Here is a 72,089-nt window from a genome sequence, read left to right as displayed (position 1 = left end):
ATGGAATCCGGCCGCTGGATTAACGACGAGGGCCGGTGTGCCGGCCAGCCTGGATGTGGTTTTTAGGTTGTTTTCCACATCCCTCTGGGTGAATACCGGGCTGGTCCCCACGTCCCGCCTCAGTTCCACGATTCACAGACATGTAAAACACATCCGCACTTTTCCACGATTTACACTGGACACAGAGAGATGGGGTACTCTGATTCCATCCTGGGGGGTATGGGGTGGCGGCAGGAAGGGCATCCTGGCACCCCTTCAAATTAACATGCCAAATCCGATTTAACCACGCCAACCCAACGCAAAATGCGGGACACAGGCGCAAGCGATAATTTACCACATAGTATTGAAGTTTCAATTCATGAAAATTACGTTCCTAAAAGTGACAAAATGATAATCAACAAAAAATTTCCCAGGACTACACCTCCTTCTTTTTCATTATTTCCTCGTATTACTTATCGCACAATTTTTCTGTAGTTTTATCCAATGACAAAGCAGGAAATGTTTGTGTAGTACATCAAGAAGGTTGTGAAATACATAGCATCACTGCCACTGAATGGGTGTTCTTTGGTTTACAGTGTTGTTTACAAGTGGATGCAAAGGAGTAACTTTTACAAAAGTTGTGTGTAGATCTGTTACTAAAACCTGCAGGATCCCTCATTCGAGTAAAGTGTAATTACTCCACTTTTATAACCGTGGTTTTATCCAATGACAAAGCAGGAAATGTTTGTGTAGTACATCAAGAAGGTTGTGAAATACATAGCATCACTGCAACTGAATGGGTGTTCTTTGGTTTACAGTGTTGTTTACAAGTGGATGCAAAGGAGTAACTTTTACAAAAGTTGTGTGTAGATCTGTTACTAAAACCTGCAGGATCCCTCATTCGAGTAAAGTGTAATTACTCCACTTTTATAACCGTGGCAGACTACGAACTCTACAGAGGGTAGGTTTTGGTCCAGACGCTGTCACACTATCCATATTGAAAGATATCAATAGTAGGAGAACTGCTGCAGCTGGAATTATTGCTACTTAATTTGAAGCCGGCCGTTGTGGCCGAGCGGTTCTAGGCGCTACAGTCTGGAACCGCGAGACCGCTACGGTCGCAGGTTGCTACACCTAATTTTTGTGATTACTTTTTTGTTATGACCATCTGAATTACATGTAAATGTTGCAGACAACGGTATTTGCTATTCTCCTTTTGAAGAAAACTGAGTAATACAGGTTTTTTCTCTCCTCCAAGAATTAGAGAGGGCTGTTTGAGATCTGGGCCCCTAAAGTGTCGGTCTCTATTCAGCCAAGTATTAGACAAGCCAATAGTGGGGCAGATGGTGATGCTAATTGGGAATAAATGGAAGAGACTTACCAGTTCTGATATTCACCGTACCTTCAAGGGAAACCTCCCGAAAACCTTAGTCGGAAACGGGAGATTGGAAACTTATTAATTAATTTCTGAGACATCGTCCTACGGAGAGCAATTTATCGTAGATCGCTGGAAGAACGTAAAGTACCTAGCGACTGGAAGAAAGCGCAGGTCGTTCCCATTTTCAAGAAGGGTCATAAATCAGATGCGAATAATTATAGGCCTATTTCGCTTACGTCAATCTGTTGTAGAATAATGGAACATGTTTTGTGTTCTCGTATTATGACGTTCTTAGATAATACAAATCTCCTTCATCATAACCAACATGGATTCCGCAAACAGAGATCATGTGAAACTCAGCTCGCCCTATTTGCCCAAGAAATTCACAGTGCCGTAGACACTGGCGAGCAGATTGATGCCGTATTCCTGGACTTCAGGAAGGCATTTGATACGGTTCCGCACTTACGTTTAGTGAAAAAAATACGAGCTTACGGAATATCGGACCAGGTTTGTGATTGGATTCAGGATTTCCTAGAAGAAAGAACACAACATGTCATTCTTAACGGTTCAAAATCTGCAGATGTAGAGGTAATTTCGGGAGTACCGCAAGGAAGCGTGATAGGACCTTTATTGTTTACAATATACATAAATGACTTAGTTGACAACATCGGTAGCTCCGTGAGGCTATTTGCAGATGACACGGTTGTCTACAAGAAAGTAGCAACATCAGAAGACTCGTACGTACTCCAGGAAGACCTGCAGAGGATTAATGCATGGTGCGACAGCTGGCAGCTTTCCCTAAACGTAGATAAATGTAATATAATGCGCATACATAGGGGCAGAAATCCATTCCAGTACGATTATGCCATAGGTGGTAAATCATTGGAAGCGGTAACGACCGTAAAATACTTAGGAGTTACTATCCGGAGCGATCTGAAGTGGAATGATCACATAAAACAAATAGTGGGAAAAGCAGGCGCCAGGTTGAGATTCATAGGAAGAATTCTAAGAAAATGTGACTCATCGACGAAAGAAGTAGCTTACAAAACGCTTGTTCGTCCGATTCTTGAGTATTGCTCATCAGTATGGGACCCTTACCAGGTTGGATTAATACAAGAGATAGACATGATCCAGCGAAAAGTAGCGCGATTCGTCATGGGGACATTTAGTCAGCGCGAGAGCGTTACGGAGATGCTGAACAAGCTCCAGTGGCGGACACTTCAAGAAAGGCGTTACGCAATACGGAGAGGTTTATTATCGAAATTACGAGAGAGCACATTCCGGGAAGAGATGGGCAACATATTACTACCGCCCACATATATCTCGCGTAATGATCACAACGAAAAGATCCGAGAAATTAGAGCAAATACGGAGACTTACAAGCAATCGTTCTTCCCACGCACAATTCGTGAATGGAACAGGGAAGGGGGGATCAGATAGTGGTACAATAAGTACCCTCCGCCACACACCGTAAGGAGGCTCGCGGAGTATAGATGTAGATGTAGATGTAGAGCACGTTGTCCCAGACAAAAATGTTTTGTATGTGTAAAGTGTATGTATGTTGTATGGGTGTGCATATGTTACAGAACGGAATGAAATTTTGCTCAAAAACTTTTCCGAATTTTCAGTTTATATGTATTGATACACTCATACAACCTCCAAAGTCAAACGGGTGGGTTAACACTAGAACAACCACTGTATGTACATCGTTTGGGCCACCGAAAGTAAAGGCTCCAAAATACCATCAAGAACAATGCGTTAAACAACTGCAGGAATTAGCAATGCATTGCTTTCAACCTGTATCTACATTATACTCCGCAAGCCACCTCTTGGTTTGTAGAAGGGGGTACTTCTTGTACCACTAACTGATGCGCTCCACTCTGTTCCACTCGCTAATGGCGCGTGGGAAGACTGATTTTCGCTAAGCCTCTGTATTGGCTCTAACTTCTCGAATTTTCTCGTGTGGATGCATGTGTGAGGAAGTAATATGTTGTCCGATACTTCTCGGAAAGTACTCTCTCTAAATTCAATAGTAAACCTCATCGTGGTGCGCAACGCGTGTCTAGTAACGTCCACCAATGGTGCTAGTTGAGAATCTCTGGAAAGCTCTCGCGCCGACTAAACGATCCCGTGACGAAACGCGCAGCTGTTCGTTGGATCATCTCTATCATTCCTACATGGTAAGGATCACATACCGATGAAAAATACTCAAGAATCGGTCACCTTATAAGCCACTTCCTTTATGGATGAGTAACAATTTCCTTAAGATCCTTCCTATGAATCCCAGTCTGATGTCTGATTTTCGTTCTGTTTATTTTATGTGTCATCCGACTTAAGGTCTTTCTGGATAGTTGCTCATATATACTTTAGAGCAGATACTGTTTCCAGAAGTTTTCTCATTAATAGCATAGTTGTACACTAGTGGCTTTCTTTTCGCAGGATCTTACATTTATTTACCCTGCATACCGAGCAGGAGAGCTTCTGTGAAGTTTGGAAGGTAGGAGACGAGGTACTGGCGGAATTAAAGCTGTGAGGACGTGTCGTGAGTTGTGCTTGGGTAGCTCAGTTCGTAGAGCACTTGCCTGTGAAAGGCAAAGGTCCCGAGTTCGAGTCTCGGTCCAGCACACAGTTTTAATCTGCCAGGAAGTTTCATATCAGCGCACATTCTGCTGCAGAGTGAAAATCTCATTCTGGAAACATCCCCAGGATGTGGCTAAGCCATGTCTCCGCAATATCCTTTCTTTGAGGAGTGCTAGTTCTGCAAAGTATGCAGGAGAGCTTCTGTGAAGTTCGGAAGGTGGGAAACGAGGTACTGGCGGAATTAAAGCTGTGATAACGGGTCGTTAGTTGTGCTTCGGTAGCTCAGTTGGTAGAGCACTTGCCCGCGAAAGGCAAAGATCTCGAGTTCGAGTCTCGGTCCGGCACACAGTTTTAATCTGCTAGGAAATTTCATATCAGGGCACACTCAGCTGCAGAGTGAAAATCTCATTCTAGTGCTCTCTTCTGCGTTGCTACTTTCTTATACACACCCGCTTCATCTACGAACAGTCTCAAAAATCATCCGACTCATTCCACAAGATCATTTATACACATTGTAAACAATAACAGTCTTATCACACTTCTTAGGATGCTCCGGATACTTTTGCTTCGTCAAAGCGTCAGAGTTCTATCTGCAAAGGAGATCCTGTATACAGTCGCAAATCTGGACTGATACTCGGTAAGTAGATACTTTTCTCACTACATGTCAGCGCGGGACGCTGTCAAATGTCTTCCCGAAGTCAAGGCACATGGCATTAACCTGAACACCATTGTCTCCAGCGCTATGGATCTCATTGAGGAACAGAGCGAGCTGAGTTTTGCAAGATCTGTGTTTGCGGAACCTATGTCGCTTTTTGTAGAGGAGAATTTCGTCTTCCCAAAACTTCATAATTCTTGAACGTAAATCATGTTCCATAATTCTGCAACAGATTAACGTCAACGATATAGATCTATAATTGTGTCCAACTGTCCTAGGGCCCTTCTTGAACACGGGATGAATTGCGCTTTTTTCAGTCGATAATCTTTGTAAAACTTGTAGGTATATCGTCTGGTCCTGACCTCTTTCCACTGCTAAGCGATTGTACTAGTTTCTCTATTCCGCGATCAGTTATCTCAGTATCTTCCATTTCGATGTTGATACGATGATTGAAAAGAGTGACCGCGTTACGATCTTCCACGGTAAAACAATTTTGGGAAACCGAATTCAGTATCTCGGCCTTATCTGTGTTATCTTTCGTTTCGATTTCAGTATGGTCTCTGAGTGAATGAATACATGTTTTCGAACCGCTTGCTGATTTTACATAAAGCAAAAATCTCTTAGGGTTTTTGCTCACTTCGTTCACAAAATTTTACTCTCATTGAATGCTTCTCACATTGTTCTCCTTACCCTCATTTTCGCTTCGTCCAACTTTTGTTTGACAGCCAGGTTTTGATGTGACTTCTGAAGTTTTCCCGGCGCATTTCGTCTTCTAATAATTTCCGGGTACGCAGCCGGATCCCGTCGACATTCTGCCACGATATTTCGGCGCAGAGACGTCCGGCCATCATCAGGTGAGTACACATCTACTGAAGAGCCCAGTTTTTTTTTTTCTTTATTGAATTTCAATTCCCCCCGAAGGGGGCGGGCTGGCAGCAGCTTAGTATGCCGCTCTTCAGCCTACAGATTTTGTGAGAAAGTTCTAGAGAATAAATAATTAAAAACAGGCGATAAAATCGGAGACTTAAAGAGTAACATGGCGAAAAGAAATCGTGGAACTTAAAACAAACAACAGAGGGATGATGATGCTAATAAAATACATACGAAGCAGACAGGGAAAACAATAGACAGACAATTAAAAAACACGGCGACAGTCTGGAATTTGTTCGCAAAAGACATAAAATTCACACCTAGCGACAGCATGGTTTCTGTTCGCAACACGAGAAAGACAAACAACACTGAATAGTCACTGGAACACTGCACTAAAAAGTTGGCAAATGTAACATACCACAGTCGTGAGCAGGTGGGGGGAAACTGGACAGAAGATGGGAAAACAAAAAAGGGGGGAAAGGAGAGTAAAAGCGAAGGGTGAAACCGGGAAAGGAGCCGATGGAGGATGAGGACCCAGAAGAGGGGTGGGGGGCAGACGCGACTGGGAGTGGGGGAGGCAGAGGAGTGGAATACAAAGGGACTTGGGGGGGGGGAGAAGGGAGGTAGGGAGAGGTTTAGTGGGGAGAAAACAGGACGGAAGGGGGGGAAAGAGCCCAGGTGCAGTCGCGGTATTTATACCGAATCTCGCGCATGCGAAATGTACTGGCGTCCTACAGCGCATGCGTCAGGTGTTGACATGCGCGGCATAGCCGAGTTGTACGTGCTGCTGGGTGATGGCAGCTTGACGCCTGGATGGCACTTTACCATTTCTAGACGTGATAGTACGCCGTAAAAATGATGGGTCATTAGGACATTCTGTGTACAGGAAACCGACTCACACAGATCTGTATCTCCAGGCGTCAAGCTGCCATCACCCAACGCAAACAGCCGGTGTTCTCAGTGCCTTAATACATCGAACGCATGTAATATCAGATGATGAAAACTTCCATGCAGAATTAGCACACTTGGAGAAGGTTTTTAAAGAGAATGGCTACACTTCACGCCAAATAAGGAAGACCATGCGCAACTGTCTTAACAAGAAGCAAGGCACTGAGGACGCTGATAATGACTTTTAATCAACTGCGTTCCTTCCATATCCCGGAATGTGTCGTCGAAAATAGGCCGATTACCGAAGGAAAATAAAATCAAGGTTATCTTCCGTCCACCAGCAAAGAACCAGGCCCTGGTTGTATCCGATAAAGACGATTTACAACTGAAGAAAGCAGGCGTGTACAAAATTCCCTGTGAATGTGGCTTTGCATATATTGGCCAGACGACAAGAACTGTCCATGAACGATGTACAGAACATGAAAGATACACCCGTCTGCTGCAACCGTCAAAATCGGCAGTAGAAGAGCACTGTATTTCTTTGGAACATTCAATGGAATAAAAATTTTAGCCCCGGTTACCGGATTTTGGGATTCCGTAGTCAAAGAATCAGTGGAAATACGTCTTACCGATAATCTTTATAAATCGTGACAATGGCTTTCAGCTGGATAAAAATTGGAATCCTGTTACTAAAATTATACAATCACACGGAATCGACAGCGTCATCCGATACTCAATGACTAGATGATCTTTTACTTTCACTACTGAGGGCAGCACGTACAACTCGGCTATGCCGCGCATGTCAACACCTGACGCATGCGCTGTAGGACGCCAGTACATTTCGCATGCGCGAGATTCGGCATAAATACCGCGACTGCACCTGGGCTCTTCAGTAGCTGTGTACTCACCTGATGATGGCCGGACGTCTCTGGGCCGAAATATCGTGGCAGAATGTCGACGGGAACCGGCTGCATACCCGGAAATTATTAGAGGAAGCTAGGTTTTGACTTCTCCTGGATCTGAGATGAAGCTTTCTTCGTTTACGGAGCATTCCGTACCCTACCCGTCCCTTAAGACTTCGCTCGGCAAGTACTTGTCTAAGGCATAATGAACGATGCTTTTGATTTTTTTCGCATTTGTGCTTCACATCTTCGTCCCTCATCACTGAATATTTGATACTGACTAACCAAATGCTCTAGAATTTGCGCCCTGTCACTATCTCTAAGCAAAAATATCTTCCCATCTTTCTTAACATTCCTTGTGAAACCCATAGTCTCATATTTGCTATCACAGCATGTTCTCGATAGATGTTTCACGTGTCTGTTCAACCGAGGCGTTGTGGTAAGAGACTGGACGAAGGTTCAAATCCCCACCATTACATCCACATTTAGTTTTTCAGTGATGTCCCTAAATCGCTTAAGGCAAATGCTTGGATGGTTGGCCGGCCGATCTCCTCCATCCTTTACTAATGACCTCATTCTCGACAGGATGTTAAACACTAATTTTCCTCCCATCCTTTCAATTCTAATCCCTTTTCGGCCATAGTAAGTTGTAATTTCTATTCCAAGCAGGAAAGTATTATATAAAGCGGAATGTGTGCGGCACCCGCTTAGATGTACGAGTCTAAGTACTTTGCAGTTCGTCCTAACCTTTACCTTAGTCGGTGACATTACAGAATCTGAGGGTGAGGCTGCTCATGGATGAAACTGGCGGGACATTGTAGTCGACAGGGCGGCAGCTAACTCGATCACGGAGAGCAGACATCTGGTCCCAGCAGACGGGCCGTGCTGGAAAGTAATTGAATTCTCCAGGGACGGGCGCTCAAGCTTGCGCTTCTAAAGTTGCACCGTTCCCCGAACAGGTTATTGCTACTTGCTCAGAAAGCTGTAGCATCGGCGGCATGCAAAGCCAGCGACATATTTTGTACTATAAATACGTCGAAAGGTGTGTTACGAATGAATCCTCGAGCACCTACGAAGTGACAAAAATGTAAAAAAAAAAGTCTTCTTCTACGTTATCCTTATCTGTCTTTTGCCTGATTTAATGTCCACCTCTTTATACATACGACGAGGGGTGGGGGGGTCGAAAAGTTTCTAGCATGACAAATACGACAGAAATGTCATAATACCGATTTATTTTTCAATATACTACCGGTGTACACTAATACACTTGCAGGCACGCTCAGATAACTTCTGCAAACCATTCAAATAAAAGGTCTTCGATTTGGACTCCGAGTAAGCGTTCAGAGCATTAATAATCACAGCATTATCGTTGCCGAATCGTCGTCGTTTGGGGTCTTTTTTTAGGTTTGGGAAAAGAAAACAGTCTGATGGAGCCAAATCTGGGCAATATGACGGATGACGTAGCAATTCGAACCCGCAGTCACCCAGAGCTTCCAGTGTTGCTAGGGGTTTGTGCGTCGGTGCGTTGTCCTGATGCAAAAGAACTACAGGCGTCAATCTTCCGCGCCTTTTTTTCTTTATCTCTTCTCTCAAGCGGCGCAGGAGGGTGCAATAGAATTAAAAGTCTGTTACGCCCATTTGCAAGTAATCCACCATAATTACCCTTCTGCATCCCAGAAGGCCAATGCTATCACCTTACCGGCTGGTTTTTGCACCCGGAATTTTTTTGCGGCATGGGATGAAGGATGAAACTTCCTGGCAGATTAAAACTATGTGCCGGACAGAGACTCGAACTCGGGACCTTTGCCTTTCGCAGGCAAGTGCTCTAACAACTGAGCTACCCAAGCACGACTCATGCCCCGTCCTCACAGCTTTACTTCTGCCAGTACCTCGTATCCTGCCTTCCAAACTTTACAGAAGCTCTCCTGTGAACCTTGCAGAACTAGCACTCCTGAAAGAAAGGATATTGCGGAGACATGGCTTAGCCACAACCTGGGGGATGTTTCCAGAATGAGATTTTCACTCTGCAGCGGAGTGTGCGCTGATATGAAACTTGCTGTCAGATTAAAACTCAGAGACTCAGATGGTAGAGCACTTGCCCGCGAAAGGCAAAGGTCCCGAGTTCGAGTCTCGGTCGGACAAGCAGTTTTTATCTTCCAGGAAGTTTCATATCAGCGCACGCTCCGCTGCAGAGTGAAAATCTCTGGATGAAGGAAGTTTCCATTGTTGTGACTGTTGTTTGGTCTCAGGATCAAAGTGGTGAAGACAAGTTTCGTGCATTGTCACATACCTTGCAAGAAAGCCGTCTGCATCCGCTTCAAACTGGTGGACTATTTCATCACAACGCTGCACACGCTCCCGTCTCTGATCTGCATTCAGGTCTTTCGGGATCCACCGGGATGAAACTTCCCGCATTCCCAAAATATCCACAACAATCGCAAGAGCACGCCCATGGGTGATTCCGGATGTGGTTTCAGTTTACTGCAACGTTGCTCGACGATCCTGCACAACCATATCGTGAACTGCAGTCACTGCTTCATCAGTGACAACGGTGACAGCCCTTCCGCTCCTTGGCACATCTTCCACGCTCGTTATTCTACGTTTGTAGTCGAACGCCCAGTTTTTCACTGTTGCATAAGACGGAACACTGTCCTTAAGTGTATTCCGCATGTCCTCTGCAATTTACTTGGGCACCATTCCCTTCAAAAAAATGGTTCAAATGGCTCTGAGCACTATGGGACTTAACTTCTGTGGTCATCAGTCCCCTAGAACTTAGAACTACTTAAACCTAACGAACCTAAGGACATCACACACAGTCATGCCCGAGGCAGGATTCGAACCTGCGACCGTAGCAGTCCCGCGGTTCCGGACTGCGCGCCTAGAACCACTAGACCACCGCGGCCGGCACCATTCCCTTCAAATGAAGATATTCAGTCACTTGATTCTCTCGATATTCGCTATTTTTCTTACATTACGCAACCCTAGCGGCAAAGCTAACGAAGCTGGAGCGAGAAATTTGACTTTCATACCCACAAGGGGTCAGCATAAAAGTAGGTGATGGTGTTTGTTCGAAACATTACGGTAACTAATCATCTTGTGGTGCAAAAAAAATGGTTCAAATGGCTGTGAGCACTATGGGACTTAACATCTGAGGTCATCAGTCCCCTAGAACTTAGAACTACTTAAACCTAACTAACCTAAGCACACCACACACATCCATGCCCGACGGAGGATTCGAACTCGCGACCGTAGCGGTCACGCGGTTCCAGACTGAAGCGCTTAGAACCGCTCGGCCACACTGGCCGGCTTCTTGTGGTGCAGTTCTTCTTGTTGTGTCCCTGCTTGCTACGAAAATGGGATGAGAAGTTCCGCCTTATGCAAGACACCTTTTTTGTTTTGTTTCACCCACACATGTATATTGGTACAGATATGTAGATGACATAATTTGCTTAACAGAACCACAGTCTCACATAAAAGAACTTCATGACAACATAAACTCCATCCACCCACAAATACAATTCACCATTGAAACGAAAACAGATGAAAAACTTAATTTCTTAGATCTCACCATACACAAGAGAAACAACAAACATGAATTCACAATCTACAGAAAACCCACAATCACCAGCACCATTATTCATAACCAATAGAATCACCCCATAACTCACAAAGAAGACGGCTTCAGATATTTACTTCACAGACTGAACAAAATACCTATGAACAAACATGATTACACACAAGAACAGAACATAATAAAACAAATTGCACAGGAGAATGGATATGATGCATAGAGAGTAGACAAAATAAACCACAAAATACAAAAACACATAACCATGAAACACACACACAAACAAACACAACACAACACACAACAGATCAGCAGAAGGTAAGCAACAAATAACACATAGTGACTTACAGCAACAAAGTCAGACACAGGGTGGGTAGTATACTAAAGAAACAAGGACCCAACATCGCATACAGAACCAACAACACAATACATAGCAGACTGGGAAGAAATTGCGCCAACACTGACAAATACAGCCAGTCTGGTATTTACCAACTTACTTGGAACTGCTGTCAATCTGTATATGTGGGCCAAACATGTAGGAATTTCAGAATCAGGTATACAGAACACCTCAGAGCACTGAAAAGCAAAAGCTCACACTCAACATTTGCAGACCACCTGATAACACACAATCACCACCCAACATACATTGAAACTGATTTACACATCCCAAAAACTAGTAGCAGCCTATACCAAAAATTAACTATAGAAGAAAACTATCACATCCAAAAATCAATATCCCAAGGAAAGAACGCACTCAATGAATGCACATCACTGTGCAACAAAACCCTCTTTTCCACAATAGAAGAACTATGCAAATAACACTTACACCAAAATTACTCACGGGGGGAAAAAATAAAATAAAATAAATAAATAAATAAATGAAAATAAAATAAAAATTAAAAACTTTCTACCTCTCCCTCCCTCCCTCTCTCTCTCTCTCTATCTCTCTCTCTACCTCTATTTCTTTCTCCCCCTCCCTCCCTCTCTCTCTCTATCTCTCTCTCTCTCTCTCTCTATTTCTGCCCCAGTATTCAACACACACACACACACACACACACACACACACACACACACACACACATACACACACACACACACACACGCAAACCCACACAAACCATACACAACTGACGCCAAATAAAATTCAAACTCCCGCGCCTCACCCAACATAACACGCTACGAAACAAATGAACACCACACAGCCACAACAACACGTAATGACAGCGAAAACTCCGCCTATGTTTTGAGAAATCGAAAAATGTGCAGTGTCAAGCGACTACAGTTTAAGAAGTAAGCATATTTACTTCGGCAACAACATAGGAGGGCGCACCACAACTTCAAAACTGTAAGTTACAAACAAAAAACGTGATACAGATTCATTTCCGTTCGTAGATTCTTTTCCGTTCGTAAATGCATAACCCCCCCATGAACCATGGACCTTGCCGTTGGTGGGGAGGCTTGCGTGCCTCAGCGATACAGATGGCCATACCGTAGGTGCAACCACAACGGAGGGGTATCTGTTGAGAGGCCAGACAAACATGTGGTTCCTGAAGAGGGGCAGCAGCCTTTTCAGTAGTTGCAGGGGCAACAGTCTGGATGATTGACTGATCTGGCCTTGTAACATTAACCAAAACGGCCTTGCTGTGCTGGTACTGCGAACGGCTGAAAGCAAGGGGAAACTACAGCCGTAATTTTTCCCGAGGACATGCAGCTCTACTGTATGATTAAATGATGATGGCGTCCTCTTGGGTAAAATATTCCGGAGGTAAAATAGTCCCCCATTCGGATCTCCGGGCGGGGACTACTCAAGAGGACGTCGTTATCAGGAGAAAGAAAACTGGCGATCTACGGATCGGGGCGTGGAATGTCAGATCACTTAATCGGGCAGGTAGGTTAGAAAATTTAAAAAGGGAGATGGATAGGTTAAAGTTAGATATAGTGGGAATTAGTGAAGTTCGGTGGCAGGAGGAACAAGACGTTTGGTCAGGTGATTACAGGGTTATAAATACAAAATCAAATAGGGGTAATGCAGGAGTAGGTTTAATAATGAATAAAAAAATAGGAGTGCGGGTTAGCTACAACAAACAGCATAGTGAACGCATTATTGTGGCCAAGATAGACACAAAGCCCATGCCTACTACAGTAGTACAAGTTTATATGCCAACTAGCTCTGCAGATGATGAAGAAATAGATGAAATGTATGACGAGATAAAAGAAATTATTCAGGTAGTGAAGGGAGACGAAAATTTAATAGTGATGGGTGACTGGAATTCGTCAGTAGGAAAAGGGAGAGAAGGAAACATAGTAGGTGAATATGGATTGGGGGGAAGGAATGAAAGAGGAAGCCGCCTTGTAGAATTTTGCACAGGGCATAACTTAATCATAGCTAACACTTGGTTCAAGAATCATGAAAGGAGGCTGTATACATGGAAGAAGCCTGGAGATACTGACAGGTTTCAGATAGATTATATAATGGTAAGACAGAGATTTAGGAACCAGGTATTAAATTGTAAGACATTTCCTGGGGCAGATGTGGATTCTGACCACAATCTATTGGTTATGAACTGAAGATTGAAACTGAAGAAACTGCAAAAAGGTGGGAATTTAAGGAGATGGGACCTGGATAAACTGAAAGAACCAGAGGTTGTAGAGAGTTTCAGGGAGAGCATTAGGGAACAATTGACAGGAATGGGGGAAAGAAATACAGTAGAAGAAGAATGGGTAGCTCTGAGGGATGTAGTGGTGAAGGCAGCAGACGATCAAGTAGGTAAAAAGACGCGGGCTAATAGAAATCCTTGGGTAACAGAAGAAATATTGAATTTAATTGATGAAAGGAGAAAATATAAAAATGCAGTAAATGAAGCAGGCAAAAAGGAATATAAACGTCTCAAAAATGACAGGAAGTGCAAAATGGCTAAGCAGGGATGGCTAGAGGACAAATGTAAGGATGTAGAGGCTTGTCTCACTAGGGGTAAGATAGATACTGCCTACAGGAAAATTAAAGAGACCTTTGGAGAGAAGAGAACCACTTGTATGAATATCAAGAGCTCAGATGGCAACCCAGTTCTAAGCAAAGAAGGGAAAGCAGAAAGGTGGAAGGAGTATATAGAGGGTTTATACAAGGGCGATGTACTTGAGGACAATATTATGGAAATGGAAGAGGATGTAGATGAAGATGAAATGGGAAATAAGATACTGCGTGAAGAGTTTGACAGAGCACTGAAAGACCTGAGTCAAAACTAGGCCCCGGGAGTAGACAACATTCCATTAGAACTACTGATGGCCTCAGGAGAGCCAGTCATGCCAAAACTCTACCATCTGGTGAGCAAGATGTATGAGACAGGCGAAATACCCTCAGACTTTAAGAAGAATATAATAATTCCAATCCCAAAGAAAGCAGGTGTTGACAGATGTGAAAGTTACCGAACTATCAGTTTAATAAGTCACAGCTGCAAAATACTAACGCGAAATCTTTACAGACGAATGGAAAAACTGGTAGAAGCCGACCTCGGGGAAGATCAGTTTGGATTCCGTAGAAATGTTGGAACACGTGAGGCAATACTGACCTTACGACTTATCTTGGAAGAAAGATTAAGAAAAGGCAAACCTACGTTTCTAGCATTTGTAGACTTAGAGAAAGCTTTTGACAATGTTGACTGGAATACTCTCTTTCAAATTCTGAAGGTGTCAGGGGTAAAATACAGGGAGCGAAAGGCTATTTACAATTTGTACAGAAACCGGGTGGCAGTTATAAGAGTCGAGGGGCATGAAAGGGAAGCAGTGGTTGGGAAAGGAGTGAGACAGGGTTGTAGCCTCTCCCCGATGTTATTCAATCTGTATATTGAGCAAGCAGTAAAGGAAACAAAAGAAAAATTCGGAGTAGGTATTAAAATTCATGGAGAAGAAGTAAAAGCTTTGAGGTTCGCCGATGACATTGTAATTCTGTCAGAGACAGCAAAGGACTTGGAAGAGCAGTTGAACGGAATGGACAGTGTCTTGAAAGGAGGATATAAGATGAACATCAACAAAAGCAAAACGAGAATAATGGAATGTAGTCAAATTAAGTCGGGTGATGCTGAGGGAATTAGATTAGGAAATGAGACACTTAAAGTAGTAAAGGAGTTTTGCTATTTAGGGAGTAAAATAACCGATGATGGTCGAAGTAGAGAGGATATAAAATGTAGACTGGCAATGGCAAGGAAAGCGTTTCTCAAGAAGAGAAATTTGTTAACTTCGAATATAGATTTAGGTGTCAGGAAGTCGTTTCTGAAAGTATTTGTATGGAGTGTAGCCATGTATGGAAGTGAGACATGGACGATAACTAGTTTGGACAAGAAGAGAATAGAAGCTTTCGAAATATGGTGCTACAGAAGAATGCTGAGGATAAGGTGGGTAGATCACGTAACTAATGAGGAGGTATTGAATAGGATTGGGGAGAAGAGAAGTTTGTGGCACAACTTGACTAGAAGAAGGGATCGGTTGGTAGGACATGTTCTGAAGCATCGAGGGATCACAAATTTAGCATTGGAGGGCAGCGTGGAGGGTAAAAATCGTAGAGGGAGACCAAGAGATCAATACACTAAGCAGATTCAGAAGGATGTAGGTTGCAGTAGGTACTGGGAGATGAAGAAGCTTGCACAGGATAGAGTAGCATGGAGAGCTGCATCAAACCAGTCTCAGGACTGAAGACCACAACAACAACAAAATGCATAACAAACAGAAAAATAAATTACATTCCGCTGTTTACAGATGACAAGTTGTACATTGTGTAGCAGAATAGCTTCCAAAATAAATGGACAATAACATTATGCAAGGTATGTTAATCAATGCTTACATCCACTTTTGGCCAATTAAGCTACAAATGGAACATTTACATAATGTTGTTAATAACACAAATGTTAATATGTAAGAACAATTTTACAGTTAAAAAAATTGAACCAATTGACGATAGCATAAAAGTGCTGAAACATGTATGGGTGAAAAAAAACGAGAAAGGTGTCTTGCATAAGGCGGAACTTCTCATCCAATTACGGTGACTATGTCGGCCTAGAAACTTCCCGACCACCCCTCGTATCAACGTCTACAGCCCGCACTCTGCAAACCAATCTGAAGTGCATGTCAAAGGGTACTCCCCATTGTATCAGTTATTAAGGAATTCTCTCGTTACATTTGTAACAGACGAGCAATTGCAACTGTGAGACGTTGATATTATAGTCATAGGTTACTACGATTTACGTTTTGTTAAGCGCAGTGCACAAAACCACGCTTACGAATGTGTAGAGGAAGTTGCCAGTACAGGGTGTTGATGAATTAGTTATACAAAAATAATCTTTAATTGTGAGAAAGGTAAATAACTTACAGCACTGAATGCTGTATATCTTCAAGTTTTATTTACAGATGTTCAGTGTGGCTATCTTTCGTAAAATGACAATAGTCCCATATGTAATAGTTTACTACCAAATCTACTGAAGTGTTATTTGTTGTTTTAGCTCTTCGACGTTTCCCGGAAGCGGAGCAGTGAACACACTTTCTGTAATGTAAGCCCGTCCACGAAATCTGTCGTGCTTAAATCAGGTGATGGTGGTGGCGAGGGTACCGTTCCACCACGTCCAGTCCAAGTCAGCACGTTCCTACGGAGATACGCGACAACTTCGCGATGATAGTGGACTGGCATAAACTGTCGCCAGCACACCGGTCACCAAAGATCAATAGCACAGGTCTGCGACATAAAAATGGTTTCAAATTTATTGATTTTTATACTGTTTTCAACGTTGATTTCGGGAAAAATAGTGAAAAAATATCGTCACGTACAGTTATTTCACAAACTTCTTGTCTAATTTTAGCTTTTTTTGATATTTCAGCACTCTAGTGAGTTTGAATTTTTGCTTTTTAGGATGTCCATAAACTGTTATTTTGCCGTTTTTATACCAGATATACGTAAAATAAAGAGTAATTAGGAGAAACCAGCAGTATTTTCGTGTCAGTGCCCGTCTGTCGCGCTGCCGCTTCGCCCGCCATCACCAAGCAGTGAGATTCTGCTGTTGTCCTTCAGTTCACAGTACCTCTTCACTCTGTGCTGTTCACGTGTTGTTGTTACTAGTGCTTTACAGTAGTGACAGTTTTCTTGTGTTGTGAAGGTGTTTTATGGACAGTGGCTACCAGAGGATGTATAAACTCGCCAGATTGCTTCTGCTACATTTGTGGTAACTATAACGTTAAAAAGCAACAAAGAAATTTCCGATTTTGTTGAAAAAGTGTATTTCGCCTATTTTGGTATACAGTTAGGCGATCAAGATAAGCCTTGGGTGCCACACAAAGTTTGTTCAGTGTGTGTTGAAGAACTGTGGCAATGGTTTCAACGTAAAAATCAGTCCTTACGTTTTGGAATACCAATGGTTTGGAGGGAGCCAAAAAATCATAGTGACGACAGCTATTTTTGTTCTTGCAACGTACGAGGTTTCAATTTGAAAAACAAAAAGAATATTTCCTACCCCAACATTCAATTAGCCAGCCATTCACCCTGTTCCTCATGGACCTGAAGTACCAATACCATCTCCTCCAGATCTTTGGATGATATAGATGATCACGAGTCATTGGCTCAGCAAGGCGATAGTGAAGAGGACAGAGATTGCTACGATCCTGGCACAACCGACCCCATTCCATTCTCACAATCTGAACTGAACGATTTAGTTAGAGACCTAGACCTTTCTAAAGAATCGGCAGAGGTTTTAGGATCTAGATTGAAAGATAAACATATGTCAGCTCTGGGTACATCCTTTTCACGGTATCGATCTAGAAAAAGGAGTTTGTATCTTTCTTCTCTCGAGAAGGTGATTTGGTGCTTTGCAGTGATGTTCCTGGACTTATGGCACTTTCAAAATAGAATATGCTCCTGATGAGTGGAGACTTTTTATTGATTCTTCAAAAAGAAGCGTTAAAGCAGTACTTCCACACAATGGCAATAAGTATGCTTCTATACTAGTTAGACACTCGGTTCACTTAGAAGAATGTTACGAAAACCTTGAACTGGGTTTAAGCAAACTCTGCTATACTGACCACAAATGGACACTATGTGGTGATTTAAAAGTGATTTCAATGCTGCTTGGTTAACAAAGTGGCTATACAAAATTTCCTTGCTTTCTCTGTGAATGGGACAGTAGAGACAGAAAGCAACATTACATAAAAAAAGCTTGGTCCTTGAGAAAAACCTTACAGGTAAGGGTTACAAATGTTGAGAGGAAAAGCCTTGTGGACCCCAAAAAGGTGTTACTTCCACCACTTCACATTAAGTTGAGGCTGAAGAAACAATTTGTTAAGGCATTGCCAAAAGAAGGGGAGTGTATCAGATATCTTTGTGGACAGTTTGCTGGTTATCCGAGGCAAAGCTAAATTAAGGAAACTTTGTCGGACCAGACATACGAAAACTAATGACAGATCCCAACCCCTCAACGCACTGTCAAGGTAAAGAGAGCTCCCGCTCCGTGGCTTACCACTGAATTACGCCAGTTAATGAATAAACGTGATGCTGCACATAGGGCCTTCAGTAACCCAACTCCCAAGGCGTATGAAGCTTACAGGAAACTTCGAAACAGCGCCCAGCAAAGCGTGAGGAATGCCAAAATTAGACATGCCCGCTGTGTCGTATGCGGCATATCGAAACCTGCTGCACTGTGGAAAAAGCTGCGCAGTTTCGGTATAGGGAAGCGAAGATCTGACGCTGTTTATCAAGCGTCTGCAGAAGAATTAAACGATTTCTTCTCAACAGCTGTAAACTGTCACGCAGCGACAAATTACCCGCTCCAAGTTTTCCCTAAAACATGTCACTACAGGCACAGTACACAAGGCATTTATGAGAATCTCTTCCAAGGCAGTAGGAAATGATGGAGTGAGCATTGGCATCATTAAGAACGTTGTAGTCACTATTACTCCAGTTATCACAGACATCTTCAACCTGTCTCTTGTCAGTAGTACATATCCTACTGAGTGGAAGCCAAGTTTAATTCAACCTATACCCAAGACTGACAACCCTAAGTCGCCAGGTGACTACAGGCCGATCAGCATACTACCTGCAATATCTAAAGCCCTAGAATACATCGTCCATGAACAGCTGACGGATTACCTCAAAACTGATAACACCCATCATAAATATCAGTCAGGCTTACGAAAGCACCATAGTATAGCAACTGCATTAATTAAAGTAACTGATAACATTAAACATGCTATGGACAGACGGGAAGCTACCATCCTAACACTGCTTGACTTTAGCAAGGCTTTTGATACAGTTGACTTTGATATATTACTAATTAAAATGAAACAGCTGAATTTCTCAAACAGCGCAACACACTGGTTTGACAGCTACCTCAAAAACAGAAGTCAACAAGTCATTTGTGGGTCGAGAAGTAATCATGAAAAAACGTGCGCTCTGGAGTTCCCCAAGGCTCCGTCCTTGGTCCATTGCTCTTCTCACTGTGCATTAACGATATTTCGTTAGTGATTCACTCCTGCAACTACCATTTATATGGCGACGACATCCAACTGTACATAAATGCAAACCCCAAGAACATTGATGACGCAGTAGCGAAGATGAACGTAGATCATTTCTCTGTTTCTAGATGGGCACAGAACCTAGGTCTGAAACTAAACCCCAAGAAATCCCAGGTCATTCTTATATCTCATCCAAAGTTAATCAGCCGGTACTTTCGCGAAACAGTCCCTCAAATACTCCTCAATGATACCCAACTACCATGCCAAAAAACCGTAAACCTAAACTGGGAAGAACAAACTGTCACAGCTTGCCGGAAATCGCTCTCCTCCCTACATGCAATCCAAAAATTTACAAAAATATTTTCAACCCATGTTAAACAAAAATTAGTCCAAACACTAGTCTTGCTTAATCTATACTACTGTGATGTAGCTGTTATGTAGTGAAAATTCGAGATGCCTCGAGCTAGTGATGAATGCTTGCGTTAGATACATGTGCAATATACGGTCGTATAATCATATAAGTCTTTCATACTCCCAGCTAGGTTGGATACGCCCACATAAGGTACGCGATCTCCACACGATGTGCTTACTTCATCGATTTCTTAATCACTGGTGCCCCCAATACTTATCTTCTCACATTAAACACATATCATCATTCCACAACCGCAATACCACATCGGATACGTCTAGCATCTTGGCTGTACCTTTTCCGTGTCATTCTCCATCTCAGCCATACGACTATGGAACGCGCTCCCCTGTGATCTGCGTCTTATCCAGAACCACTAAACATTCAAGAGGGAACTCAGAACTTACATATTAGGGACGGTATAGCCACCATTGTTGTGCCCCTCTCATCTTTTTCTTTCTCCTCTCCATCATAGCTTCGAATTTTACCATTCTATTTCTCTTCCTCTAACCTATCTACCTCTTCTATATCTCTTTCACCCCACTCTATCGTCTTATGTCTCTGCTCGATGTGAATAACTCACAAGCTGCAACAACATAACGAGAAAATTTCCAACTAGCAATAGGACTGACATTAATAAAGAAAAATATGTTTACTTTCATGTACATAGTCATTCCTATTATTATTATTATTCTAGATTGTTATAATTATTTTTTGATTGTTATAATTATCCTTGTACTACTGTTATAATCTCTATTTTTTCTTTAACATTAATACTGTATAACACGTGGTATGTCCATAATGTTCTGTACAAACTGAAATTCGTTCAATCTGAGTACGCCTGGTTAGGTGTAAGAGAGGGCCTGAAGGCCCTAATCTTGCCAGGTAAAATAAATGTATAAATAATTTTAAAAAGTGGCTCTGAGCACTATGGGACTTAACATCGGAGGTCATCAGTCCCCTAGAACTTAGAACTACTTAAACCTAACTAACCTAAGGACATCACACACATCCAAGCCCCAGGCAGGATTCGAACCTGCGACCGTAGCGGTTGCGCAGTTCCAGACTGAAGCGCCTAGAACCGCTCGGCCATTCCGGCCGGCCTATAAATAATAAATAAACTTTGTGGACAAATTGGAAACAAAAGTAAAGACAGCATGGACATCTTCTAAATTAGTTGTTACCGGTTTCCTAGGAAACAAAAGAGATCCAAACTACAAGACAATCGTCGTAGGCTCGGCAACTTTCAGAAGCTGGGCTGTAACATGAGCATTAAAGTTCATTTTCTCCACTCACATCTTGACTACTTCGCTGCAAACCTTGATGATGTAAGTGAAGAGCAGGGCGAAATATTCCACCAAGACATCAAAGAAATGGAAAGGAGATATCAAGGAAGTGGAATGTCAACATGACAGTGGACTACTGCTGGATGACAAAAAGAGATGATCCTCAACGTCCACAGTTGGAAAAGCAATAAAAGAAGCTTCGACAGAAAGCAAAAGCGTTATTATATTGACTTATGAACTTAAATAGAAAGGGAAGTGTACTGGAAATGTAGTTTATAACATGACTTATAAATAAAATTTTATAACGTTGGAAAAAATGTGATAAATTGCTTAAATTTTGTTATTATACCCAAAAATTCTCCCTTTTTTGTGAGAAAACCTGACGTGATAGAAAAAATTGGGTTGCATTTTTTAAATCAGCGCTGAAAATTACATAAAAGCCAGTTATAAAATTTCAAACTTTCAAAAAATACTTTCTTGCAGACCTGTGAAGTAGGCGCCGGATCAAACGCGCCTATCACGAGAGAGGCCAGAGAGACACCAACATGCAACACGCCGCCAACGCCTTCTTGACAGCAAGTACTTGGGTTCCCGCCGCTGACCAGATGGCTTCACTTAAACACTGGATCACTCAGGCTACGACAGTGCATAGCGACCACAGTAGGGCCTAAAGTTTATAATAGCAACATTACCGACATTGTCTGCAAGGGGGACTATTACTGATGAGCTTGTACCACAACACATGGATTCTATTCAAGTTAAGTAACAACTGTGTGTTCATGCAAATAAAGGACCGTGTTAATCCACGTGTGCATTTGTGTTGTAGATAGAGGATACTGGCCACCCACAATGACATTGTCTCCCTTGTTTCCTTGCAGTAGAAGACTCTACAGTGGCGACAAGGACACTATAGATAACTTAGCGGAGTGCTATCTTGGTGGAAAATAGTTTCTGTGCCCATATCCTGTCGTAAGAGAGGCATTAGATAATGTTCACGCATGCCCATGTGCGATATTTCAGTTACAGTTGATTCGGGAAAAAGGAAGGACCACAAATTCTGTTATATTTTGGAGCGCAAAAAACATTTAGCTTAGGCGAGTCGCATACATGCTCGAATACATCTTCAGGCTGCATTTTGTTAGACATTTCTGCCCAAAACTCTTCTCGTTTTTCTTTTGTCAGTTTCTCTTAAAGCTTGGAACGGTTCCAATTTGCAGCGCTCGTACGAAAGGCATACCTTCTGCACTGTGCCACCAGTCAATTCAATTAAGGCTGACACGTGTCGATGATTTATCCAGACTACGAATGTAAGACTGCCGAACTTGCTGAATTGCTGCATTAGAGACTCAAGGGCGAACCTGACCCTGCGTCCTATGTGATACACAGACTTTTCTGTGAAACAAATATACCAATTAATAACAGTTTGTCTTTGAGGTGGTGGCTTGCAATGTATAGTCCTGAACCGTCTGTGAACTGTAGCAGCGGCATTGGAATCCGAGACCATATTCAAAGCTGCACACACTGTACAGCATTATACGACTCCATGATGACTCCTGCAATAACTCATTTGCGCATGCCACCTATCGGGAAATTTCTGTAACTAATTTATAAGCACCCTATATTTGTATCGTTTCGAAATGTTCTCAGAACTGACTGAACATTTGCGTACTTTCTTCATACAGTAATTCATCAGTAAAGAATCATGGGCAAAAAGTATGAGTTACCGTTGTTTGAAAGGTTATTATAGTCTGGGAGACGAGTCTTTGGTATTGACAGCTCGGTAGCGTCTTTCCGTTGCCTAGCGACCGCATGCAGGCAGCCAATGACGGCCTGACTTTGAGCGAGTAGCAAGGGCCACGTTGCCGCTCTGAAACCCGGTCGCGCGCTCGTATGAAACTTACCAGTGTCTCGCGTGCAGGCGGTGCGGTTGTTCGTCGTTTGTCTGAAGTTGAATTCGCAGTTTATTTCGTTTTTGTTGTTTTTAGTGTTTCTTTGTTTATGTTTCGTTGTAAACAATGTCTAGTGCGGCGGGTAGTACCAGCCCAACACAAGAAGTGAAACGGAGGAAGAAAAGTGTGCTACACACCCAGGCCGGTGAATTCGTGTGCTCTGTGAGGGATAACTTTCAGAAAGAAAAGGACAAAGGTGGGCCCTTAATTCCTGTTGTTCAAGTTGTGAAGAGAACTGCAGCAGCATTGAAAATAAGTAAGAACACTGTTGTAAAGATAGGGAAAGAACAGCATAGTGTAGATTGTGACGAGAGTGGCACAACAAAGCTGCACACACCAGGAAAGAAGCGACCGAGAAATAAGCAGGTGACAGCTTTGGACGATTTTCAGAAAGACGCTATTCGTCGTCATATATACAGCTATTATAAGAGAAGGGAACATCCCACTCTATCTAAATTACTGGTGTCGCTTCAGAAAGACGATCTTTTTAAAGGGAGCAAATTTTCATTGCGTACAGTGTTGAAGGACATAGGCTTCAACTATCCACTGTTTAACGGACGCAAAATATTAATGGAAAGGACAGATGTAGTTGCATGGCGGTGCAGATTTCTGCGCAGGATCATGGGTGTGGAACTCGAAAGTATAGTGTGGTTAGATGAAACTTGGGTCAATGCCAGCCATACTTTACGTAGAGGCTGGAATGATGGAACGCCCGAGGGGACAATGGCAGTGCCTGTTGGCAAAGGAGGGCGTATTATTGTCTTACATGCAGGAACATCGAAAGGTTTTGTGCCAAACTGCTTGAAAATGTTTCGGTCAAAAAAGACGGGAGATTACCATGAAGAAATGAACATTGTAGTATTTCAAGAATGGTTCGAGACATCGCTTATGACGAATCTGACAAGTCCATCAGTGATTGTTATGGACAATGCGCCTTATCATTCCGTTGTTCACGATAAGGCACCAACCTTGGCAACAAAAAAAGACGATATCATTCAGTGGTTGAAAAGGCGAAAAGTAGATTTCAGAGAAGATTTAAGGAAGGCGGAACTGCTCGAAATTGTGGCACAAAAGAAACCCCAATTTCTAACATATGTAATTGACGAGATTGCTAAAAGGCACGGGCATGAAATCGTTCGGCTTCCTCCATACCACTGTCACTTTAATGCAATTGAAGGAGTGTGGGCGCAGATAAAAAATTACATTGCTGCAAACAATAAAAAATTCACGATCTCTGAAGTGGAAACTCTCCTTCCAGCAGCTATCAATAAAGTGACAAGCGAGACGTGGGCTAAAATTGTAAACAGCACTGCAAGTGCCATCAGAGAGGCGGCCAAAACCGAAGGGTTTGTGGAAGAATGCATCAAAAATTTAATTATACATCTGGGAGAGAGCAGTGATAGTTCGAGTAGTGCTGAGGAAGACAATGTCAAATCAGATTCTGACAGTGATGTGAGTGGTGTTTTTCCATTACAGTAACTACAATGTATTCAGGAATGTTAAGGAGGGAGTTTGCTATCGATCTACAACCAGATTATCGTATTGTGAGTACTTTCTTCAGATTATAACTCTTAATACACTGACCAATTATTCTGTAGCTTGTAGTAGAACAAATTAATAATGCTAATATTTAACAATGGATACCAAAACTGCTAATGTTCAACAACTTGCGAAAATAGTTTTCATTTCAGTTGTGAAGTTTAACAAATAACTTTATTATGTTTCAGCATCTTAGATACTTGTACTAAATAGCTCTTATCAGTTTTCGAGTTAATATATTTCAAGCATCAACTTTAAATAAATTCACGCGTACCAATACGACTTGTATTTTGTCTCGCTTTTATATCTGCTGCTAGAGAATGCGTGTAGCAGACAGGGCGCCGCGTGCTGTGAGCCACGTTCGGCAACAGCGCCGTCTGCCCGCCGGAACTGTCAGTACCAATCACTCGTCTCACGGACTATAATACACACTGTGATAACAAATCTCTTGAGATACCTCCTAATATCACGTCTGACCTCCCTTCGCTCGGCGTAGTCCAGCAACTCAACATGGCATGGACTCAACAAGTTCTTGGAATTCCCATGCAGAAATATTGAGGTATCCTGCCTCTATAGCCGCCCATAATTACGAAAATGTTGCCGGTGCAGGATTTAGTGCAGGAACTGACCTCTGGATTATGTCCCATAAATATTCGGCAGGGTCCATTTCGGACGATCAGAATGGCCAAATCGTTCGCTCGACCGTGTAGAAAGTTCTTGAAACTAGTGGCGAATAATTATGCTCCAGCGACATGCCACATCATCATCCATACAAAATCAATCGTAGTTTGAGAACATAAAGTCCATGAATGGCTGAAAATGGCTTGATTTGGTTCATCTGGACCGGACGACCCAGTCCATTCCGTGCAAACACAGCCTACACCATTATGGAGCCGCCACCAGCTCTCGCAGTGTCTTGTTGGCAACTTGGATCCATGGCCTCGTGTGGTCTGAGCCACTCTCGAACCCTGCCATCAGCCGATACACCAACTGAAACATATGATCAGGCCACAGGTTTACAGTCGCCTAGGATCCAGCCTATGTGGCCACGAGTGGCGCTGAAGCGATATAGTGCATATTAGCAAAGGAATCGGTGCTCTGCTGCCATAGCCCACTAACGCCAAATTTCTCCGCACTGTCCTAGCAGATACGTTCCCCGTAGGTCCCACTTTGATTTCTGTGGTTATTTCACGCAATGTTGCTTGTTTGTTAGCACTGATAACTCTACGCGAACACCGCTGCTCTCGGTCGTTAAGTGAAGTCCATCGGCCATTGTGTTACCTGCGGTGAGAGGTAATCCTTCAAATGTGATATTCTCGGCACAATCTTCACACTGTGAATCTCGGAATACTCAATTCCCTTAAGATTTCCTAAATGGAATGTCCCACGCGTTTTGCTCCAACTACCATTCCGCGTTCCATATCTGCCAATTCCCGTCACTGCACCATGTGACTTGGAGAAACCTGCCGCTCCACATTCGAGGACAACGAAATGATCAATGATTGGACATGTACCAGCAGACATAGCGTGAAGATTTCCCGCCGTTCTTCACACAGTAGGGGGAAAATCAGTGCGCCTCAATAGCAGACGACGAGATACCAGGAGCAGCTGTCATGGTGCTCTATCGCCTGAACTTGATGCTCAGCGGCGTTGACATGGCAAGACGTAGCCTATGCTCTGTTCATGATGCGCTGTCTACTGATTTCCGTGTATTGAAACGGAACGATTCCTGAATCGTGTGCAAATGTTTTCCATTGCCCTGGCCTCTAGATCATGGGGTTCCAGGTGCGATGCCAGGTCGGGTCGGATTTTATCCCCACGGGGACTGGGCGTTTTGTTGCCTTTATCATCATACCTGTAACATCACTGACGCGCAAGTCGCCGAATTGACGTCAACTAAAAAGACTTGCACTTGACCGCCGAAATACGCAGATGGGGTTTCCCGACCAACAATACTGTGCGATCATTTCATTTTTACTGCGCGGTAAACCAAATTTCTACTCCTTAAAGATGAGGTGAGAAGCGTAAGAGAGATTGTCCAACTGAAGAAAAATGGACAAAGGCATTGAGGAAAAGATGTTATTACTGTTTATACACGTAGCAGTTTTACAGCTCTTTCATGTCGATATCGGACTAAATAACGATGGCGCATCTTTGGGTCGCCGGTTTGTTGTACTTACACTAAAGCAGGTACATCGTTTTGTAGCTGTATGCATGTCTATGTCTCCTACGTACGTGCAGGCTGTAACGTATTTTAGTGGGCCCCCACGGCCGCCATGCTAGAGGTACGATTCCTTCTAAGCTGTGTATTATGATTAGTGTGGTGTCACCGCCAGACACCACACTTGCTAGGTGGTAGCTTTAAATCGGCCGCGGTCCATTAGTACATGTCGGACCCGCGTGTCGCCACTGTCAGTAATTGCAGACCTAGCGCCACCACATCGCAGGTCTAGAAAGACGTACTAGCACTCGCCCCAGTTGTACGACGACTTTGCTAGCGACTACACTGACGAAGCCTTTCTCTCAGTTGCCTAGAGACAGTTAGAATAGCCTTCAGCTAAGTCCATGGCTACGACCTAGCAAGGCGCCATTAACCATTTCTGGAGAGAGTCTCATTTGTATAGTCAAGAGCGATGTACCACAAGGATGAATTAAAGTTAAGTAAGCAGACGATCCGTACTTTTCTTTAGTGCATTAATTACGTATCCTGTTCCATAATTCACGCCCGTGTGCGTTAGATAGCGTGCGTTTCAGCCTCCTCTATCTACAAGGTGTTGGCACATTTGCCAACACATCAATTAGTGTTACCATTATTGATAATGCTGTTGACATCTTGGATATTCGGGAATCCAGCCGGATATTCGCGTCTTCAGGTGCTACCTGAAGAAGACAGCGAGGCACGCTGTTGAAATATCGTGCGAGAACGACGCGAAAATCCGGCTGGATTCCCGAATATCCAAGATGTCAACAGATCGCCGGGAAAGCATGAAGAATTACATGATAATGAAGTTGTTGACGTTTTTGTCTTAAACAGAATATAGTGTTGTTTCCATCGAAGGAAACGTTGCTGTTGTTCTGTGTAGTCTTCCGTTGTTATTGTTTTTCTGGTCGTCGTCGTAGTCATTGTTGTTGGTGTGGTGCTGGTGGTGGTGGTGGTGGCAGTGACGATGCTGGTGGTGGAGTCCTCACTATTGTTATTGCTTGCTTGATTGATGTATTTCCCTACAAGTATATGTTGTTCTTTTTGTTCTCACACCGTGGATTCTAGGATGCCATTGCATATTGGCCGGAATGGGATCACTCGCAAGAGCTTTACTCAGTTCCTCTGAAAGAATTCTGGAAACAGCTCTAACGTGTGCTGGAGTCACTCCATGTGGAACAACCCCAAATCCAGGGCTAAGTCTGCCGCTCTGGCTACTGCACAGGTCCAGCATAATTTTAGATTTAGTGCCGCACCTGAGAGGTCGCACTCTTGGTTCTGTTTTTAATGCGATATTTTCTGACACACCCCCATGAACCATAGACCTTGCCGTTGGTGGGGAGGCTTGCGTGCCTCAGCGATACAGATAGCCGTACCGTAGGTGCAACCACAACGGAGGGGTATCTGTTGAGAGGCCAGGCAAACGTGTGGTTCCTGAAGAGGGGCAGCAGCCTTTTCAGTAGTTGCAGGGGCAACAGTCTGGATGATTGACTGATCTGGCCTTGTAACGCTAACCAAAACCGTCTTGCTGTGATGGTACTGCGAACGGCTGAAAGCAAGGGGAAACTACAGCCGTAATTTTCCCCGAGGTCATGCAGCTTTACTGTATGGTTAAATGATGATGGCGTCCTGTTGGGTAAAATATTCCGGAGGTAAAGTAGTCCTCCATTCGGATCTCCGGGCGGGAACTACTCAAGAGGGCATCGTTATCAGGACAACGAAAACTGGCGTTCTACGTATGGGAGCGTGGAATGTCAGATCCCTTAATCGGGCAGGTAGGTTAGAAAATTTAAAAAGGAAAATGGGTAGGTTAAAGTTAGATATAGTGGGAATTCGGTGGTAGGAGGAACAAGACTTTTGGCCCGGTGAATACAGGGTTATAAATACAAAATCAAATAGGGGTAATGCGGGAGTAGATTTAATAATGAATAAACAAACAGGAGAGCGGGTAAGCTACTACAAACAGGATAGTGAACGCTTATTGTGGCCAATATAGACACGAAGCTCACGCCTACTACAGTAGTACAAGTTTACATGCTAACTAGCTCTGCAGATGACGAAGAAATTGAAGAAATGTACGATCAGATAAAAGAAATTATTCAGATAGTGAACGGAGACGAAAATTTAATAGACATGGGTGACTGGAATTCGATAGCAGGAAAAGGAAGAGAAGGAAACGTAATAGGTGATTATGAATTGGGGGTAAGAAATGAGAGAGGGAGCCGCCTGGTAGATTTTTGCACAGAGCATAACTTAATCATAGCTAACACTTGGTTCAAGAATCATAAAAGGAGGTTGTATATACAAAAGAAGCCTGGAGATACTGACAGGTTTCAGATAGATTATATAATGGTAAGACGGAGATTTAGGAACCAGGTTTCACATTGTAAGACATTTCCAGGGGCAGATGTGCACTCTGACCACAATCTATTGATTATGAACTGTAGATTAAAACTTAAGAAACTGCAAGAAGGTGGGAATTTAAGGAGATGGGACCTGGATAAACTGACTAAACCAGAGGTTGTACAGAGTTTCAGGGAGAGCATAAGGAAACAATTGACAAGAATGGGGGAAAGAAATACAGTAGAAGCAGAATGGGCAGCTTTGAGGGATGAAGTAGTGAATTCAGCAGAGGATCAAGTAGGTAAAAAGACGAGGGCTAGTAGAAATCCTTGGGTCACAGAAGAAATATTGAATTTAACTGATGAAAGGAGAAAGTATAAAAATGCAGTAAATGAAGCAGGCAAAAAGGAATACAAATGTCTCAAAAATGAGATCGACAGAAAGTGCAAAATGGCTAAGCAGGCATGGCTAGAGGACAAATGATGTAGAGGCTTATCTCACTAGGGGTAAGATAGATACTGCCTACAGGAAAATTAGAGACCTTTGGAGAAAAGAGAAGCACTTGTATGAATATCAAGAGCTCAGATGGAAAACCGGTTCTAAGCAAAGAAGGGAAATCAGAAACGTGGAAGGAGTATATAGAGGGTCTATACAAGGGCGATGTTCTTGAGGGCAATATTATGGAAATGGAAGAGAATGTAGATGAAGATGAAATGGGAGATATGATACTGCGTGAAGAGTTTGACAGAGCACTGAAAGACATCAGTCCAAACAAGACCCCAGGAGTAGACAACATTCCATTACAACTACTGACAGCCTTGGTAGACGCAGCCCTGACAAAACTCTACCATCTGGTGAGCAAAATGTATGAGACAGGCGAAATACCCTCAGACTTCAAGAAGAATTTAATAATTCCAATACCAAAAAAAGCAGGTGTTGACAGATGTGAAAACTACCGCACTACCAGTTTAATAAGTCACGGCTGCAAAATACTAACACGAATTCTTTACAGACGAATGGAAGGACTGGTAGAAGCCGACCTTGGGGAAGATTAGTTTGGATTCCGTAAAAATATTGGAAGACGTGAGGCGATACTGACCCTTCGACTTATATTAGAAGCTAGATTAAGAAAAGGCAAACCTACATTTCTGGCATTTGTAGGCTTAGAGAAAGCTTTTGACAATGTTGACTGGTATACTCTCTTTCAAATTCTGAAGGTGGCAGGGGTAAAATACAAGGAGCGAAAGGCTATTTACAATTTGTACAGAAACCAGATGGCAGTTATAAGAGTCGAGGGGCATGAAAGGGAAGCAGTGGTTGGGAAGGGAGTAAGACAGGGTTGTAGCCTCTCCCCGATGTGATTCAATCTGTATATTGAGCAAGCAGTGAAGGACAAAAAAAAGAAAATTCGGAGTAGGAATTAAAATCCATGGAGAAGAAATAAAAACTTTGAGATTAGCCGATGACATTGTAATTCTGTCAGACACAGCAAAGGACTTGGAAGAGCAGTTGAACGGAATGGGCAGTGTCTTGAAAGGAGGATATAAGATGAACATCAACAAAAGCATAACGAGGATAATGGAAATTAGTCGAATTAAGTCGGGTGATGCTGAGGGAATTAGATTAGGAAATGAGACACTTAAAGTAGTAAAGGGGTTTTGCTATTTGGGGGAGTGAAATAACTGATGATGGTCGAGGTAGAGAGGATATAAAATGTAGACTGGCAATGGCAAGGAAAGCGTTTCTGAAGCAGAGTAATTTGTTAACATCGAGTAAAGATTTAAGTGTCAGGAAGTCGATTCTGAGAGTATTTGTATGGAGTGTAGCCATGTATGGAAGTGAAACATGGACGATAAATAGTTTGGACAAGAAGAGTAGAAGCTTTTGAAATGTGGTGCTACAGAAGAATGCTGAAGATTAGATGGGTAGATCACATAACTAATGAGGAGGTATTGAATAGAATTGGGGAGAAGAGGAGTTTGTGGCACAACTTGACTAGAAGAAGGGATCGGTTGGTAGGACATGATCTGAGGCATCAAGGGATCACCAGTTTAGTATTGGAGGGCAGCGTGGAGGGTAAAAATCGTAGAGGGAGACCAAGAGATGAATACACTAAGCAGATTCAGAAGGATATAGGCTGCAGTAGGTACTGGGAGATGAAGAAGCTTGCACAGGATAGAGTAGCATGGAGAGCTGCATGAAACCAGTCTCAGGACTGAAGACCACAACGACAACAACATTTTCTGACATTTTATATGAGTACCACAGCTATGCAGCTGTTTTTATGCATAGGTCCAAGCAGGTGGAATCCGTTGACTGCTCTGTCGTTTTCCCAGATCGTGTCCGCAAGGTCCGACTGCCTCAAGAATTTACTGTCTTCGACGTAGAATTATATGCGATTTTGCGGGCATTGCAACAGATGAGATGTTTACCAGTGCTAAATTTCTTTTCTGTTCACATCCTCTGACCGTCCTTCATTCTCACAGATTACATCTAGAATATACAGGATGCCCTCCACCAACTACAACGACTGGGCAAGGAGCTGTCTTTCTGCTGGATACCAGGCCACATGTTTATTGCGGGGAACGGAAGGGCGGATCTAGCAACCAAGGAGGCGTGTCGTGGTACTCAGTTCTTTCAGTTTGCTATCCCCCTGCATGGTGTGACTTCGCTGTTAGGCTGGTCCCTTTAATCCCACAAACCAACCAACCTCACTTTTGGGGTACAAAGTCATGCGTCGATAGGAGGACGAGTGGCTGGAAGTGACTGACAATAAGTTCTGTCTAGTTAAAGCCCACAACTCGGTTTGGCGTTCTTCCTTCCAGCCACATATAAGAGAAGGTCCTTCTTAGTCATCTTCGCATAGGCCACAGTCCATGGCGCATCGCTTCTTACTTCGGCGAGAGGACCTTCCAATGTGTTGTGCATCTGGCGTACATATAACTGTGCGCCATACTTTATTGGACTATGTTTAATTTTCCGACCAGCATGCCGCGGTGGATTAGCCGAATGATCCGTTCTAACGGATATGGTACAGGTCTTAAAGTTTTGTGAGTTGTCCAACATTTTATCCAGCTTTTAGAAGATGTTTTTAATGTGTTAATAAGGTGAATGGCTCACCCAAGTATTTTTGTAAGTGATCAGTCTTTCTTTTAGCTTCTTTGTCGTTTTATTTATGTTTCAATCTTATGTATAGTTTCTTTTACTCTTTCTCCGTTGTTTTAGAGCATGTAATGTAGGGAGATTATGTACTCGATTCGAGTGTATGAGTGTGGAAAAATTTTCGAGGTTTTAGGCACTTTAGTTTGTTTATTAAGAGTATGGGCGCTGATGACCTCGCCGTTGACCGACCTCAACCTACAATCACACACACACACACACACACACACACACACACACACACATGAATGTCGTTCCAGAGGTTTACGGTGAGCTTCTTACCCGTGGCTTTGCCATCATACCAAAATGTTAAATCTATTTCGCACATATTTAACGGATTGCATAAGCATTTGTACACATATTTCACCAGTACAGCTAGAGAATTTGGCCTTCAATTTTCATTTTAACGCAGCTCAATGTTTATGACGATGTATCTTCTGAACAATGTGCTTTGCAGTGCTGTTATTTTTTAGGTACATCCAGTGATATATGTGCTACTGTCTGCAAAATTTGTTGTGAATAGAATCAGTAGTAAAGAAGTAGCAAATTAAAACGTCATGCGTGAAGCGGCAGTTTCTCGCTCATCTCGTTGTTTATGGCGTCATATCTCCTGAATTATGTGCCGTACAATGATATATTTTTGTAGGTGCAATCAACGGTAGATGTGAAACCTGTCTGCGAAAAGTGTTGAGAATATAGTGAGTAGCAACTAAGTAGTAAATTTAAACGTCTTGCATGATGCAGTAGTTCTTCACACATCTCAGCGTTTATGACGTCATATCTCCTAAACTATATGTCGTACAGTGATGTAATTTTTCTGGTTCATTCAGTGGTTTATGGGCATTCTATCTGCATAGCTTCTGACAGATACAGTTAGTAGTAAATAAGTAATAAATTGAAACGTCATGCTTCATGTAGCAGTTTTACTGCATGAATAACGAAGATGTAATAAACGATAAACTTTCTTCCTTTCATCATTTTGGGGGGGTCGTCAGCGAGAAGTTTTGTAAAGGTTTGAAATTATATGGAAATTTTTTACAGCTCACTAATTCTCTCATTCTCAAATACTGGATGAATAAAGTCTTTGAATTCGCACGTATTGAGCAACACTACTTTCTCGCCCACACCTCACCGTCCATTTGATAATACGTGGTTCTCACATCTACAGTGACTCTTTTCCGACAGTAAGCGATATGCGTGCCAAGTTCGGTTGAAATGGGTCCATTAGTTTAGGATATATATATATATATATATATATATATATATATATATATATATATATATATATATACAGGGCTATTAAAAATGATTGAACCGATTTCATAAATTCACTGTAGCTCCATTCATTGACATATGGTGACGACACACTACAGATACGTAGAGAAACTCATAAAGTTTTGTTCGGCTGAAGCCGCACTTCAGGTTTATGCCGCCAGAGCGCTCGAGAGCGCAGTGAGACAAAATGGCGACACGAGCCGAGAAAGCGTATGTTGTGCTTGAAATGCACTCACATCAGTCAGTCATAACAGTGCAACGACACTTCAGGACGAAGTTCAACAAAGATCCACCAACTGCTAACTCCATTCGGCGATGGTATGCACAGTTTAAAGCTTCTGGATGCCTCTGTAAGGGGAAATCAACGGGTCGGCCTGCAGTGAGCGAAGAAACGGTTGAACGCGTGCGGGCAAGTTTCACGTGTAGCCCGCAGAAGTCGACGAATAAAGCAAGCAGGGAGCTAAACGTACCACAGCCGACGGTTTGGAAAATCTTACGGAAAAGGCTAAAGCAGAAGCCTTACCATTTACAATTGCTACAAGCCCTGACACCCGATGACAAAGTCAAACGCTTTGAATTTTCGGCGCGGTTGCAACAGCTCATGGAAGAGGATGCGTTCAGTGCGAAACTTGTTTTCAGTGATGAAGCAACATTTTTTCTTAATTGTGAAGTGAACAGACACAATGTGCAAATCTGGGAGGTAGAGAATCCTCACGCATTCGCGCAGCAAATTCGCAATTCACCAAAAGTTAACATGTTTCGTGCAATCTCACGGTTTAAAGTTTACGGCCCCTTTTTCTTCTGCGAAAAAAACGTTACAGGACACGTGTATCTGGACATGCTGGAAAATTGGCTCATGCCACAACTGGAGACCGACAGCGCCGACTTCATCTTTCAACAGGATGGTGCTCCACCTCACTTCCATCATGATGTTCGGCATTTCTTAAACAGGAGATTGGAAAACCGATGGATCGGTCGTGGTGGAGATCATGATCAGCAATTCATGTCATGGCCTCCACGCTCTCCCGACTTAACCCCATGCGATTTCTTTCTGTGGGGTTATGTGAAAGATTCAGTGTTTAAACCTCCTCTATCAAGAAATGTGCCAGAACTGCGAGCTCGCATCAACGATGCTTTCGAACTCATTGATGGGGACATGCTGCGCCGAGTGTGGGAGGAACTTGATTATCGGCTTGATGTCTGCCGAATCACTGAAGGGGCACATATCGAACATTTGTGAATGCCTAAAAAACTTTTTGAGTTTTTGTATGTGTGTGCAAACCATTGTGAAAATATCTCAAATAATAAAGTTATTGTAGAGCTGTGAAATCGCTTGAATCATTTGTAATAACCCTGTATATATATATATATATATATATATATATATATAAGAATTTTTAATTTCTCAGCCCTACGAAGACTGGCTGGCGACTTTGCAAATCAACCTGCGAATTAAATTCCTGTTGGTGTATGGCAAATTAAATCTGTAGGTGAAGACACCTTAATAAGCCCAAATGTTGAGTATCCTCGCTAGGCTCGACCTTCTTCTGGGCACTATTTGCTGTAATAGACACATAACATTTCGATTGAGGCATATGATACAGATTTAGAAATTAGCCTCACCGATTATGTTATTGTGATCGCAAACCCACTAAACACAACCATACTTTATTTGATGCGTGTGTCCACTTTGCCCACAGTTAGGACGTAGACCGCCTCGTGACTTATTTGTGTCTATGTGCTGTGTAATTCGAGAGTATATTTTTCATGGGTATCTCAGTGTTCCCGTAGCCCTCGATGCTTAAGGGGGGGGGGGGGGGAGGGGTATGCACAATTGATTTTCTTGCGTGCACAGGGCTATTAACGTTGCGGATGCCCTTGTGTCCAGCTAATAGGTTATCTCAGTTCCTGTTAATAGATCATTCGCACTCAGTGCCATTTACTCTTCGATGGTTTATGTAAATAGTATACCATTAGCGTACGCTAATTCTTCATGAGCAGATTTCTTTGTCTGCGAGATCTGGTCCCTATAAACGTAGTGCCCTGAAACGATTTTTTCAGCGAGAAATTCGATACTGGTTGCCGTAAAGCAGCAAAAACTGGCGTACAGGCTAGACTTCTGAAGCACACATCACGTCGTTACCTACAACAAACCTCTTTGCTCAGGGATTGGCACCCTGAAACTGCCTACAGAGTAACGGCGTATTACAACTTAACGTGACATATTTGAAAGCATCATACAAGAAGAGGAAAAAACGTCGCCCTTGCAGTAAACCTTAATAATCACTGTTAACGAAGAAATCGCGTGTTTAAAGTAAGTTAAATTATATTCTCAGAGTGGCAGTAAAGAGCCTATCACAGAATCGAAAACAGATAATGCTTCTAGGTTGTGACTCCACGTTCCACATACTTGACTACGGTCGTAAAGAGCAGTAACGTTGGCACACGTTTCCACAAACATCAAGGAAAACAAAAGACAAAGACTCGTTTCCAGGGAAAAGCAAATACGTCAGAAAAATACACAAGCAAGAACTGAGGCAGTAATTTGCTCCTGCACACACGGCAAGACCAACTACGCTGCAGAAGCAAACATCAGAGGGGAAGCGACCGCTAAGCTCTGCTTTTACGCGCGACTTTAGAGTGGAGAATTGCAGGTACTGTTCAAGCCCACTATCAAAATTTACACAGCAAAACTGAAAACAGGAAAGGGAACGGATGTTTTAGTATTCTGAGAGACACAGAGAAAATGAAGTCCAATAGATAGCGTCTTTCATCGTGTTCTTTATCTCGTGCAATATGTTGAACATTGAGACATGTGTGATTTTAACTGTTTACACCATCCTCTCTACTCTAATACACTGACCATCGAGAGCCAGTTCGTCACAAGTGGATAGTCTGCCACTTTAGCTGTTCGTCCGTCTGTAATGACCTCGACGTCGACGGGACGTTCAACCCCATTCTTCGTTCCTTCTTTAGTTCTTCGTCATTCGGGCGCGTTTGACCTCCGTGAAAGCTCTTGCGCCTCCTGACAGTTGTGTCATATGATGGTGCATTATTGCCATACACTTCTACCAACTCAGCGTGGATTAGCTGCAGTGTTGTTCCCCTTCAAACACAGAAAACGTTTTGTCACACGCTGCTTCAATCTATTACTAGGCTGCGCCACTTTCTTAGGCTTCTCTTGTGATTTGCTACGGCGGTGTGGCGCGTTGATTTTGATGTTTACTGGCGTTGCGGACATGTACCTGCAAACAAACAACGAATGACGTCATGACGTCAGTATTTGTCATTTCAGACTAATAATTATAACCATTGCAAGTCGTATGTTTTCAGGCTGGTTAGCACCTCCAAGCGCATTGAAACGTCCCCTTAGAAAAATTATGAATTACTGTGCTGGTAAACTTCCACGTTATTTGATTTTCAAACAGCTGAGCAAAACTGAACGTACTCAGACATTTCTCTCTTTACTTATTCTGATCATCACTAAACTGACACACAATATTTTTTGCGCAACGCAATCTGACTTTCAATAATCCCTACAAAAGAATGGCCGTGACTAAAAATAACCTATACTTTTCATGAATCACTTACCTCACAAAAATTTTCGTTACTCGAATTACTGCATTACAGCGAGCGCCAATACTGCCAGCTAAATAAAAGATTCTAACCACTGAAGGCACTAACTACTGATAGGCATAGTTAGCAACTGAAAGGTTTTGATAGAGAACAAACAATGTATTTACCTTAATACCGCTCAAATTATATATATACACTCCTGGAAATGGAAAAAAGAACACATTGACACCGGTGTGTCAGACCCACCATACTTGCTCCGGACACTGCGAGAGGGCTGTACAAGCAATGATCACACGCACGGCACAGCGGACACACCAGGAACCGCGGTGTTGGCCGTCGAATGGCGCTAGCTGCGCAGCATTTGTGCACCGCCGCCGTCAGTGTCAGCCAGTTTGCCGTGGCATACGGAGCTCCATCGCAGTCTTTAACACTGGTAGCATGCCGCGACAGCGTGGACGTGAACCGTATGTGCAGTTGACGGACTTTGAGCGAGGGCGTATAGTGGGCATGCGGGAGGCCGGGTGGACGTACCGCCGAATTGCTCAACACGTGGGGCGTGAGGTCTCCACAGTACATCGATGTTGTCGCCATTGGTCGGCGGAAGGTGCACGTGCCCGTCGACCTGGGACCGGACCGCAGCGACGCACGGATGCACGCCAAGACCGTAGGATCCTACGCAGTGCCGTAGGGGACCGCACCGCCACTTCCCAGCAAATTAGGGACACTGTTGCTCCTGGGGTATCGGCGAGGACCATTCGCAACCGTCTCCATGAAGCTGGGCTACGGTCCCGCACACCGTTAGGCCGTCTTCCGCTCACGTCCCAACATCGTGCAGCCCGCCTCCAGTGGTGTCGCGACAGGCGTGAATGGAGGGACGAATGGAAACGTGTCGTCTTCAGCGATGAGAGTCGCTTCTGCCTTGGTGCCAATGATGGTCGTATGCGTGTCTGGCGCCGTGCAGGTGAGCGCCACAATCAGGACTGCATACGACCGAGGCACACAGGGCCAACACCCGGCATCATGGTGTGGGGAGCGATCTCCTACACTGGCCGTACACCACTGGTGATCGTCGAGGGGACACTGAATAGTGCACGGTACATCCAAACCGTCATCGAACCCATCGTTCTACCATTCCTAGACCGGCAAGGGAACTTGCTGTGTCCAACAGGACAATGCACGTCCGCATGTATCCCGTGCCACCCAACGTGCTCTAGAAGGTGTAAGTCAACTACCCTGGCCAGCAAGATCTCCGGATCTGTCCCCCATTGAGCATGTTTGGGACTGGATGAAGCGTCGTCTCACGCGGTCTGCACGTCCAGCACGAACGCTGGTCCAACTGAGGCGCCAGGTGGAAATGGCATGGCAAGCCGTTCCACAGGACTACATCCAGCATCTCTACGATCGCCTCCATGGGAGAATAGCAGCCTGCATTGCTGCGAAAGGTGGATATACACTGTACTAGTGCCGACATTGTGCATGCTCTGTTGCCTGTGTCTATGTGCCTGTGGTTCTGTCAGTGTGATCATGTGATGTATCTGACCCCAGGAATGCGTCAATAAAGTTTCCCCTTCCTGGGACAATGAATTCACGGTGTTCTTATTTCAATTTCCAGGAGTATATATATATATATATATATATATATATATATATATATATATATATATATATATATATATATATAAAGGAAATTTGTTTAATTTCCTTTATCTGACGAACACACGTCCGCTCAAAACTCTGGCATCTCTGTCTCCACATCCACCACTCCTGGCGGCTCACCTCCAACTGCCCAATGCTATGCGCTGTTCACACTGCGAAACACTACAATAGCAAATATTCCAACAATGCCAACCAGATACAGACTGTACACACAGCACAGTCAGTGATTTTCATACAGACGGCAACGTTGCGTTACCAACATAAAGACCTAAACAGCCTTCTTACAGCATTTGGGAAGAGAATGACATTAATCTTTATTGTCGACTGGGCAGCAGATCAGATCTTGAAGTGTGGACGCATAAACACAAAATCGGATAGTCTTTACTGAAAGAGGTAGTCCTCTTAGTGGTGCAGTACGACTGTGCAGAAAACATCATGTCATGTGTTGTATAGCTAGAGAAGGCCGAAATGCACGCGTTAAGCTCAAGAAGGCGGGCGTTAGGTCTGAAACAGGATACGTAATGAATGCTATAAAGAAAAGTACGTAGCTTCTGGAATACTTAACTTTAATCCACATTTGTAGAACATTGCTCTTGATGATACAGAAGTACTGTATTATAGCAACTGAATACGGCGCCTTGCTAGGTCGTAGCAAATGTAGCTGAAGGCTATGCTAACTATCGTCTCGGGAAATGAGAGCGTAATTCTCAGTGAACCATGGCTAGCAACGTCAGCTGTACAACTGAGGCGAGTGCTAGTACGTCTCTCTACACCTGCCGTGTGGTGGCGCTCGGTCTGCAATTACTGACAGTGGCGACACGCGGGTCCGTCGTATACTAGCGGACGGCGGCCGATTTAAAAGCTACCACCTAGCAAGTGTGGTGTCTGGCGGTGACACCACATCATGAAGTCTGTGAATTATTCGTGGGAAGACCATTCGAAGCTGAGAAAAGACAGTGCGGTAGCGTTCTCGCTTCCCACGCCCGGGTTCCCGGGTTCGATTCCCGGCGGGGTCAGGGATTTTCTCTGCCTCGTGATGGCTGGGTGTTGTGTGCTGTCCTTAGGTTAGTTAGGTTTAAGTAGTTCTAAGTTCTAGGGGACTGATGACCATAGAAGTTAAGTCCCATAGTGCTCAGAGCCATTTTTTTGAGAAAAGACAACCGACACAGTGATGTGTATCAGATTAAGATACCACATATAAAAATATCCTTACTTATATCCGTTACTCCCTGTAATCGACCTACATGAAACCATTTAATTACATCACAATTCCATTCTTTGTTTCCCCAACCCCCAATTCTAGAATCTTACTGCTAGACATTTTTTATGAAAACATTTGTTAGTGTATATGAAATGCTTTACTCTCCCTAGCATCTGAGGGTACAGAAGGAATTTAATAAATGATCTTAACCAACTGTCGTCAACTGTTGAAGGCGTGGCAGCGGACCGACGACGACAGAACTGATCACAGGTAGAGCTGATAACAGGCCCAGGTGACGACAGACGGTGACACCAAAGCTGGCGGCCGTCGTAGAAGCCTCATCAAAGACGTAGAGTAGCCTACAGCGGTACACGATATTAATATTTAAAAATGATTTGGTTGCAATTATATTGTATCCAGAAATTTAAGAAAGGCTGACCCAATTCTAAGGTTATGTTCAAGTGGGACATGAGGGGGCTCTGTTTCCTGTGCCGTTATTGTTTACTCTTTCTGACAGTTGTGAACTGGTGGACAGGCTGTGTAGCCGGCCGCTGGTGGCCGAGCGGTTCTAGACACTTCAGTCTGGAACCGCGTGACCGCTACGGTCGCAGGTTCGAATCCTGCCTCGGGCATGGATATGTGGCGTCCTTAGGTTAGTTAGGTTTAAGTAGTTCTAAGTTCTAGGGGACTAATGACCTCAGATGTTAAGTCCCATAGTGCTCAGAGCCATTTGAACAGGCTGTGTAGTTGGCAGCGACGACGGCCCCGCGTGAAATGCAGCAGTGTGGGCAACTTCTGACCGTCCATCAGTCAAGAACGTGTTACACCCCACCCGTCACTTATCTGGTATTGGCGGGTGTTCACCCCAGGTAATTGACTAACAGATAAACAGAGAGTGCAAAACTGCCGCAATTACGGATAACGCAAAGAAAGTAATAAGGCCCTGTGACTCCTGATTGAACTGCGGTGGCAGTGTTGACATTAATTGATTCAGAATTGATCCCTTTTAATTAAAAAGGGGTGCACATTGATGTTATATTCAGGTGTTGAACACCAGATGCAAATGTTGAACATTAAATTAAGAAAGTGACTTGGGATTTCAACTACTTGATTGAATACAGATTCAGTCGATTAGCAAAAATTTATTTTAACTCATGACCTTCAATCATCACATTACATGACTCTCCTAACAGGCAGTGGGAATAAATTGCTTTTACGTGGAGTAAAACGCGATAAATCAAAATTAATTCCTATCGACTGACCCAGGCATAATGCGAAGTGTGAGAAGAATTCTACAATACATGGCCCATGAAACTCTCGTGGAAACTTTGCCGGCGTGATCCAACAAATTAATCAGTGGCCTAACTCAAGTCGGAGCGGGTGCAATATCACCGAATTCAGTGGGGCGGCACGGTGTCGTTGTGCGGACGTCGGCCGACCTCGTGGTGCTGCAAGGCTGCGCTCGTCTATTCACTCCTAGGTATCTTGATCAGTACATAGCTGATCGAAAACTTTCTACCTCCAAGCTCATCGTCCCGTTTGCTAAGTCCTAAACTGCAGAGATGCTGACTCTCTCAGGCAAGCTGCGTAAAGAGCGCCACGTCCGCACTCTAGACAAGCTGGGAATGGAAGACCTCTACGGAGACTTCTCACAGTCCGCTCTTCGCCTCGATTTCCCCTCCAGCAAAATCACTTACACCAGTTGCAGCGCAAGTCGCGTTAATCATGCGTCGCTTCCCAGCGCCGACCAATGCCTGCTCTGGGAAGTGAACAAATTCCCACAAAATTTCCCTTCCTCTCAACTTCTGCTATTTAGCTCCTACCAGGCCGCCCATCAAGGTTAGTGTCTGCACAAAACACCAATTTTTCCGAAATTATGACTCCTAGGAGAGTACTTCAAATTCCTTGGTCCTGTGTTCGCATCGGCGGCCAGCGTATTTCATTCTGTCGCTCTTCACCTGATTTACTTCAGACTCTGCGGACCGTGAATTCAGCATGAAGTTGCTATAGTCACGAACACGCATATTCGGCCTCTGTTGACCGCTCCACTGTAGCTTTGTGCGGCTTTCACTGAAAATCGGACGACGGACATTTATCAACAGGCTTCATGGTACACCAGCATGGGATCAACCACCCCCTCACTGTCACTTATCTTAAGGCAGCTGCAGGCCGCGCCCTGTTATCACTTTCTCAGAGTTTGAGCCGGCCTAAGCTGCCTATTGTCGCTTCCCTTCGCCACTCCCCAGCCATCACCCGGCCATGGTCAACTATGAATACTTCTCTGGGATAAACTAGCCTCCAGTAAATCGAAGCATTTCCACAAAGTTTTCGCGTCGTGTGAATTACTTTGAAACCATCATCCAACATTGTTGTTGATGTTGTTGTGGTCTTCAGTCCTGAGACTGGTTTGATGCAGCTCTCCATGCTACCCTATCCTGTGCAAGCTTCTTCATCTCCCAGTACTTACTGCAACCTACATCCTTCTGAATCTGCTTAGTGTATTCATCTCTTGGTCTCCCTCTAAGATTTTTACCCTCCATGCTGCCCTCCAATGGTAAATTGGTGATACCTTGATGCCTCAGAACATGTCCTACCAACCAATCCCTTCTTCTAGTCAAGTTGTGCCACAAACTCCTCTTCTCCCCAATTCTATTCAATACTTCATCATTAGTTATGCGATCTACCCATCTAATCTTCAGCATTATTCTGTAGCACCACCCAACATTAATTATTCCAATACATCCATACTATACCCTCTACCAGATGCATTGTGCCTTGTCAGTCATTTTTGTTCAGCCCTACTGTTCGCTCAACGTGAGGTCGCTGATCTTTAATGACTTCATGTAAGGGGCATAGTTCTTGGCATCTTACAAACGTTCTGAAGAGCATTCAAAAGCTCTGAAAATACATTAGTGAAGTGATAAGGATTAAAGGAACCATCATGACTAAAACCATTTTACTCATTCAGGATTTTTTAAGGGTCCTTTTATTTTAGGGTTGTAGATCTGGAGCTTTTCCAGCATGTCAAAGTGCCTTCCTAACAGCTTAATGTAAGGTTTTCTAAATCTTGTGTGAGATCTGCATTTTTGTGATTTTCTGGTCGTGACTATGTTTGTCAAACCATCCAGAGATCGTAATGCCACATCAAAATCAAAATGGCACTTCGATACCACAGACATTAACAATGTCACTGCGGTCCACAAGGACGAATGGGAGAGGCTGAAGAAGACACACCCTCCCTCTCAGCACAGCAGCACCCTCACACGGGGCTCAATATAAAGCCAAGCATAGAAGCGCTCTGCCCACTTCGTGACCTCAAGAAAAGCAGTCAACATCATCGAATGGGACTAAACAGTTATTTAAGTCGCAGGTGGAAAAGTACTTTTGCAAATCTGGAATACTGTACGTTAATTAATTTGTTAATTAGTGTACCAAGTCATAGTTCAATAATCAACGACGACTGTAAATTATCTAGCACTCCTGTGGCAAAGTACTGTATCAAGATAAGTAAATGTTTTTATCACTCATGTAATAAATAGAATTAATATTTGATATGTTGTAATTCAGATGAGCCATCTCCCAGAGCACTCAAGGCGCCCACGGTTATGGCCAGAGAAAAAAATGGTTCAAATGGCTCTGAGCTCTATGGGACTTAACAGCTGAGGTCACCAGTCCCCTAGAACTTAGAACTACTTAAAACTAACTAACCTAAGGACATCACACACATCCATGCCCAAGGCAGGATTCAAACCAGCGACCGTAGCGGTCAAGCGATTCCAGACTGAAGCGCTATGGCCAGAGAATATAGTTCCTTATGTCCATAACAATGTTTCAATAAGGCCTGAGCGTCGATTCTTAAAAATCGATTCTTTCTCATGCTAAATTAGGTATTTTCGGTCTGTTTTCCAGGAATTGACTTGGTCCATTTATTCACATTTTCTAATGTTGAGTTGGTCCATTTATTCACATTTTCAAATGTCTGACATTTGTGTCATTTTACGGTCAAAATGGTTGGTTGGTGTAGGATTGTCCTTACTTTGTCGATCAAAGCACCACGCGCCATGTGTTGTGGACCTCATGAAGTGAAAACTGTGTTATTAACTGAAATGCACGTACTTGATCAAGTAACGGTAAATTTATAGTGAATTTATTAATATTGCATAATCTCATTAAGGCAATGATTTGCATACGGCAAAATACACTCCTGGAAATTGAAATAAGAACACCGTGAATTCATTGTCCCAGGAAGGGGAAACTTTATTGACACATTCCTGGGGTCAGATACATCACATGATCACACTGACAGAACCACAGGCACATAGACACAGGCAACAGAGCATGCACAATGTCGGCACTAGTACAGTGTATATCCACCTTTCGCAGCAATGCAGGCTGCTATTCTCCCATGGAGACGATCGTAGAGATGCTGGATGTAGTCCTGTGGAACGGCTTGCCATGCCATTTCCACCTGGCGCCTCAGTTGGACCAGCGTTCGTGCTGGACGTGCAGACCGCGTGAGACGACGCTTCATCCAGTCCCAAACATGCTCAATGGGGGACAGATCCGGAGAACTTGCTGGCCAGGGTAGTTGACTTACACCTTCTAGAGCACGTTGGGTGGCACGGGATACATGCGGACGTGCATTGTCCTGTTGGAACAGCAAGTTCCCTTGCCGGTCTAGGAATGGTAGAACGATGGGTTCGATGACGGTTTGGATGTACCGTGCACTATTCAGTGTCCCCTCGACGATCACCAGTGGTGTACGGCCAGTGTAGGAGATCGCTCCCCACACCATGATGCCGGGTGTTGGCCCTGTGTGCCTCGGTCGTATGCAGTCCTGATTGTGGCGCTCACCTGCACGGCGCCAAACACGCATACGACCATCATTGGCACCAAGGCAGAAGCGACTCTCATCGCTGAAGACGACACGTCTCTATTCGTCCCTCCATTCACGCCTGTCGCGACACCACTGGAGGCGGGCTGCACGATGTTGGGACGTGAGCGGAAGACGGCCTAACGGTGTGCGGGACCGTAGCCCAGCTTCATGGAGACGGTTGCGAATGGTCCTCGCCGATACCCCAGGAGCAACAGTGTCCCTAATTTGCTGGGAAGTGGCGGTGCGGTCCCCTACGGCACTGCGTAGGATCCTACGGTCTTGGCGTGCATCCGTGCGTCGCTGCGGTCCGGTCCCAGGTCGACGGGCACGTGCACCTTCCGCCGACCACTGGCGACAACATCGATGTACTGTGGAGACCTCACGCCCCACGTGTTGAGCAATTCGGCGGTACGTCCACCTGGCCTCCCGCATGCCCACTATATGCCCTCGCTCAAAGTCCGTCAACTGCACATACGGTTCACGTCCACGCTGTCGCGGCATGCTACCAGTGTTAAAGACTGCGATGGAGCTCCGTATGCCACGGCAAACTGGCTGACACTGACGGCGGCGGTGCACAAATGCTGCGCACCTAGCGCCATTCGACGGCCAACACCGCGGTTCCTGGTGTGTCCGCTGTGCCGTGCGTGTGATCATTGCTTGTACAGCCCTCTCGCAGTGTCCGGAGCAAGTATGGTGGGTCTGACACACCGGTGTCAATGTGTTCTTTTTTCCATTTCCAGGAGTGTAATATAGGGTTTGTTTGATCAGATGGGAAATGAGTGCCAGGATTTTTTTCCGAGGGTGAAGAGAAGTTTAATACCAGGGGAGAATATGCCCTCTGGTCAAGCGGTTTGGATAAAGCTAGGCAAGTCAGTTATCTGTCTATTTCGATGTGTTGGGTGATAACCTATAACAATGGCATGTGAGCAGCGTTGCGACTCACAAGTCAAAAAATGCACCATTATCTCCACCACATGGATCGGCAGTCTGAACGGCGAGTTCTGTGTTACGCGCTTCCAGTTGGCCATCGTCCATCTTATTCGCTTTGATTTACAATTTCTTTTTCCTGAACGTTCAGAGAATTAAAGCACCAGAATAAATAGTGAGACGTTCGATCATCTCTTAATGCAGGGGCATCAGACAACGTCTACAGATGAGGCGGCAAACTACGCTATAATGACTGTCTGCTTTCGGAAACAAACTCTATAGGAAATGCGACAGACTGGAATGCAATTGGCTTTGCTCTGCCAGCCTAGACATTTTCATTAAAATTGCCTCTTCCCTAACACCATAACCTTCATAACCTGTTCTTGATAACCTAACATTGCAGCGTATTTGTAGGTGACTACTGTAGTTTCCGAGTTTGCCATGTGTCTCTTGCCATTTTCAATTGAACTTATCAGGATACGTTTTCACCTCGTCACACTGTTTTATAGGCCAAAGTTTGGGTCAGTGTTGTAAGTGACCTTGGTGAGGATTGTGTAAATACAGTATCCTGATCAAGGCACTAATGTTGCTCTTTAAAATAACACGACAACGCGGTCAGAAACTCGGAAACGTTTTAAGATGACAGAAGCTCAGACATGTTTGTCGTCACCTTTATATCCTATACATCAGTGTTGGCAACTTCTTCAAGTGACATTTCATATCCCTTGGATGCCTCTAGTTTTACCTGCACTGCCTTCACGTCATGTTTTGTAGGCAGTGTGACGAGTAGTTAGTTGGTGGGTTGGTTGGTTGATTCGGGATAGGGGACCAAACAGCCAGAGGTCATCGGTCCCATCGGGTTAGGGAAGGATGGGGAAGGAAGTTAGCCGTGCCCTTTCACGGGAACCACCCTCGCATTTACCTGAAGTGATTTAGGTAAATCACGGAAAACCTAAATCAGAATGGGCAGACGCGGATTTGAACAGTCATCCTCCCGAATGCGGGTCCAGTGTGTTAACCACTGCGCCACATCGCTCGGTCTGCCGAATAATGACGACATAAGTCACTCGGGTGGACTTCTTTCATACCGTGCATTGTGAGACTGTCGTCGTAAGGGGCAGCAACTCCTGTGACGTGTCAGCCAATGGTGTCGTTCTACTCATATGTCTGCATATCTGTTATGGTGCGCACGTTGCATATTAAGCGTTGACTTTCAAATTAATTCAGGTATAGTGATGCTACTTTACAACTACAGTATTCATTGATACTGTCATTATACAAACACACAAAGTGTCCCGTGTATATATTTTTTTCCGAAACAGACTCATCATCGCAAAGAGTTTATCACTGAGGAGCATACAGTTCGCGGTGCCAGCCGTCAGAGCAGAAAACAGTCGGTGCTTGTGGTGCGGGACAAACCTGAGCGCGCTGCCGGCGCTGCTACCTGTTCTCCAGCTCCCTCTATGCAAAATGTACGATCAAACAGCCTTCTAAAGTGCAAAGCGCGTTAGTGGTGGATGTATGAGGTAGCATTTTCTGCAAAACTCGTAGGATGTTCATTGCCACCACCTTATAAATACGTCTAGGCATGATAAGGCATCTATTGCCGCGCCTCTATCGCTGCATACCTCCCTCTCTCCACCTCCACACCCTCCATCTCCTTCATCAGGGCAATTTCCAACGCCTCCCCCTCCCCGGATGACGATTCGCCGTGACATCTACCCTTCCTTCCGACTATAACCTGGCCTTGTTCCCCCCCCCCCCAGGGCCCCCTTTTTCCTCTTCCCTCCTTCTCCCCGAGCGGATTTTCCTCCTCTACCCCCCTCCCCTGAGACTTGCCTCTTTCCTTCCCCCATCTCTTCCCCTCCCTCCCTTCTTCCGGTCTCCCTCATCTCCTTGCGCCTGGCAGATCCTCCGTTTCGATCATCGTCAGTGTGCCACATCAGTGTTGTGTTTAGTGCTGTTTCTCCTGTGCGTCAAGAGGTGTAATTTTAATTGTGTGCTGCCTTGAGGTTCGCCATCAGTGTTTGTTATGTGCTACGCCATCCTCGATACCTTTTATGCTCCAGTCATGCTGTGCCTTGTGTTCTTTTAATTGTCGCAGTGTGTGGCTTTTTGTGTGTGCTACTTTTAAACAGTTTTTTATCTCCATTTTACAGTCACCCCGTTATTTGTCTATTACCTTCCATGATGTTCCCCTTTTTTATATCTATGTTCACCATATTCTCTCCCTTGTTATTTTTAAATGTCTCCTATTGTTTGTTCTATGTCTTTCGGCTGAAGAGCAGCGCATATGCTGCTGCCAGTCCGCCCCGATGGGGAATTGAAATACAATAAAGAAAAAAAGAAAAGGCATCTAGATAGAATTGAAGGAAGGCATCAAAGACAGTTCTGATAAAGATCCTTTGGACGAGTGCCACTCACTGAATGGAACCGCACACCTTACCAGTTTACCTCCTGGCGAATGATGTCGGGCGCTAGCTGTACACATCGTTCTCACGCGAGAAAGTGTATTTTATTAATTTATTTTTCTTTAGTCATTACATATTTAATTATTATTTCTGTTGTTGAAATACTTCATACATCCATTTTAAACTAATCAAGACATTTAATATTATTATATAAAGATACAATGATACCCTAGAACCTACAATAATTAAGTGAATGATTATTAGATTTGATTGAAACTGCCAAGATGTCGGGAGCAAGGCGTTTATTCCTTGGTGGTATTTATGCTAATGTACGACTATCTGATTATGCCCACCTCCGTATTGAGCAGTCAACGTGGATGGCTGCCATGTGAAGGATCTGGGTTCGATTTCCGGTACTAGCAACGAATTTTCCTTTATGGGAGTTCTCTGTCGGGGTGCAGTCAGCCTCGTGATGCTAACTGAGTAAGTTACTTGAATGGAATGTAGCGACTACACGACTTTGGAAGTCGGCAGAACGGCCCAGAGAGCCACAGTGTGCTGTCCACGCAAGCCTCCGTATTACATCCGTCTGGTCGAAATCCCTTGGGCCTTCAAGGCCTGGATTAGGAGCTTGCTCTGTCTGGTTATGTCAGATTAAATTACCTAAACGTCATACAGCTATAAAAGCTCGCATCTGGTTGGGGCATTTTGCACAAGTACTTTGGCAGTGACGAACATGACGTTACTCGGCAAGAGTAGTACACCTGCTATTTCGGTAAGCGTACGGTGAAGAGGTTGATCCTGAAATGCCTTTGTTTGTTTTTATCTTTTTTAATAATACTAAAGCATGGTTGTAGTTATCAGGGTAAGTAACCTAGAACAACAGCTGACGCTGGAGTTGTCAAAGCTTTTATCAGATACTTTAAAATGTAAGGATACTGTGGTGTCACCGCCAGACACCACACTTGCTAGTTGGTAGCCTTTAAATCGGCCGCGGTCCGTTAGTATACGTCGGACCCGCGTGTCGTCACTATCAGTGATTGCACACCGAGCGCCGCCACACGGCAGGTCTAGAGAGACTTCCTAGCACTCGCCCCAGTTGTACAGCCGACTTTGCTAGCGATGGTTCACTGACAAATTACGCTCTCATTTGCCGAGACGATAGTTAGCATAGCCTTCAGCTACGTCATTTGATACGACCTAGCAAGGCGCCATTACCAGTTACTATTGATGCTGTAAAACATGTACCGTCAAGAGCGATGTTCACCATTTATGGATTACAGTTAAGTATTCCACAGCTACGTCCTTTTTTTGCTAGTCTCATTTCCTTGAGCTGTTCCACACCTCACGCCAGCCTGCGTGAGCTAAAACGCGTGCCTTTCGGCTTCCTCTCATAGTGGGTTGGCTCTCTTGCCAATCCACAACAGATACTACTCGCCGCAGTCACTTTAACGTGAGCACTGCCTACGTTCGACATCAAAGGTAGGTAGCAACACAAGCAGTGGAGCGTAAATAAACCGTGTCAGAGGGACGCGGAAAATGGGAAATATGGGAACGGAGCGATTTACCTGGAGTCCAAGAGGGCGTGATCGTTGGCTTTCGGGGAAAAAGTGGAACCATTTCCGAAACGGCTAAGTTTGTAAATTATTCACGTGTCGCCACGGTTACAGTATACCATGCATGACAAAATGGCGTTATCCAAAACTGAAGCAACCGTGGTGCACCCTAGGCCATAGATCACAGGGATAAACGACGGTTGCGGAGATGTATACGGGGGAACAGACGTGCAACATTCGAGAAACTAACCACCCAGATGAAGCAAAAGCATACCAACAGTGTCTCCTCGAATCCTGTTCACCGAACGTTGCTGCATATGGGTCTGTGCAGTAGGTGCCTCCGTCATGCACCCATGCTAAGTGCTGTTTATCAGAGACGAAGGCTGGAATTTGAACGCCAGTACAGGTCCATTTTTAGATGAATCGCGTTTTATGCTCCATCGGATGGCCGTAGGCGTGTACGGCGTACAACGTCTGAAAACAAAAACCCTCCAAGCGTTATGGTTCAAATGGCTCTGAGCACTATGCGGCTTAACTTCTGAGGTCATCAGTCATCTAGAACTTAGAACTACTTAAACCTAACTAACCTAAGGACATCACACACATCCATGCCCGAGTCCAAGCTAAATGATCTGGAGTGATATTATCATTCTGGAAGGCGCAATTGGTCAACACAAGTGTGGATCTATCCTTGGGGACTATATCCACCCCTACATGCAGTTTGTCTTTTGTCCCCAAGATGACATCTACCAGCAGGACAATGCAACGTGTCACACAGATCGTAGTGCACGTGTGTGCTTCAAAGAGCACCAGCATGAGTTTACAATGCCTCCCTGGCCAGCGTATTCCCCCGGATTTAAACCCGTTGGCGCCATTGACCCTCAACTAGGAAATCCATAGCAGCTGGCCACGCCAATGGAGTTGGCATGGATCCACATCCCTGTCGCTACCTTCCAGAACCTCGCTGACCCCCTTCTTGCACGTCTTCCACTGGTCCATGCTGCTAAAGGTGGTACTCAGGATTTTGGCAGTCCGCTGTAGATACCCTGACCGACGATCTACCTAGCAACATCTGCTAGCTGGTCAACCTTACAGCCCAGTATTTTTAGTGTTACGCCTTTTCAGGTGGTAGATTCCACTGTCGTGTCACATAGATGTGCTTGCAGTTGCGGGCGCGCGAATTCAATAGTGGTTTTCAAAAATGGTTCAAATGGCTCTGAGCACTATGGGACCTAACTTCCAAAGTCATCAGTCCCCTAGAACTTAGAACTACTTAAACCTGACTAACCTAAGGACATCACACACATCCATGCCCGAGGCAGGATTCGAACCTGCGACCGTAGCGGTCCCGCGGTTCCAGACTGAAGCGCCTAGAACCCCTCGGCCACCCCGGCCGGCAGTAGTTTTCAGTCTGGTGAGTTACCATCTACGAAAAATATCAAGCTGAATGGGCAAATGGAGTTAAAGCAGAAAATATTTAAGTTGTGGGATCGAAAAGTATATTGATTTCACTATTCTCTGACATTGAAGAGACATGCAGATGCGACTACTGAAGCCTTGTGCAGCCCCCTGACAAAGAAAGAGTTGCTAAGTACAGTTTGATTTACATGTCCTATGACATTCAGATTATGTGAAAAATTACGAATCTAATTGTATCGGTCACGTGTTGCTCAAATAATTAATTCAATAGGCAATAAAATCAACTGATGAAAAATGACATTAAACCAGTTTTCGCTGATAATCTGAGACCACCAGTCGCTTGACTAAAGGGAGAACTGTCGCGTCGTGGGTGTAGATAAATTTTCCAGGCCCCGGATAAATTATCTATTCTAAAAGCAAAACTGTAAAGCCGTTTGCCTTTAAACACGCTAATCCCCAAAACTACTAGACGAACTTTTGTGGGGTTTTCGCACGTAAATTAAGGATAGCTTGGGGCACTGTACAGGCTTTATTTCATCAAAATCGGATCACGTAAAACATTTTCCGTGATTTAAAGTATTGCTAAGACTTTTTTGCCGATCTGTCGGAACACGCTCATCTCCAGAACTACTAGATGGATTTTTATGGTGATTTCACTGGTTACTTCAGCGTAGCTAGGGGCACTGTATAGGCTATATTTCATAAAAATCTAATCATGGAAATGAAAAGCTAGGGGCGCCGTACAGGCTATATTTCATAAAAATCTGATCATGGGAAAGATATATTCATACATACTACATTAACGTCTGTATATATGTTACACGACTCCTCCGAAACCACTGGACCAATTTCAACTTAAACTGACGAAAAGAGTCGCTCTGGTGATAAGAACCACCTACTTATAAAAGCGATGGGGATGGGAATGAAACAAAAGTATAGTCCACGACGCGCGAATACCCAGATTTTGTTACCCCAGTGTCTCAGAACGAAAACACTCTGTGACATATAACAAGCTTTACACATAATTTCAAACCAGTACGACATTTTTGCTCGCAGACACCTCCCACATAATGATGAAAGGAAAACAAGTTGGTCGCTTACTTCATTTCCACTGTTCATTTTCGCATCAGGCATGACTTTTTAATTTATTACTTCTTTACCACTAACTGTATTCGCGACGCAATTTGCAGACAGTCTTCACATACGCAACTAAATATACCTGCAAAATTGAATATGTACGACAAGTAGTTCAGGGTATATGATGCTATGAGCACTGAGATGCGTGAAAAACAGCCGCATCATGCATGACATTAAAATTTGGTATTACTAACCGATGTCGATGAAATTTGGTAAGGAGATAGCTTGATCCCTGAAGAAGAACATAGGCTACTTTACGAAGTTTGTGGTACGAGATGCTTATTGGTCTGGAGAATATTACGCAAATTAGGAACAAATATTTAGTATTTGATGATGATGATTGGTCTGTGGGGCGCTCAACTGGGCGGCCATCAGCGCCCGTACAAAGTCACAATTTTTAAACAGTCCAATCTAGCCATTGTCACGAATGATGATGATGAAATGATGAGGACAACACAAACACCCAGTCCCCGGGAATCGAACCTGGGACCCTGTGATCCAGAGGCAGCAACGCTAGCCACTAGACCACGAGCTGCGAACGTACTTAGACTTTGAGAAAGTTATTTACTCTTTGACTTCTAAACCTTATCACTTTGGGAAAATGCTTTTCCTTGATTGATATGTGCTACATGATACGATTCAAGGCGATGACTGCACTCCTCATAGCCCGCCTGCTTAGCTGAGTGGTAACGTTAAACTTCCTGTGTGCGGGACCGAGACTCGAACTCGGGACCTTTGCCTTTCGCGGGCAAGAGCTCTAGCAACTGAGCTACCCAAGCACGACTCACGCTCCGTCCTCACAGCTTTACTTCTGCCAGTACCTCGTCTCCTACCTTCCAAACTTTACAGAAGCTCTCCTGCGAACATTGCAGGACTAGCTCTCCTGAAAAAATGGATATTGCGGAGACATGTCATAGCCACAGCCGGGGGGTCTTTCCAGAATGAGATTTTCACTCTGCAGCGGAGTGTGCGCTGATATGAAACTTCCTGGCAGTTCGAGTCTCGGTCCCGCATACAGTTTTATATATAATACCATACGACATAAGCGAATGAAAATAAGCAAAGTAGACTAATTTTCGTGTCGAACGATCACTCATTTCTGATACCGTTCGAATAGTAAAAAGTGGTTCAGATGGCTCGCAGCACTATGGGACTTAACCACTGAGGTCATCAGTCCCCTAGAACTTAAAACTACTTAAACCTAACTAACCTAAGGACATCGAATAGTAAAAATGGCAGTATTAAGTCTTTGAACAAGATCCTGAACGTGGGCTTTTGCACGACAGCTTACTATCTATCTGAACATCTAGAAATTTGAACTGTTCAGTTTCACTAATCATATGCCGGTTCTGTGAAATTAAAACGTCAGGTTTTGTTGAATGGTGTGTTAGAAACTGCAAAAACTGAGTCTTACTGTGATTTAGCATTAGTTTATTTTCTACAAGCCATGAACTTATGTCATGTACTGCATTATTTGAAACAGAGCGAAGGTTGCACACAACATCCTTTACTGCCAGGCTAGTGTAATCAGCCAACAGAAATATTTTAGAGCTACCCGTAATACTAGAGGGCATATCATCTATATCCCTGGGGCGCCCCCCCCCCCCAACAACTTGGGGCGCCCCCCCCCCCAACAACTTGACAGTACCCCACTCAGACCCCTCATCAGAGTCATTATCAACATTGTGGATAATGACTTTTGCTGCCTGTTGCTCAAGTAAGAGGTGAACCAGTTGTGAGCTACTCCCCGTATTCCGTAATGGTCCAACTTCTGGTGCAATATTTTGTGATCAACACAATCAAATGCCTTATTTAAATCAAAAAATACGCCAAGCGTACGAAACCTTTTGTTTAAGCCATCCAGTACCTCACAGAGAAAAGAAAATATAGCATTTTCAGTTGCTAAACGACTTCTAAAGCCGAACTGTACATTTGATAGCAAATCGTGTGATATAAAATGATCAATTATTCTTACATAGCCGGCCGCAGTGGCCGTGCGGTTCTAGGCGCTACAGTCTGGAGCCGAGCGACCGCTACGGTCGCAGGTTCGAATCATGCCTCGGGCATGGATGTGTATGATGTCCTTAGGTTAGTTAGGTTTAATTACTTCTAAGTTCTAGGCGACTGATGACCTCAGAAGTTAAGTCGCATAGTGCTCAGAGCCATTTGAGCCATTCTTACATATACAGCCTTTTCAATAACTTTTTCAAACACTGATGGCATAGAAATAGGTCTAAAATTATTTACATTTTCCCTTTCTCCCTTTTTATAAAGTGGATTTACTACTGAGTACTTTAAGCGTTCGGGAAACTGACCATTCCTGAAGGAAAAACTACAAATATGGCTAATTACGGGGCAGACTCTGCTAGACACTCCATCATAACCATGAGAGTCCTTAGTCTTCAGTGATTTAATTATTGACTCAGTCTCCCCCTGTCTGTGTCACAGAGGAGTATTTCAGACGCCAATCTCGGAAAGGCGTTTTCCAAGGAAGTTATATGATTTCCTGTAAAAACTAAATTTTTATTTAATTCACCAGCAATGGTCATAAAATGATTGTTAAACACGGTACATATATCTGATTTATCAGTAACAATATTTTTACTGCGAACTGACTTTATGTAGTCGACCTTGTGCTGCTGACACTTCCTTCCTAACTGACGATATGGTTTTAATTTAATATGAATCTGAAGGAGACAATTTTCTGAATAGCTTCGTCACCCGAGATAAACCGTGGTGTCACCACAACGAGCTATAATCCAAAAGACAGTCCATGGAATGGGGACATGCGAATCCTCCATCAAACAAGAAGTTCAAAACACAGCCATCAACTGGGATAGTTATGTGCACAGTCTTCTGGGATAGCTAGAGTTCGGTTCTTTTGGATGTCCTAGAGCTTGGCGAAACTGTCAGGTCAGCACTCTGCAAGACGACACTGACTAACCAGAAAGCCCGAATTTCCAGGGTAAGGCCAGAGAAGAAGACCAAATTTCACCTGCAACATGATAACGCCAGGCCCTACACCATTGCAAAATTCGGCAGGACTATCTTACCACATCCACCGTACAGTCCCGATTTAGCGCTTGTAGACCTCCATCTCTTTGGGCCTATGAAAGGTGGACTACGTGACGAACTTTTTTAAAACTCCCCGATGCTGTTGTCAAACCTGTAACTAAGTGTAGCCTCAGCTGGTTCTAATTTTAGTAAAAATTGCGGCTTTGAGGCTCTGGTTCATCGTTGGCAAAAGTGCATAACGAATAGTGGTGACCATGTGAAAAAATGACAGTGTCTAGCTGAAATATTTCTCTATTTAGCTGTGATGTTGTGATTTATGTATCTCCTGTAGCTTCCGCGAATAAAAATAGGAGGCATTATTTTCGAAACAACCCTTGTAGTTAGGGGGATATGAGGGAAGTAGGAGACGAACAGAGAAAAGAAAGAGAAGGAAACTGACAGAGAGAGGAAGGAGTAGCAGATGGACAGTGAGAGGAGCACGAGGAGGTGGACAGAGAATGCGGGTGGAGAGGAGAGAAGGAGGCGAACACAGAATGAAACGGAGGAGATGGACTAACAGCCTGAAATGAATACATTTCAGGGCAATGCCGGATACTCAGCTAGTTCCTGACAACCTGCAAGATGGCGACATTCTGAGAGACTTCCGAGCCATTACTTTGAATTTAAAGGCACAGCTACCTTGAATTGAAAATATAAAGAGACCTTTCCACCTTCGCACAATTGGCATCATTTCAGTTCCGCCAACTTCTGAGCGTTGAGGCCAGGCTATCGCTGGCCTGAACAAATTGTAACTTTCACCCGTATTAGGTTGTCTGCGAAGTCTAACATCTGCTGACGGACGCTTTTTGTGATGCAGCGTCCCAGCTGACGGAAGTGATGTCGTAAGAAGCCATGTCGTAATAACGCTAGCTCGGGCGTCGCCGTCGGTTGGAAGCCTGTGTGCGTGTTTACTGCACATGGTACCAGTAGCGGACTGAGCAGTCCGTGTAAGTACTACAGTAGCTCAGTTGAACGGTTGCAGTTATTTCGGTCGTGAATTCCTGTGTGTGTGAAATCTTATGGGAATTAACTGCTAAGTTCGTCAGTCCCTAATCTTACACACTACTTAACCTAAATTATCCTAAGGACACACACACACCCCTCATGCCCGAGGGAGGACTCAAACCTCCGCGAGGACCAGCCGCACAGTCCATGACTGGAGCACCCTAGACAGCTCGGCTAATCCCGCGCGGCGTTTTTTCCTAGTCAAGTTTCCGCTTACATGTCGATCGATAGATACACTAAACTCTCACTAATACGGCCCTCAGAATCCGGCCTCTCAGTAATCTGGCACACTCCCAGCTTCTAGTCGTTCAACCTGAAATGACGCCTATAATAATCAAATTTCGTCTATAACAATGTACACTCCTGGAAATTGAAATAAGAACACCGTGAATTCATTGTCCCAGGAAGGGGAAACTTTATTGACACATTCCTGGGGTCAGATACATCACATGATCACACTGACAGAACCACAGGCACATAGACACAGGCAACAGAGCATGCACGATGTCGGCACTAGTACAGTGTATATCCACCTTTCGCAGCAATGCAGGCTGCTATTCTCCCATGGAGATGATCGTAGAGATGCTGGATGTAGTCCTGTGGAACGGCTTGCCATGCCATTTCCACCTGGCGCCTCAGTTGGACCAGCGTTCGTGCTGGACGTGCAGACCGCGTGAGACGACGCTTCATCCAGTCCCAAACATGCTCAATGGGGGACAGATCCGGAGATCTTGCTGGCCAGGGTAGTTGACTTACACCTTCTAGAGCACGTTGGGTGGCACGGGATACATGCGGAAGTGCATTGTCCTGTTGGAACAGCAAGTTCCCTTGCCGGTCTAGGAATGGTAGAACGATGGGTTCGATGACGGTTTGGATGTACCGTGCACTATTCAGTGTCCCCTCGACGATCACCAGTGGTGTACGGCCAGTGTAGGAGATCGCTCCCCACACCATGATGCCGGGTGTTGGCCCTGTGTGCCTCGGTCGTATGCAGTCCTGATTGTGGCGCTCACCTGCACGGCGCCAAACACGCATACGACCATCATTGGCACCAAGGCAGAAGCGACTCTCATCGCTGAAGACGACACGTCTCCATTCGTCCCTCCATTCACGCCTGTCGCGACACCACTGGAGGCGGGCTGCACGATGTTGGGGCGTGAGCGGAAGACGGCCTAACGGTGTGCGGGACCGTAGCCCAGCTTCATGGAGACGGTTGCGAATGGTCCTCGCCGATACCCCAGGAGCAACAGTGTCCCTAATTTGCTGGGAAGTGGCGGTGCGGTCCCCTAGGGCACTGCGTAGGATCCTACGGTCCTGGCGTGCATCCGTGCGTCGCTGCGGTCCGGTCCCAGGTCGACGGGCACGTGCACCTTCCGCCGACCACTGGCGACAACATCGATGTACTGTGGAGACCTCACGCCCCACGTGTTGAGCAATTCGGCGGTACGTCCACCCGGCCTCCCGCATGCCCACTATACGCCCTCGCTCAAAGTCCGTCAACTGCACATACGGTTCACGTCCACGCTGTCGCGGCATGCTACCAGTGTTAAAGACTGCGATGGAGCTCCGTATGCCACGGCAAACTGGCTGACACTGACGGCGGCGGTGCACAAATGCTGCGCAGCTAGCGCCATTCGACGGCCAACACCGCGGTTCCTGGTGTGTCCGCTGTGATCATTGCTTGTACAGCCCTCTCGCAGTGTCCGGAGCAAGTATGGTGGGTCTGACACACCGGTGTCAATGTGTTCTTTTTTCCATTTCCCGGAGTGTAGTTCGTTAATTACAATGTTCAACTTCCAATACACTTTGGCTTCTAAAGGAAAACACGCTATGCTAGGCCTTAAGCAGGAACTGGAAATTAGATATAAACTGAACTGTGGTTCTTTGCGGAAAGCCATTGATGCTAGCAACTGTGTTCCACGAGCAACTATTTATGACTAAACACCAGCCGGAAAGAGGTAATTATAAGCTCACACGAAAGAAAAATCGCAAGTAGAACGTAACACGCAGCCTGGCACTGCATGTGTTTTATGGTCAATACAGGCTGTTCCAAAGTGAACATACCGGTTTTAAGGCATTGTAGCATTTATTACGTTCAACTTACAATTGTACTTAATACACCAAATGAAAGAACAACTCAAACAGTTTTTTATTTGTTTTTTTTTTTTTTTTTGTACACCTGTGCGCAATGGGAAGAGCACGGTACGACTGAAAAACGTGTTGAACGAGTGCGAGTCTTTCAATCTTAGCCCTAAAAAATATCCCCGCGTAAAATTTATGGGCCTTTGTTTTTCGGTCAACAGTAACTTATGAAACTTCCTGGCAGATTAAAACTGTGTGCCGGACCGAGACTCGAACTCGGGACCTTTGCCTTTCGCGGGCAAGTGCTCTACCGCTTGCGGGCAAGTGGTAGAGCACTTGCCCGCGAAAGGCAAAGGTTCCGAGTTCGAGTCTCGGTCCGGAACACAGTTTTAATCTGCCAGGAAGTTTCATATCAGCGCACACTCCGCTGCAGAGTGAAAATCTCATTCTGGAAACTTTAACTGATGTTTCTTATCTTTATATGCTACAGCTATGGCGCGTGCCTCAATGAGAAGAAGCTGAGCAACACTTATTTGGGAGCAAGGTTGCGCGCCGCCTCACTAGCATAACTCAGTACGCACCTGGTTAAACGACGTTGTATCCAACTGGTGGACTGGGCACAAGGGGACGGCTGACACAGAATTTTATGCATGACCTCCACGTTCACACACGATCTGACGCCATCATGTGTATGTGCCTCCGATACCGGCTAATCTATCCCACTTTAGGAACAGCGTTATAGCACAGTTACTCCTGACACACTGATCAAGGTTTCGGAACAGCTCGCCTGTCGATTCGGTGTTCTCACTGAATAATTGTAAGAAAAACTGTTCGTGTTTCTCTTTCATTTGGTGTACTACTTATAACTGATATCAAAAAATTTAATTCATCTAGCAGAAACCCATTCTAGAAGAGGAGTCTTGTGCCACCGCGAACGAGGCAACAGAATATTGGCAAGTGAGACTAACTATTCCAGCTAGTAGGGAGTCAGCAGCAAACAGTTCAACTAATTACACTTCACATTCGCAATCGGTATTCCACATCCAATTCATTCAGATCATGGCCGCTGCTTATACAGACGTGGTGTCAGTGTAAGCACCAGGGTAATCAGCTTTCTGTAACGATAATTGCAAAATTCGCAAAGTAGTTCCGTTTGGGAGTTTTGCTATTGTCTCGGTACGAGGTGGACGAAAAAGTAATGAGACTGATGTGAAAAAAAATGTTGCTTACCGTTTCAGTCAGGTTTAGTGTTGTCTCCTCCAAAGTAGTTCCCTTCTGGTTGCACACACTTTGTTGAGCGCTTCTGCCATTGATGGTAACATTTCTGGATCTCATCTTCTGTTTTATCCTCCAAGACCCTCGTCACAGCTTTTTGGACATCTTGTGTTGTTTGAAAACGGTCTCCCTTGACCGCCGTTTCGACTCTTAGAAATAGAAAAAAGTCGCACGGAGTGATATCTGGTGAATAAGATGGCTGTGGTAGTACTGAAATTTGTTTTGAGGTTAAAAATTGCTGTACTGACAGAGCAGTATGGGATGGCGCATTATCGTGATGCAGAATCCAATTTTCAGCAATGTATGCACGGACACGAAGAACTCTTTTACGAAGTCTTTCTAAAATTCTTTGTAGTAATATTGGTTTACTGTTTGTCCAGGAGGCACCCACTCTTTATGAACAATTCCCTTGAAATTAAAGAAGCACAAAGCATGCATTTCACTTTTGACTTTGACATGCGAGTTTTTTTTTGGTCTGGGTGATCCCTTTGAGCACCATTGCGAACTTTGGCGTTTTGTCTCTGGATCTTACTGAAAAAACCAAGTTTCATCACCAGTGATAACACGGCTCAACAATGCTGGATTGACTTCCGTTTGCTCTATCAGATCGTCTGCCACATTTTCCCGTGTTTCTCGCTGTTGTGGTGTGAGATTTTTGGAGACCATTTTTGCATAAATCTTTCCCATACCAAGATCTTCAGTTATTATTAGATGAACCCTTTCTCGATTGATTTTCAGTTCTTCTGCAATCATTTTCACGGATAATCTTCGATCAAAAAATGGCTCTGACCATTATCGGACTTAACTTCTGAGGTCATCAGTCCCCTAGAACTTAAAACTACTTAAACCTAACTAACCTAAGGTCATCACACACATCCATGCCCGAGGCAGGATTCGAACCTGCGACCGTAGCGGTCGCGCGGTTCCAGACTGTAGCGCCTATAACCGCTCGGCCACATCGGCCAGCAGTCTTCCACCAGATCGTAAGAGTTCACGCAGCCTGGCCAAGTTGACATCCGTCCGTGAGGTTGATGGTCGTCCACTGCGGTCTTCATCTTCAATATTCGTTCTGCCTTTACTAAACATTTTATGCCAACGAAAAACTTAAGCTCTTGACATAATCTCCTCTCCAAAAGCCTTCTGAAGCTTACCGTAAGTTGTCGTCGCGTTTTCACCCAATTTAGCGCAAAAAGAAATGACATATTTAATATTATGCGGTTCCATTTCCGTGACGAGAGACACAAACACGTGTTAACCTATTACATCACAACTCACGACTGAGGAGTTGCATTGATGTGCCGCTTGGACTAGAAGCACCTTATAGACCAAGGTCAAAGATAGTGTGCCTACGCAAGCCTGCAGGGTTGCTACATCTTGCAAAGAAAATCAATCTCATTACTTTATTGTCACACCTCGTATTCCTACCATAATTTTCTGTTAGACGTTTCTGGTCGAATACTAGTGGTGAAGGCGCCTCATACGTGCTTCCCGCCAGACAATACTATAGGTGACGACTGTATTTTCATTCCGTGGTCTCTTGAGAGAGAGAGATTTTACTTCACTTTCTATTTTAAGTAAAAAACATTTAGTAATGAGTGAGTAACTGAGGAGATGATCAGGCGTCCCTTCTCTCTGCAAGAGAGATAATAGGGGAATTAAAGAGACAAGTTGCAAATCCACAGGCAGTTTTATCTGAAAAGTCGGAGGCTCGCAGTGAGAGGGTAAGACCTGAAGTAAACTGAAGTTTGGAAGAGCATTCGATAACTTTAAACCAGTTAGTAATTCGTTCGTAGAGGCCCTTCTTATTCACAGTGGTGAGGTAACTGAGCAGTTACAAGCTCAGGCACTAGCATTAAAGGCACAGTGTGAGTTTCTTGTTAGAGGCAAACGAGGAGACTTTATAAAAAACGACTCGCAGTTCACTGTTATTGATAGGTAAGTTCATCGGCGTAGGCTAACAAGTTGTGTCTGTTGTACAACAGTTAGACGGCAGCAAGCCACTATACAGGGTTATTACAAATGATTGAAGCGATTTCACAGCTCTACAATAACTTTATTATTTGAGATATTTTCACAATGCTTTGCACACACATACAAAAACTCAAAAAGTTTTTTTAGGCATTCACAAATGTTCGATATGTGCCCCTTTAGTGATTCGGCAGACATCAAGACGATAATCAAGTTCCTCCCACACTCGGCGCAGCATGTCCCCATCAATGAGTTCGAAAGCATCGTTGATGCGAGCTCGCAGTTCTGGCACGTTTCTTGGTAGAGGAGGTTTAAACACTCAATCTTTCACATAACCCCACAGAAAGAAATCGCATGGGGTTAAGGCGGGAGAGCGTGGAGGCCATGACATGAATTGCTGATCATGATCTCCACCACGACCGATCCATCGGTTTTCCAATCTCCTGTTTAAGAAATGCCGAACATCATGATGGAAGTGCCGTGGAGCACCATCCTGTTGAAAGATGAAGTCGGCGCTGTCGGTCTCCAGTTGTGGCATGAGCCAATTTTCCAGCATGTCCAGATACACGTGTCCTGTAACGTTTTTTTCGCAGGAGAAAAAGGGGCCGTAAACTTTAAACCGTGAGATTGCACAAAACACGTTAACTTTTGGTGAATTGCGAATTTGCTGCACGAATGCGTGAGGATTCTCTACCGCCCAGATTCGCACACTGTGTCTGTTCACTTCACCATTAAGAAAAAATGTTGCTTCATCACTGAAAAACAAGTTTCGTACTGAACGCATCCTCTTCCATGAGCTGTTGCAACCGCGCCGAAAATTCAAAGCGTTTGATTTTGTCATCGGGTGTCAGGGCTTGTAGCAATTGTAAACGGTAAGGCTTATGCTTTAGCCTTTTCCGTAAGATTTTCCAAACCGTCGGCTGTGGTACATTTTGCTCCCTGCTTGCTTTATTCGTCGACTTCCGCGGGCTACGCGTGAAACTTGCCCGCACGCGTTCAACCGTTTCTTCGCTCACTGCAGGCCGACCCGTTGATTTCCCCTTACAGAGGCATCCAGAAGCTTTAAACTGCGCATACCATCGCCGAATGGAGTTAGCAGTTGGTGGATCTTTGTTGTACTTCGTCCTGAAGTGTCGTTGCACTGTTATGACTGACTGATGTGAGTGCATTTCAAGCACGACATACGCCATTTTGTATCACTGCGCTCTCGAGCGCTCTGGCGGCAGAAACCTGAAGTGCGGCTTCAGCCGAACAAAACTTTATGAGTTTTTCTACGTATCTGTAGTGTGTCGTGACCATATGTCAATGAATGGAGCTACAGTGAATTTATTAAATCGTTTCAATCATTTGTGGTAGCCCTGTATTTAGTGTTGTTCGGTGAGAGGGTCACGGAGACAAGTACACTGTCTTTGGTGACACGGAGCTGCTATGGGAGAACAAGACCAGGGAAAACACATCAAAATCCGAACATTTCTGAACATGAATCACGCACAAAACTGCTAGAGCAGAGAAATTTACTGCAGAACGTCCTTCTGCACGGTGCACACTGCACTCATTGAACCTTGCAATGCAGTATTGGAAAATGAAAACAAAGTTAACAGTCTATGCGCATCATAGTTACGTCAGCGACCAGGTATGATACCTACACTCCACCACGGCCTGGCTTACATTGCAACTAACAACTGCTTCATGTATTGTGAACTCACAAACATGGGAAACATTTATTAGTGACGATACATGAAGAAACAAACGGCAGTTCATTTCCTTATAATGCGTACCATAGATACTTCACGAAAGTGTGTTTTGATTTCTGTGGTTCCTCGAAGTCGACGTTTGCCTTAAATTCCGTGAGGCACGTCCACTTCTTGTAAATATTTCCAGGCACATCACCAGCTTTACAACTAAAATATATTAATTACAAACGAATCATCGTGCGATGTAGCTAGAAGGAAATCTCGAAGTTACAAATTGTAACAAATTAATATATTTCGCTATTTCAGAGATAAAATCGTAATCTGTATCGTTGTGGTGTCGACCTAAGAATGAATGTGTGTGAAATCTTATGGGACTTAACTGCTAGGGTCATCAGTCCCTAAGCTTACAAACTACTTATCCTAAATTATCCTAAGGACAAACACACGCACCCATGCCCAAGGGAGGACTCGAACCTCCGCCGGGATCAGCCGCACAGTCCATGACTGCAGCGCCCAGACCGCTCGGCTAATCCCGCGCGGCGACCGAAGAAGGAGGTGACAAAGCAAGGTTGGCATTTCGCAACAAAACCGCAGAAGAGTATATGAAGATGGAATCTGTTCTTTCGGACATTTTCGGAAGAACAGATACCATCTTCATATAGATAAGACTTACCGGCCGATAGTTTGCCGGTGTGGTTCTAGACGCTACAGTCTGGAACCGCGCGAGCGCTACGGTCGCAGGTTCGAATCCTGCCTCGGGCACTGATGTGTGTGATGATCTTAGGTTACCGGAATGAGATATTCACTCTGCAGCAGAGTGTGCGCTGGTATGAAACTTCCCGGCAGATTAAAACTGTGTGCCGGACCGAGCCTCTAACTCGGGACCTTTGCCTTTCGCGGGCAAGTGCTCTACCAACTGAGCTACCCAAGCACGACTCACGACCCGTCCTCACAGCTTTAATACCGACAGTCCTTAGTTTAGTTAGGTTTAAGTAGTTCTAAGTCCTAGAGGACTGATCACCTCAGATATTAAGTCCCATAGTGCTCAGAGCCATTTGAACCTTACCGGCCAATGATCTTCTTCAGCGTGGACGCACTCACATTGCCCGAACTCTTACGGGAATCGGTAGATTGACTGCCGCGAGTAATGAGTATAGAGGACAGGGTGCCAGAGATAAGTCCTTGCAATCGCACTATCGTCTGTGTCCTCGTAGTATAGAGGACAGGGTGCCAGAGATAAGTCCTTGCAATCGCACTAGCGTCTGTGTCCTCAGTGGCTCAGACGGACAGAGTCTCTGCCATGTAAGCAGAAGATCCCGGGTTCGAGTCCCGGTCGGAGCACACATTTTCAACTGTACCCCTTGATATTAATCAACGCCTGTAAGCAGCTAAAGGTCTGATTTCAGTGTAATTTCACAGAAACGTATAGTCGCTGCATGCCGCAATAACAAATGAGAAACGCCAAAGTAACCACGCCTCGTAGAGCTTCGCTACGGCGCCACAACCGATGGTCTGCTTGCTGCTGAGCATACGAATGGTCGGCTCAGTTTGCAGTCAACGATCTGGACGGTAGAACAGTTTTAGGCAGTCCGCCAGTGTATTGGATGTCGTAGACAGAACTTAACGTGAACATGATGTCAGTTATACTTCAAGTGAAGAGGCCTATAAAACTGTCTGTATCATGTGATACTTTAGTGTGCAGAGACACTTGTAAATACTCGGAACATTCGTGTGGAAATAAAGTACAAAGTTAAGCAAATCTTCATATCCATAATGTAATAAAGTGAACTAATATTTTATACGTTAAAGTTCCGTTCAATATTCTCCGAGAGCAGACGAAGGAACCCACCGTTTTGCCGGCGAGCGTATTTTCGTATGGCACAACAATCGTTTAGATGGTTAGCATCGCTTCAGCAATTTATTGCTTCACGTTTTTCAGAATAATTAAGACGGGTAAGGCATCCTTCTTATTACCTTTTCTCTCACGGCTCTATTCCTGTTGCATGGGGGCTTAGTTATAAAAATGTGAAAATGCAATAATTTTAGTTGCTGTGTGTCCGGTTACGAAGTCTCGTAACCGGTTGGCCCTGAGTAGTATTAGTACGCAATCTGTCTGCATAAAATAACAATAAAGAATCAAAGGAAATTTCCGTTAACACAATTGATTAATTAAGTCCCCAGGAACTATAAAAGCTACGAAACAACAAAGCACAAGTGTAACTGTTGTGTGTGTGGTAGTGTGGTTCAACGTACATGTATCTGGCACGGTTCTTCCTCAATACGACAAGAAATTTTAAACACCATTTACAATGAACTAATTGAAAAAAACTAGAAATACTATAATTGCACACAGAAACCAGAATTACAAGTCTAATACATGAACACGAGCTTTGTTGACTGAACCTGTGACCAAGAGGCATTATTACTAAGGAGATCGCCGGCCGAAGTGGCCATGCGGTTCTAGGCGCTTCAGTCTGGAACCGCGAGACCGCTACGGTCGCAGGTTCGAATCCTGCCTCGGGCATGGATGTGTGAGATGTCCTTAGGTTAGTTAGGTTTAACTAGTTCTAAGTTCTAGGGTACTAATGACCTCAGAAGTTGAGTCCCATAGTGCTCAGAGCCATTTTATTAAGGAGATTTGAAATTAAAAAAAATTTTGTTACCTCCATATATATTGACGAAAAATACACTGTGATCATTGCAACATCTTCCATATATACATTACACCAACCAAACAGCATTTACTCTCTCGGCCAGCCGAAGAACAACTGCACACGACATGCTCGCAACTAGTACTGCTCTCGACATCCTCTCAACAAGCACTTCCCACGGCAACCTCTGAACTACTACTGCCCCAGTGGTGGCGGCGGAATAATACTCTTTGGCGCAATCTCTGGCGCTGTGACTCAGTGTAGCCACCTTTCACTGTAAGAATGCATTTCCTTCTTCAGTGCAATTATAGGTCTAATAATGATGTTGTCTAAGTTCATTCACGTTCTTATTTAGAGGGAACTGGCCCGTATTGCTTTACTAATGATGTACACAGTGATTGTTTGTCTTTCAGGTATTTGACTGCGTTCGGTAGCGACTGCGAAGGTGACGTGTCGAATGGGCGCCATCATTGCACCATCATATACACATCTGCGCTGTTACAAGTCTAACCGTACAATCTGAATTTCTTAGTACGAAGTCTGATTACTATTTCTGTGTAACGCATATCATTTGTTGCATTGTGCTTCATTCTGTAGCGGTCCGGCGTCACCATACTTTTCCGTTGGTTGAGTTGTTTGGGGGAAAGAGACCAAACTGCGAGGTCATTGGTCTCATCGGATTAGGGAAGGATCTGGAAGGAAGTTGGCCGTGCCCTTTCAAAGGAACAATCCCGGCATTTGCCTGGAGCGATTTAGGGAAATCACGGAGAACCTAAATCAGGATGCCCGGACACAGGATTGAACCGTCGTCCTCCAGAATGCGAATCCAGTGTGCTAACCACCCATACTTTTCCGATCCACTATGATTACTCAGCACCCGACTTTAAATAAGGTCATAAAATAGCTGGTAATGGAGCCGTCTTCAGCCAAGCAGGATTTTTAAAACCAGTTAACCCTATAATTCTGTTTATCCATGTTTCTGTGGTCACTCTGATGTGTCCCACTTCTGAATAATATTAGCTTTCGGAGAATTAAAGTTCAGTCATTTTATTACATATTTGTTCTTGGAAGGATACATTACAGAATCAATCATTATGGCAAGGATAACTCCGGCATTGACCAGTCAGTGTCAAATAAAACACGTGACACGACAGAGAATTTAGGTCGCTGCACAAGGAGCGACTCAAATGAAACTCTTTGTCGACGCCAGTTACAGTTGGCAACTGGTCGCTTGCGATTGGTTTCCTATATAGTTGAATGGAATTCTCCGTACGACTTACCAGCAAATTATCAGCGACTTCGTGTCAACGATGCTAAGCCATCATAGTTGCGCCGTCTCCTCGAACATACTTTTGTATCGTTTTTTTTAGAATGTAAACCGGCAAGTTTTTAAGATCACCTTTGTACTGAAGGGGGGAAAAACATCCCAGTTTATAAAACTATAAGTTCCTAGGCTACAGCAGGATGGATATGACAGAGAATTGGTGCTGCGAAGTGAAATGTATGATGTAATATACTCTGCATCTATTGCTTGAAAAAGAAACTCGCTGGGAGAAAATGTATAGGAAGAGTGAATCATACCGAAAGTGCTCGAACAGTCCACGGGTATACTGCCGGTTCATAGTGTCCAACGGGCACAATACTTCGGCGATCAGACATGTCGCTATCGTCAGGTGTGCTGACGAACCTGACGATGGCGAAATGTGTGATCGCCGAAGTATTGTGCCCGTTGGACGCTATGGACCGGCAGTACACCCGTGGACTGTTCGAGCAACAAATACGCCGGGAGAAACTGAAGAATCACATCATACCGAAAGTATTCTTCTGAGTGACTAGTAGTGCCCGTATCGTTCGGTAAAAGTACATTTTCGTCTGCGAAGGAACAATGCAGATTGCTGCAAAACGATAGAGAATCCACAAATCTCCGATAATAGTAGACACACTGGCGGTCATAGTCATCCGATTTTGTGAAAAGTAATGAATTTCGAAATCGTTGCCTCCTACAAACAGCTAGCCGTTTATGTTCCTCTGACCACTCGGTAATTTCCTTCCTCTCCTTAGTTATGCGTAATAATAATACAGTACCACACCTTCCCCTGAGCTTTAATCTGTACCCGCCATGCCGAATGTATTTTTTTATCTGTTACTGCTTAATCTCTGCATCCGAAACCCAGATTCTATTGTAGATCGTATTTCCACATAGCTATAGAAGTATACAACTGTGATTAAACGTTCGCTACCTGATTTGTAACGTAGTTCGAGTATCGACAGTAATTAAAAGGTACAGTGCTGGCACACTGACTCACTCAGTGACTCAGAACCGCCAAGGATTCAAGTTGAAATTAGGAGAGGGTGTCGATCTAATATTTTATGCTTCGTTTAAGAACGCGATTTTCGAAATTCGATCCCCTAGAGGGCGAAATAGAAGACGAATTTTTTCTTATGTGTTATTATTAAGGCAAGTTTGAAGCTAGGCCTACGAAAACTGGTGTTTGGTTTCTCCGCTCATATATAAAAAAGTACTTGTTTCAGCATTTTTGCAAATTCAACCATTAGTATGTAAAATAGTGGGTGAAAAGTATTTTTTGAAACTAAAATCACTGCTAAAGAACTACTAAATCATTTTACATCTTTATCTTCTTCATCTTCATGGATACTCTGCAAACCACACTTAAGTGCGTGGAAGAGGGTTCATCGAACCACCATTACAATATTTCTCTATTGTTCCAATTTCGAACAGTACGAGAAACCAAGGAACACCTAGATCTCTCCGTATGAGCTCTGATTTCCCTTATTTCATTATGATGATCGTTTCTCCCTATGTAGGTCTGCGCCAACAAAATATTTTCGTATTCGGAGGAGAACGTCGGTGATTGAAATTTCGTGGGAAGATCCTGCCGCAACGAAAAACGCCATTATTTTATGTGCACCCCAAATCCTGTATCATGTCAGTGACACTCTCTCCCCTATCTCGCGACTATATAAAAGCGTGCTGCTCTTCTTTGAGTTTTCTCGATGTACGCCGTTAATCGTATCTGGTAAAGATCCCACACCACGCAGGAGTACTCCAAAAGATGACGGACAAGAGTACTGTAGGCAGTCTCTGTAGTAGATCTGCTACATTTTCTAAGTGTTGTGACAATAAAACCCAGTCTTTGGTTTGCCTTCTCCGCAACATTTTCTATGCGTTCTTTCCAATTTTAAATTTACATCTATGAAAATTGTATCTTACTTTTCAGACAGAAATAATATCGTGTTTCAGTGTTTTTGAAAACTCAACATCCAAAGGCGTGAAACAGGGGATGAAGCCTTTTAGGAAAATATTTCATTACATTAAAAATCTTTAAATGTAAATTTATGAAAGTTGTTACTTCACTTCTCGGTTAGACATAAACAAATATGTGTTAGGAGATGAAAGTTTCTATGGAAATATCACCACATGAAAGCAAAAGGCTTAATTAACAAAAACCTTGGACTGCAGCTACCGGAATCGCTTTTTGGACAAAACGACATTTGGGAAAGATATGGATACAGCTCTCCCATTGTCTATTTTCTATATGCATACAATATCCTACACATAAAAGACCGTGAGGCATCAAATACATCATTCTCCTCTAGTGGCACTGTCACACTTCATATAACAAGCAGTTGCAGCCCCTACACTCATCCGAAACATTTTCCTGGTGCCCTGCAGCTACCTCATGTAAATAAAGTCTCAGTGATGGTGCGCACAGTTTAAACGGCTTCTCCCTCATGACAGATGAGCCATGTGGCAGTAAAGGAAACGAAATGAGCGTGTGGCATTCCTGGCTGGGAGGCTCCATCCAGGAAAGTTCGACCGCCGAGTGCAAGTCTTATTCCAATCGATGCCACATTGGGTCACTCGCGCGCCGGTGATGAGGATGAAATGATGAGGACAACACAACACCCAGTCTACGAGCAGAGAAAATCTCCAACCCGGCGGGTTGCCACTGCAGCGGTTGCAAGCACTTACCACTCTGCTAAGCAGACGGACCATATGGCAGTATTTCATTGGCAATAATCCCCCCCCCCCTCCAGCTGGAACATTGTCCCCCTGAGCTCAACCATATGTCAGTTTTGGCACAATGGTTCAAATGGCTCTGAGCACTATGGGACTTAACATCTGAGGTCATCACACCCCTAGAACTTAGAACTACTTAAACCTAACTATCCTAAAGGCATCACACACATCCATGCCCGAGCCAGGATTCGAACCTGCGACCGTAGCGGTCGCGCGGTTCCAGACTGAAGCCCCTAGAACCGCTCGGCCACACCGGCCGGCTTTGGCACAATGCTTGAACAAGAATTCTAGCCCGAAGATTGTGCAATAACATTCAGTTACATAAGACACAACTTCAGTACACTCCGAAAAGCATTCCGCCCCAACATGAGAACTTAATTGTGTTGAACCTACTGACTGCACAACATTAACCCTCATCATACACAAAGTATGGCGTGATGAGCTCAGCTGTTTCTATCTACAAGTTCCAGACTTGCTGCTGACATATGCGCCCTTATGTCCAACAATGATCTATTTTCTCTACATCCTATTAGGTTACACTTTCTCTTTGTAGCACTTAAATTTACTGGAAATGTCACCCAGTAGACTTGTAGTTCAGTCTGCCTGTTCTTCCCCTCACTTTTACAATCCCACTTCTGGTGCCCAACGACAGTATACTTCTCACATTGTAGTTGATGGCGTTTCCTCCGGACACGAGATGAATTTTCACATCAAAAACACCTTATGTGAGTAGAGAAAGCTTTTCAAACTACTGTGTAGCCCCATCGATAGTTCTATCTCCTCCAGCTTCATAGCTATCCTGATGGCAACTTTTAGGCCATTTTGGGTATTGCCCAAACCCTTCTCTACATATTAGATGGCAGGCCCCTCGGGAAGACGTCTAGTGCTCAGCTTCCTGGAGGATAATCTTGTTCGTTTCATCGCTCTCTGTCAGTTCATAAGTATGCATGTTGACTTTCCTTACCCTATCAATGAAACTCTCCACTGACTCATTTTGTTTCCGTGACATTTCATCCAATTTCTCACGGAAGAACTCACATTATTCTGCTTCGTATAGTGTTCCAAGAGACTTACCTTCAGTTGTGCAAATGACAGTGCCTTCATGATATGAAGGGCTTCTTTCAATAGTAGTACTAGTCAATTTTTGTTCATTTTGATATACAGAGTTTGTTTGAATCATGACCTTCAGAAGCATTATAGGCAGAAAAGTGGAGGTAATTGGTTTGAACCACTGTTGAAATAAGCCCTTCATATATAACAAATCCTTTCGCTTCTTCTGTCATCCATAATTTAGCTTTCTTTAGCGGCTAATAGTCTACTCAAAACCTAATCTTCGGTGCTGCTAGCAGATCATAGAGGAAGCAGAACATGTCCTTAGTGTCTTTGCCAGAAAAAGAAGTAATGAGACTAGTGGCGGATGAACCCAAGGTCTGAGTAGCTAAACTGGTCGGTACATATCTCTGATAGCAACCATTTGCCAGTACATCTCTGCATTAGATGTCGACAGTTGCGCTGCTTGATTTATTAATGACTGAACCGTCTTCTGCCCAGAAACACCTTACGTGAGACTCTTTCATTGCGGAACTTTTATCCATTAATCCACAACACACACTACGTATAACTAATGTCGAAAATACCAAGACAAACTAGTGATTCAAACACTTTCAGCCACAGAAGAACTCAAACGCTATGTCTAATGAGGAACTACTTCGACTTGATCAATACGTTGGCTAGCAGCATGACCATAACAATAGCTTGCAAAACACTCCACTTACACAGATTCAGTACAAGGCGTATTGTGACCCAATTGGTTGCACTGCATACAGCTTACTGGCTGAGAACAGTGCTCCGTAGTACTGCTACGAAATTGCGACAAATCAGCCAGTTCGGCTAACTTCACAAAAGTTACTTTCAAGTTTCAATGACAGTTCCACCTTAAACTTGTTTCTGCACACGAAAGAAAGCGAAGAGGAACAAAATAATTCGTCCACTCACCTCATTTTAATTCTCAATGCTGACAGCTCCAACTGCGATGTTATGATGGATTCAATTGCAGACGATCTCAGCCTGGTTGTTGCTTCTGACGCCAAAATGTAGA

Source organism: Schistocerca cancellata, chromosome 8, assembly GCF_023864275.1.
Source record: "Schistocerca cancellata isolate TAMUIC-IGC-003103 chromosome 8, iqSchCanc2.1, whole genome shotgun sequence".
Classification (NCBI taxonomy): domain Eukaryota; kingdom Metazoa; phylum Arthropoda; class Insecta; order Orthoptera; family Acrididae; genus Schistocerca; species Schistocerca cancellata.
Note: the sequence above shows the minus strand (reverse complement) of the source record.